This window comes from Serinus canaria, chromosome 4, assembly GCF_022539315.1.
Source record: "Serinus canaria isolate serCan28SL12 chromosome 4, serCan2020, whole genome shotgun sequence".
Lineage (NCBI taxonomy): Eukaryota > Metazoa > Chordata > Aves > Passeriformes > Fringillidae > Serinus > Serinus canaria.
In genome coordinates, this window is record NC_066317.1 from 11,781,326 (window position 1) to 11,842,273 (window position 60,948).

At 43.0% G+C, this 60,948-nt stretch overlaps 2 protein-coding genes across 7 annotated transcripts; one reads left to right on the forward strand and one right to left on the reverse strand.

Annotated features, from left to right (window-relative positions):
- The first annotated feature begins 4,860 nt into the window (after window positions 1-4,860).
- AFF1 (ALF transcription elongation factor 1) lies at window positions 4,861-13,105 on the forward strand. Of its 2 annotated transcripts, XM_050973744.1 has the most exons (9): window positions 4,861-4,943; window positions 5,146-5,227; window positions 5,539-5,590; window positions 7,100-8,281; window positions 8,504-8,607; window positions 10,147-10,295; window positions 10,842-10,939; window positions 11,127-11,210; window positions 11,854-13,105. In XM_050973744.1, exons 2-5 carry the CDS (start codon window positions 5,193-5,195, stop codon window positions 8,543-8,545), a joined length of 1,311 nt encoding a protein of 436 aa, XP_050829701.1. In that variant the 5' UTR covers window positions 4,861-4,943; window positions 5,146-5,192; the 3' UTR covers window positions 8,546-8,607; window positions 10,147-10,295; window positions 10,842-10,939; window positions 11,127-11,210; window positions 11,854-13,105. The 2 variants fall into 2 exon arrangements, with proteins under 2 accessions (XP_050829701.1, XP_050829702.1); XM_050973745.1 differs by lacking the exon at window positions 5,539-5,590.
- Window positions 13,106-26,621: 13,516 nt separating this feature from the next.
- KLHL8 (kelch like family member 8) lies at window positions 26,622-50,583 on the reverse strand. 5 transcript variants are annotated; one of them, XR_001993057.3, is made up of 11 exons: window positions 50,489-50,582; window positions 41,000-41,299; window positions 37,523-38,071; window positions 34,674-34,860; window positions 33,827-33,970; window positions 32,569-32,680; window positions 30,672-30,840; window positions 30,009-30,168; window positions 28,833-29,034; window positions 28,234-28,436; window positions 26,622-26,776 (listed from the first exon to the last, which is right to left on the reverse strand). XR_001993057.3 is itself a non-coding variant. In XM_018926961.3 (10 exons), exons 2-10 carry the CDS (start codon window positions 41,195-41,197, stop codon window positions 28,313-28,315), a joined length of 1,845 nt encoding a protein of 614 aa, XP_018782506.1. In that variant the 5' UTR covers window positions 41,198-41,237; window positions 50,489-50,583; the 3' UTR covers window positions 26,861-28,312. The 5 variants fall into 5 exon arrangements, 2 of the variants coding, with proteins under 2 accessions (XP_018782506.1, XP_009099627.1); XR_001993055.3 differs by having other exon boundaries at window positions 26,622-26,793; XR_001993056.3 differs by lacking the exon at window positions 26,622-26,776 and adding an exon at window positions 26,861-27,083.
- Window positions 50,584-60,948: the final 10,365 nt, after the last annotated feature.

Consider the following 60,948-nt stretch of genomic DNA (forward strand, 5'->3'; position numbering starts at 1 on the left):
TTGAGGCTTTCAGCTGGAACAGGCAAGCAGAATCCAGTGCAGAGTGAATTAATCCACAGGGGATAACCATGCAGGGACTCACTTTGCCTTCACAGAGACACTGAACAGCTCTTTCCCCTCTTTCCCAAAGCAGAACCTTCACTGTCCTATGTCACCCCAGTCTCTTTAAGGCATCTTTCCAAATAAGCTGTGAGAAGCCTTAAAAATAGTGCATCAATGAAGCTTAGATGTATCTCTTGTCCTCCTGTGCCAGGTTTTACCTCTTCTCCAAGCACCTGAACAAAGCTGTTTGTAAAGCCAGCCTCCTTGTTCATGGCTTTAGGAGCCCCTCAGCCCAGCAGAGAGCCTTGTATTGCCTGCATGACAGACCGGGGTGTGTGAGTGGCTTCATGGCAGGGCCAAGATTTAGGGAGTGTCAGTGTGCAGATAGGAACAGGAATGTGATGAAATAAACAGGGCAGGAGATCTTACTCCTTTTTAATGCCTTCATTATAAGTAATCAGCTCAGAATGGGGGGGTTGGCAGGTCCGTGGGTTCCTGCCACCAGTCCCAGGAGTGACTCGGAGAAGGAGGAAAATGCAGCTCCGTCCCCAAGGGGCAGAGCCGGGAGTCCCATCCTCACAAGGGCAGTGGGGATATACTCCAGGTTCAGTTCAGGTCGTCTGTCCAGGGTGTCCTGGTTCCGACTGACTTCGTTTTTAATCGGGGAGAGGAGTGACCGAGGTTCTCAGCATCTCTGCCGGCTTTGGACCTCGCTCCTGCTGTCCAAGCACCACCCTGACCTCTCAATTCTGCTTTGGCTCATCTCTTTTGGGGTATTTTTCAGGATTTGGTGAGGGTCCTGTCCCAATGCAGTCTGGGTTTTGAGATAAATTTGCATGTCTCCTGAGAAGCAAATTCCCCCTCCCTCCCCACCGTCTGGGGGGAAGGGTAGGGGGGGTTTGTCATCCTCTTGGCAGCAGGCAAGGGTGGTACTGAAAAAAAGAATTCTCCACAATAGAGGGTTAAATGAAGATACTCAACAGGTGATTGCAACATTTAACCAACAAAAGAACTCTTGGCCAGCGATCAGTTCCCAGCTTAACTTGAAACTTTGCAACCCCTTCTCTTAAAATAATGGGTAACTCTTTTTTTACTCATAACATGTGACATCTTCCTTAGAGTGTATTTAAAAAGGAGAGTTAAAAAATCCCCCAGCTTAACTTGAAACTTTGCAACCCCTTCTCTTAAAAAAATGGGTAACTCTTTTTTTACTCATAACATGTGACATCTTCCTTGGAGTGTGTTTAAAAAGGAGAGTTAAAAAATCCCAACCAACCAAAAAAAAAAAAAGAAAAAAAAAGCAAGTCAAGCTGTGTTCCTCTGCAGTTTACAAAGTCTGGAGCCAAGAAGCAGAATTTGAGGACAACTCAAGATCACTGCTATTCTCAGGTAGAAGGAAGAGGTCTTCCTTGAAGTTGGCTGAAAACAGATGAAGGGTCTGCTCTGTCTTGCACGAGCTCCATGTGTGGGTGCTTTTCTCATGTCAGAAATGCTCACCAGAATTAAAACAACCTTGCAGAACTGTTCCATTAGCTGGGCTTAGTTTGAAGTTTGTGATCTCTGCTTTAGTCCTTCAGAAAAGCTCCTGTGCCTGAAAGCCTGAACCTTTTTCTGTGTTCAAGTGCTGTGTGCAATAAGTAGTAAGATGTCTTTCCAGGAGCCCAAATGATGATGGTCAAGTGCTTTCCCAAGCAGAAGTTCAATCTTGGCAGGAGGACCCAGCCTGGAGCCATCTCGAGTTATCTGAGTAGGAACAGTGTCCTGAACTGGAAGCCGAGCACCAACTGCACCTTACAAGGGTTGCATTTAAATCGAGGTTGTTTGGTTTTGGTTTTTTTTCTTACTTCAGAAAAATGAGTCTGATATTATTTGGGTGAATGACAAATATTACTCTTCCTCTAGAACTGAACTGGGAATTTCTCTAGAATTGGAAATTATTATTTCTAACTGTTTTTTCTTAACTAATGAAACTTTTTGCTCAACTCTCACATGCAGAGGCCGCATATGTCTTTGCAGGCAAAGCTTAGCTGCTACAATAGCAACTAAAGGAAGTGACATTTAATAAAGGGAGGAGACTGCAGAAACATATTTTCTTAATAAGATTAATAAAAAGTCAGCAATGGGAACAGTGTTTCCTGACTGCCAGGGAAGCCTGACATTGATCTTGCAGGAGGTGACTGGTGGTTTTGAAAGAAATAGGCAGGAGATCTTTCTCCTTCTTAATGCCTTTATTAAAAGTGATTGGCTAAGGTGGGAAGGCCTGACAGGTCCACAGCTTCCCTGCTACCACTCCTAGGAGTGGCTTGGAGAAGGAGAAGGAAATTGCAGCTTTGTCCGTTAGGAGGCAGAATTGGGTGTTCTGTCCTCTGGAGAGCAGTGGGGATATACCCCATGTTCCACTCTTTCTGTTTGCTGTCCAGGGTCGTGGCTCTGACCGACATCCTCCTAGATTATGGGGAGGGGTAACAAAGGTTTTCAGCATCTCTGCTGGCTCTGGACCCCGCACCTGATGTCTAGACACTACTTCGATCTCTTAATTCCGTATTGGCTCATTGTTTTAGGGGTTCTTTCTTGGGTTTGATGGGGTTCCTGTCTCATTGCATTCTGGGTCCGAGGTTACTTTGCATATCCTCCGATGTCTTCCCCCCTCACCGTCCAAGAAGAGCCGTCCACCCACCTGGTTGCAGGCAAGGTAGTAATGACAAAAAGGGGAATTCTCAACAATAGAGGGTTAACGACCAACTCTTAACAGGTGATACAACATGCAGCTAATAACTCTCCTCGGCCAGCAATCAGCTCCCAACTCAACTTGTAACTCTGCAACCCTTTAAAAAAAAAAATGGGTAACTCTTTTTTTACTCCTAACAGTTTCAGCTCTTGCTCTGCCTGATCTCTGTTCCTTACTGCCCTTCAGATGAAGCTGTTATTTCTTACTAGCATTCCATTATGAATGGACTTGCATGAAATTTTTAGAGCTGCTGGTCAGGAACTCATGTTTACTGAGTGCATGTTGTTTGCTATCAATGAGTAAAGTATCCAAACAAACTCACAGCGCTTCCCTCTTTCTTGTTTCAGCCCATTGTGCATATTTATGTGCAGTCCATTGAAGGAATATTGAAGGTGGGTACTCTTCAATACCAGATCTCCATAAGAAAGCCTGTACAAATCCATGGAGAAGTGGATCCCTCTGACTCTGGGAAGGGTGAAATTCTCTCTGTCCAACAGGAAAACTGAGAGCAGCTTCTCTCCCTCTCTTTCCAGGAAGTGAGTAGCCCCCTGTCACCTCTTCTGCCATCCCTTCAGTCACCTGTGAGAACAGAGACTTACAAATTTCCATTGCAGGCAAAGGTAACCCAGCCCACTCGATATATGGTCTCCTCGAGCCAGTTCTTATAAGCTCTTGGAGATTTGTATCACACCCAAGATAGCTCAGCTACCTTAGAAGGCATAAAATCAGCAGGATGGCTTCTGTGGTAGTGTTGGAAACAGAAAAGTTTTAATAAAAAGCAAAACATCAAAGCTCTTTACAAAGAAAAACTGAGCCAGGTGCAAGAGGTTCTTGCCCCTGGTAAAACACCTCATAAAAGCGATTAGTTTCTTTGTTCTCTCCTTTTTCTAGTAAATTGCTTAGGTGGGACTTTTTGGCTTCTGCCCTATTGGCTATCCTTAAGTTTGAGGTGAAATCTCTCAAGTCCTGTCAGGTGTCTTTTTACCTAATTGAGAAGATAAACTTCTAGGCTTTTTTTTTTCTTCAGGAGACAAAGGATAGTTTTGTCACTCCTTCAACAAGGAGCACATTCCTATACCCAGTTTTTTCAGGGCTTTCAATAAATTACAAGAGATCTTTCTGCTGAGCAGAAGTTCAGTGTTGGCAGAAGGAGCCTGCCTGGAGACCTGCCTGAGTTCCCTGACCATAAACAGTGTTGAGAGTTAGAAACCAAGCAGAAACTGCACCTTGTGTGGCATTGCATTATACCCAGGTGGTTTTGTTTGTTTTTGGTTTTTTTTTTTTACTTCAGTACAAGAGTCTGATTTTATTTGTCTAAATGACAAAAATTCTTGTCTCTTGTGAACTGTCTTAGAAGAATTGGGAGCAGTTATTTCTATCTGTTTTTGGTTTTTTTAACTACTGAGACTTTATGTGCAACTCTTACATGCAGAGGCAGCCTGTGCCTTTGCAGGCAAGGCTGAATTGCTTCAACAGCAACTTAGGGAAAGTGCAGTTTCATAAAGGTAGCAGACTACAAAAACATCTTATTTTAAAAATAGTGATAATAAATATATTATAATGATGATGATAATAATAATAATGTGATAATAAATAAATAAATATAGTAATAGTAATAAAGAGGAGTAGGAGCAGTAGTTTAGAAATGGAAACAGTGCTCCCTGACCAGCAGATTCTAAAGGGAAGACAGACATCTGAGTGGAGGAGGAGGAGGAGGAGGAGGAGTTGACATTGCTGGGTTCAGCTCTTTCCATGCCTGGTCTCCATTATTAACTCCCCTTTAGATGAGCCTTTTTCATTCTTACTCTCTTTTTATTATTAATAAATCTGCAATACATTTATGGAGCTGTTGGTAAGCAAAGGTTTGCTGAGTTCGTGCCAATTAGTTAAAAAAACAAACAAACTCCTTCCCTTTCCCTCATTCTTGTTTCAGGCAAAGCCCTCTGATGTGCCATTAACTGAAAAAATTTTGAGGGTAAGTGGTCTTAAATAGAGATCTCCATGTTTGCTTATGTTTTGCATACATTAACGAAATGGGTGGGGTCAAAATACATTTTGAGAACTGTTTCTCTCCCTCTCTTTCCAGGAAATGAGCAGCTCACTGCCAGCTCTCCTGTCATATCTCCAGACGCCTACAAGAGCAGAGACTTCCAGACTTCCATTGGCAACAAAGGTGACCCAACCCATTTATGCCAGGGCTTCTGATAAATTACAAGAGATCTTTCTGCTTAGCAGAAATCCAGCTCAGCTATTTGGCAGCTCTTAGAGTGTTTTAAAAATATTTACTCCAAAATGTACATGCCATTAACACAGTTTTGGTGTCAGTAGATGTGTTGTTTAGGTACATGCTAAGTTACTTTGTCCTTTTATCCTAGAAATACCAACCTGATGGATCTGCAGCACAGAAATGGAGTAAGAAGAAATGCAAAGAAAACACAGTTCTTTGTGTGCTGAGAGGTAATTTTGTGTGTTATATGTAGCAGAGACCATCAAGTGTTCACACTGATTAGGCAGTGTGATTTCCTCTGCTTTGCTTAACAGGGATGAATTTAAGAATGGCTTCATCATTACCTAGACCTCAAGGCAGCAGTTCAGCAGAGGACAAGCAGTATTTAGTTAGGAAACTCCCATCTGGAGTGATGAAAAATCTCAGTGGCAAACCCCTCCCTAGAAGAAAGTGACTCTCTAATCTGGTGCTGAGAGACCACAGGGTAAAATATGCTACAAGGGAGGCACATAAATGCAACCTTTTCATTTTTGCTTTCCAGAGCAGGCTGGTACAGCCTCAGAAATGCTGCCAAGTTCTCAGCCAAGAACATCGTAAGTAACCAGACTCTATTCTCATCTCCGTTGGACAGTTACTTAAAAGAACCTGGAATGCACAAAAAATTGGGCTATTAGTAAATTTTTCTCAGAAAACTTCATTGCAGGGAATTTTCACCAACAGAAAAATTGTTGTTTTGTGATGGACTCACTAAATTGTTTAGGTTTGAAAATGACTTGAAGACCATCAATTCCTATTGTTAATCCAGCAATGCCAAGTGCACTAAACCATGTCATGACTACAATGATGGTGATTAAAACCAAAACAAAACAAAAGTGAAGAAAAAACCTTGAGTCTTCGTGTACCAGACTGAAGTTTTTGTCTTCTTTTAATCTGTGGTGCCTAACATCTTGTCACACTTCATACTTGTCAATTTACTGATAATGCATTAGGCTGACATAAATGCTAAGGGATACCAGCTGAATCTGATAATTCCTGGATATGGTTTTGATGCCTGGCAGGACAAGTAATGCTACAGCTACCTAAACTGTATAGATCTACTAATGACATTTCAAAATTATTTTGTGGTAAAACTTTCTTCAATTGCCCAAGTAGAAGTTTACAAAAAAGTGTTGTAGTTATTTTATTTAAAAAGAAACTCAAAGAAATACAGTATTTCACATGGACTTTTTAAGACCCTTACTTTATATGCTAATAATATAGCTAGTTGCAAAGTAGGATGAAGACAAAATTTCTGTACCTATGGGAATTGTGTATGTTTGTCTGAATGTGTATGAGTTTAAGGTTTGATAATTTCCAACCATTTTTTTATTCTGGTGCTTTGTATTTTGCGTATGGCAATATCTTCCTCTGGCCTTCTCCCCTCTGCCCTCAGTGCCCAAACATGTGGTTCAGTTTCAGTTTTGAATGCTTCCATGTCAGTGGAATAAGGAAGTAATCTTCCCCCCTGCTGTTTCCTAATTTTGTCTTCTGATGGCCTTGCAGAGCTCTCCAGTCCCAGCACAAGAGGGTGGCACCAGCACAGCCCAGCAGCTCAGAGTCAGGGAGCATCAGGGACTGCCACAGCTCTTCAGACTGTGACAGAGAGATCAGCTCCAGTAACAGTGAGGAGGACAGCCTCCCAAGGGTGCTGGACCTGCCACAACGTGAGGTGAATGCAGAGACCATGGAGAGGCTGCTTCCACAGCCTCTTGTCCACTGCAGTGCGGTGTCTTAGGAAGGAAGCAGATGTTGTATTCTGTTTCCAAATTCTACCTGGTTTGTGCTGGAAATGCTGATTTGTAACTCCCCTCTCACTGCAATGAAGGCTTAGGTATTTGCCACTGACTGGTTTATGGTTTTTTATTCCTCTCATATCCATCCATGGTGCTCAAGGAGCAAGTTAGTGCCTGTGGCCTGTTAGTTTAGAGTCATTTTTTCACAGGCCAAAGGCCAGACTTTACAGCCTCTGAGAAAGAGTCCCGGGGCTCTGGCAAGCTGTGCTAGGACAGAAAGAGTCAAAAAAGATACCAGTCTTGAATCCTACTTTTCTCTTTTTTTGGTAGCCTGAGCCATCAACTACTAAAAAATGGTGCCTTGACAACCTGGTGACCCAGACAAAGCAAGGATTAGTTCCAAGAGAGGGTCTCATGGAAATTGCCCATGGGAGTGGACATTTGGAAGGTGTGAAGCTGGAGCAGGGCATCAGCAGCAGTTCCTGCCAGCAGCACTCCAAGGCAAGGCAGCCTCCTCACAAGAGCTGTGGCCAAGTGGCCACAGATTTCCACAAGGCCTTTGTCCAAGTGGCCAAGGACACTCACAAGATCTCTGGCCAAATGACCAAGCATTTTCACAAGACCTCTGGCCAAGTGACTAAGGCTCCTCAGGAATCTCATGTTATGAGCACACACAGCTCTCTGAAGCCTGTTGTGCACACCAAGGAGCCATTGCCCAGGAAGACTGTGGGTATCAAAAGGCCCAGCAAGCCCCTGGTGCATGACAAATCCAAAAACGTCCTGAACCTGGAGAGTGAGCCTGGTGTTTTGGAGGTCAGAGACCACTCCTTCAAAGACAAGCTGAAAGTCCAAGAAGCAGAGAACCCAAAACCTGCTTTCAGAAATGGCCTGAAGCTGGGAGTGCAAAAACACTTTGAGAAGAGGAAGCACAAGGACCCAAACATGAGCTGTGCCCACGTGCCCAAGGCTCCTGACCAGAGTTGTGTCCAAGTGGCCAAGGCTACTCACGAATCTGATGTTACATCCAAACACAGCTTTCTGAAGCCTCCTGTGCACACCAAGGAGGCCTTGCCCAAGAATACTCTGGGTATCAAAAAGCCCAGTATGTCCTGGGTACACGATGAATCTAAGAGAGTCTGGAAGGCAGAGAGGGAGCCTGGTCTTATTCAGGTCACAGACCAGTCTTGCAAAGACCAGCCCAAAGTCAAGAAAACAATTAAGCCAAAAGCCACTGACAAAAAAGACCTGAAGCTGGCACTTCACAAGCCCTCTGAGAAGAGAAAGGACAAGGCCTCCCACCAGGTCAACGCCAAAGGCTTTTTGGAGCCCAGGCTCCTGAGACATGCTCAGGAATATGATGCCTTTGTCCCCTGTGGCCACAGGCCTGGGGATTTGCACAAGGAGAAAGTGCCCTTGCCTCCTGGGGACAAGAAGTTGTTCTTGACTTCAAGGGAGGCAGACTTGAAGAGGAAAGCCATGAGGAGTCCTGAGGAGTCCCCTGGAAAGAAGAAGGTGAGAGAGGCCAGGGGAAGTGGGTTTGAAAAACCCATGTGGAGTTTCTGCTTCATAGGTTGGCAGTAGAGCCATGGTGCTTCTCCTCTAAAGGGAGTTCCAGTGTGTTATTTTTAATGTTTTCAACCAGAATCTATCAAACTGAGCTGTATTGGTCTGTACTTTACATGAACTTTTAAGACCTGAGTGAATTTTTCTCCCTGTTTTTATTCTTCCTGCTAGAGGGAAGACAAGGGGGACACTCCCAGGAAGAAAAAGAAATGAGACAAAATATTCCCAACAAAATAATTTCAGCTTTCAGCAAACAAAGGCTCCAATAAACTGAAGTGAGTATGCAGTGATGTCAGAAAGATGTGTGAATCTAAGTCTCTCTACAGAAGGGCGGGATGAAGAACTGTATCTTCTCTCCAGACACTCAAGAGTTTGCTTCTAACATGGTGTGCCTTCTGCAATACAACTGCTGCAGATTGGCCTTTACATGCTGGAAGCTATTGTTGGTTGGGGGTTTATGTATAAATTATGAAAGGGATGGGATTGTTGTGGAACATGTCCTAAGTTGTTTATTTTTTAGCATCAGTCTTATAACATAGTTATGACAATGGGAAGATGCCAGCAGGTCATGTCCCCGGCAGCAAAGAACTTAATGTTACAATTTGCTTTTAAAATTTTTTGACCAATCATACAAAGCAAAAGTATATTGACAGTAGTTCTATCTAACTACTATAAGTATGTGTATTTTTTGTTAAAACAATGTTTGCTTATTTTGAATATAATACTTGTTTGTAAGCTTTAAAACACAATGCACAGAGCTCTATTATTAAGCTTAAGACTTCTAAGTCTCTTGCTAGATATACTTTTCTGTAGCTCAGGGAGTTATTCTAGACAAGTGTTAATAGACAGACTATTGTTTTATTTTTCCTTATCTATCTCCTTGTTATATAATTTTTCTGTTGATAAATCTTATGGCCATTGCTTAGCTCTAATTGTAGTTTCATTGTCTCTGAGGTTTGCTTTTTGTAGCTTTCCTAAAACTCTCTGATTTTAAGAATTTCCACAGAAGCAACCAGTGCAGAAAGCATCTCTGAAGGTGTAGGTGGGTAAGGGTAGGGAGCCTTTCCCTTCTGACATTCTCTGAAAGCACAGAGGGTGATGTCAGGGCTGATGATTGGCTTGGGGAAGGGATGTTCCAATTGCATTAGGAATGGAAGAGCTTTAATTCTGGAATTCCTCTCTTTTCCTCAGGGAAAATGAGCAGCTGTCTTAGTCATGTGCTGGCTTTTGGAGTGGGAAGGGTAGGAGGTAGTTTTGGGCAGAGAGGGCTCTGGATCACGTCAGGGATGGTGCCGTGCTCTGCATCAAATTGTCCTTGGTGCAGCATCAGCTGAGCCAAGGCAGAGCAGCTGGAGAGTACATGTGCAGTAAGTAGGGACCAAAGCATGGGAAAAGTGAGTGCTGAAAGAGGTGAGGGGACTGTCCCCTGCACAGCAGAGTCAGGCAAGAAGTGCAGCCTTATACCTGAGCCTTCTCACTGGCTTTTACTTATCTCCTGCTCTTCTGATGCTGCAGTCCATGAGCTAGGATTTGCTGCTTGGTGTGTTTTTGGAAACTGCAAACTTTGCAGTTGCTGACTAAAAATGGTGGAAATCAGCACATCCTGATTTCAGATGATCAGAGATGTGCTAGGCCGCTCTGTTATTGAATGTGAAAGTCTCTGCCAATTCAAACTCCCTCTTATTTGAAGGCTCTCAGCCTTGAAAATGTTGCCTTGTTGAGACAATGGCACAAATGGCAAGATGTAGCCAAGCTTTTAAGAAATGACTACATTATATGTACATCATAGTCATGAATTTGCTTCTATTGTCCAGAGCATCAGAAGATTCATTCCAAACTGAGAGGACAAATGCACTGCTGCCACCACTGCCAGCCGCGACTGATTCACAACATGCACCAAAATTGACCACGATGACCCGAAAAGAGACCCAGAACTGCGACTGACGACCTGGACCTGCCTGATGTAGGTAACCCTGACAGGAATCAGGATCCTTTGTTTGCCAGCACAGAAAAATGGAGGAAGACCACAAGGAGCAATTCCAGGGCATCAACATTGGTATCTAGGAGGGCTGGTGGGAGTACTCCTGCAACCCACATGTGCTGTGCAATTCACTTCAGAAACATCCTCTCAGATAAGTGACCATTTCTGACTGTAAGCAACTGCAAATAAAAGGAGTGTGTTTATAAAAAGGAGTGTGTTTATAAAAAGAAATTGTGGTTTACTTAAAAATAATTTGTGGGTTTGACCTCAACCTGGGCCTAAGGTTTTATATCATGCGGACAAAATTGTTGCATTTATGGGTTAAAAAATTAGATTTTACTGGCTCTTTATACAAATTTGGCTGATTACTGACGGCGCAGGGTAAGGGGTCTAGGATGTTGGGGCCGGGGTAGGGGGCAAGGGCTGTGTGTTAGCCACACACTATTATGTGTGTTAGGCCAGACTGTGCACAGTGTATTAGCTGCCTTCTAACTACTTGCTTTTTTGTGATAATTTTCCTGCTTCCAGCCCTCACTGCTCTCCCAGCCACTGAGCAAGGAAACCTGCTGCTGAATTTCTCGGTGCTTGGGAAAAGTTTATTGGTACAAAACACTGTGAGCTGCCAGGTGAGAAGCCAAAGTTCCATTTCAATTATTGGAGGGACTGCTGGGAAAGAAGGCAAGAGGGGAAGAGCCTGATGCATAAACAATGCCTGGGAGAAATGAGTATTTTCTCTGGAAATTTAGGAAAACCTCGCTTTGAAATTGCTTTAGGCATCTCTCTCTGACCAGCTTTATCTCTGGGGTTTTTCAGGGATCATCAGGGGATGAGAAGAATCCTCTTCCAGTAATTTCTCTGCCACATGAAGACAAGACAAGAAGACCTGAAGTTAGAACAGTAAGTGTTTGTTTTAAAGCCCTGCCTGTAGTTTCTGAAGACACCAGGCAGGGCTGGCCGTGCAGCCGCCCTTCTGCTTCCTCATGAGCATTTCTTTTGGGAGCAAAGAGAGAGGAAGGAATGGGGGAGAGTTGCCCTGAAATGGAAGCACTTGCTATGTAGCTTGGCTTCAATTAAACAGCACTTGAATTTTTGACTCCTTGCTGGGCCTTTGATCAGTATTGGCCAACAGAAATTCCTAGAGCTGCTGAGACTTTTTTTATTGCACATTTTCATGATTACAAATGTTGTGTTGTGCTGTGGTGCAAGCAGTGGGGAATACTGAAAAGCTGTAACCTGCCTTCCCATGGGGCCTTTGCAGTGTCATTTCCATAAAACACCAAGTTTTGTGGGCCTCTCTGGGCAAAGGGATGCATTGCTATGATCTGCTGGCAAACTTGCAAAAGAAAATAAACATGATGCGCCTGGCTGAATGGCTGGGAGGCTGTAAAACTCCTCTCCAGAAAGAGGCAGCTGCTGAAAATCAAAAAGTTTTGCACATCCTCTTGGAGTAAAGTCACTCCAGTCATTGATTGTGTTCTGCCAGGTGTGCCTGTTGGATGAATCCAACCAATTGTTTTCTCTCTTTCTCCGTTTGTTCCAGACTTTTCTGCTGAACAAAGCTAAGTGATGTGACCAAGAGCTGGCCTGCCCTCATGCACAGAATGAGACAGAATTTACAGTGACCGAGACTAGAACCAAGTGCCTCGATTGGGTGTCCAGGATGTAAATAGTTCCAAGTTCTCTGTCCAATTGAAACCTTACAAAGAGTTTTGTTTTGTTTTTATTTTTTGTTCAATGCAAAGCACCTGCATATTATTTTTGTTTTAAATACAGTTTAAAACCCTACAGTTGTAGGGGTTTTTTTTCGGCTGGAAAACTTGTGTTTTTTGAAGGTAATGCTTTTCTACCTTGCAAAAGAAGGGACTGGGGGTGGTACCTGCCTATGAAATGACCTAGTGCAATGAATTGTCTGAATGGGCCCACATCATGATGGTGTATAAATGTCTCTATTATGAATAACTAACAGGACAATTTTCAGACCTACTGCTGACAAGGAAATCTGCACTCAGACTGTGTTACTGAGGGTCTTGCTCAGTTTCAGCCTTGTCAGACCGAAGTTTGGGTGGCAAAATGACACCCAAAGTGTGGCTGGAAACAGCTCTGTCTGTCTCCCGTGCTGGGGGGATGGGACTCATGGTGGGGATTCCTCCTTGGGCTGCTTTTTGGCGTTTGGGTTGGTGGAGATACAAAACTGCAGCAGGTCCTTGGGATTCCTTGGACATTGTTGTGAGTCTGAGAGGTTCCAGGGAAAGGAATCTCTTCTGACTAAGGAGGGAATAAGTGGCTGAATGTGGAACATAAGGCACATTTTGCATTTGGATATTTGCCTGCAAGCACTGGTTGTATCAGTGAGTATCCAAGAGCAGAATTTGATATCAAAGTCTTCCTGTGGGAGATGACTCAAGCTCCCTCTCACCCACACCTAGGATAGGCCCAGTGACTTAGAAGCCTGTCAAGGGAACCCAAAATAGAAAAATTAGCTCTTTGCAAGCACTTCTCCCTTGCCACACTAACAGTGGAGGCAGCATCCTCAGCACCAGTGTGTTCAGTTGACACCCTTCTCTACCCAAATATCTCCTGGAAATTATTCTTGCAGTATGGCTCAAGGAGTTATTTTTTCAGAGAAATCACACTTCTGTGGAAAAAAAAAGAAAAGCCCAAAACCTTTCAAGGTTTTCAGTCACCTTTCAGTTGACTTTGATGGGCTTTGGATCAATGTTATTTATACAAGATATTTAGAATCAAGTTCAAAAACTGTTGAACAAGAAATTTTACTTGCACAAGTAGTTTCACTGTGCCTCAAACACAGATGAGCTCGTTCCTTTTTACAGTCATATTCCCCCATCTTCCTGCTCAAGTTATTGTATTGCAATATGAAAGCGAATTACTGGTAATAGTCATAAGACAGTCAATAAAACACAGATGCTTGATATCAGTGAGAGATTCTGGAGTCTTGATTTATCACCATGCTAGTCCAGTGTGTTGACACCCTTGTCTACACAAAGATTTCCTGGTGTGTGACAGGAGCATCCTGCCATCATCATATCCAATGGTGCATCTGCCTTAGCCCTCTGCTGCTGCCACATGCCTTCCTTATCTCTGACAGACCTGTGCGAGTGTGGAGAGAAGAATGGTACACCAAAGTAATTGTGATTACAAGGAAGAATTATCTCCCTTTTCCACATCATTCTATGATGTAGGAATGAGTCTGCACAGATTTAGCAGAACCCCCTTTGTAAAATACCTGTTTGTGGGTTTGAGGCTCAAGAAAATGAACAATAAACACCAGCAAAATGCCTACATTTCCAAAAGGGGTTTCTGTAGAAAGGGCTCCTGCCTGGAGTCATTCTGCCTTCTGGCCCTGCAGGACCACCAGGATCAAGGCTTGGTCTTTCTGCATCTTCAAGGTATTGGCCTTTTATGTTCACTCTATTAAAATTCTTAGTGCATTTCAGGGATAAGCTGCTCTAATGGGTGGAAGGAAGGTCCATATTGCCCCTCCTCATTTTACCTATCAAACCTTATTTACTCCTCGTCCCTGGAGTTGTCCCTGCCCATAGCAGGAAGGTTGTAACTAAACCATCTTTAATGTCCTTTTCAACCCATGCCATTCTATGATTCTATGAAATAACAGAAAATTTTAAAAAATCCATTTGTATTTCAACCTTGAGCCAGGTCAGGGGCCTGCAATGGGTTAGGAAAGATGCTCATTGTTTTCACTTGGGGCTATTCCAGGACATGAACAAGATGACTCTTTGTTCTGGTTTGAAAGCAAAACCAGTGAGAGATTCCAAGTCAGAAACACAATTTATTAGGAAAAGGGAAAAAACTCCAAAATACATGCAATAATACAAAAGAAAAGCCACTGACATAGTCAGAATACAACCTGACACCCTGCTATTTGGGTGGTGGTAGCAGTCCAAATGAAATGGTCTCGTTGAAGTGGGGTTCCCACAGAAAAGATCTGGTAGCTCATGTCCTCTGGAAACCAGTGGGTAAGGGCTGCTTGTTCTGTCCCAAACCCCAGATTATATCCAGGTGGGGATGCTTAACTACTCCCCCCTGTGCACAGCATCTCACAATGGGCTGATATAATTTTATGAGTCATGCAGTGGGTCCATTAAAAAGAAATGGTTCCTGGAGGGAGTTTTCTCTGAGTCATATGGCAAGGCATTGATGGGCTCGTTAACAGGAGATAAGGAAAACCACAATGCCCCTCCTGGTTTCAGCAGCTCTTGAGGATGAGAATAGAATACATCTTTATATTGTAACCTGGGACACTGTTCACTTTGTCTGCCAGCTTTGACCTTCTGTCAGTGATGAAAACTTTAATTAAGGACAGTAACTGACCTTCTGCTCAATGCCAGTGATCAGTGGGTGTGAATCAGCACCACAGACATGCAGAGGGGTGACTTTTACCCTGATGCCAAGGGGCTGGAGATAGCAGTGCACTGTGTGACTTCATCAGGGCTGTGCTGGCTGTTCCTGTGGCCACAGGCTTTACAGAGCTGTGCGTAGATTTGCAATTTCTCCCAGTCTGGTGTGTTGATTTGCATTGTCCTATTTTTTTTCTTTCTTGGAAAATGCATGCAGGGGAAGACAATGTCTGAGCAATTCTTGGCCCATGTTAAATCTTGCCTGTCAAGTAAATGTTTCTCATTGGCCCTGCTGCCACTCCCAGGAACAGCCAAAGCTGCACAGTTGCCTGCTTATAGTCACATTAAAATGCCATAAAGAGACATCTACACCAGCCTTGCAGACTGAGCCAAGGAGGAATTACAAATACAAGTTTAATCTCCTGGCTGCCTGTGCTTTATTTGCTACCAGTTCTAGTAGCAAAAATGTGCAAAGCTTTAGAAAACAAATGCATCTGCGGTAAAAGCAGCCAGCAAAAAAATTTAAGTGGAGTACCTGGAACAGAGTACTTGGGTTTGCCAAACTCTGCCCTGCAGTGATGCTGAAAATAGTTCCAAGAACAGTTTCAGCCTAAATAAGGACAGAAAGCCCCATTTGACTGTGGGAACAATTTAGAGTTAAGAATTTCAAGTCATTTGTTCTAATTAAGCTTGAACGGGCTAACTGGCTGAATTTTTATCACCTGTTGACAACTTGTTTGTGAAATAAGTCTCATTGTCATTTGATGTGGGAGCCACAGTCCCACACACACATCCTGCTGAGCATCCTGCAGCTGTCACAGCAGGCACAGCAGACACAGCAAACAATGTGCTGCTTCTGGTTCCCATCCTAGTTTGGGGCAATTAGGTTGGGCTGGAGTTGGGAAACCGTGTAGACAGTGTTGCATTCCAAGCACCTTGATTTTTTCTTTGACAAACCTCAACTTACTCAGGAGTTTCCCTGGGTTTGTGGTGCCTGACCCCACACCTCAGTGATTGCTATTTGCAAATTTTTTTTGCTTCTTGATGAGTGTTTCATGCAGATTGTTTCCAACTCCTAGAAGATATGGAAACACTCCACAATGAAAATGTTGTCCCAAGTGGAGCTAAGGACACAGAACTGAGGTCCTGCAACCATGACTGTTGCAGCCGGAATAGCTGCTAGTAAAGTCCAGAGTAACGAAGCAAAAAGGGCCTTTGTATAATATTCACAGATGTTTCATTCAGCCACCCAGTAAGATGCTTCCACAACTCCCCTTTCAATATTATTAAGAAAGCTTCTCTGAAGGATCAACTTGAATCAACACAAAATGGCAAAAACAATCAAAAGTGCCCATAAGACAATTTAAAAATTGCAAGAAATTCTGAGTCCCCAGTGTCTAAACAGATTTTCTGGAGCATCTAAGAGATGGCAGGACAGATGCGGGGTTTTCTTAGTATGTTTTAATAGGAAACTGAGTCAGGAGATGGTTTCTTCAGCAGGGGCTGGTTTTCTGTCACCTGTGGTAGAGTGGTCGGCTATGATAGACTCTGTACAAGGTAATGTGGTATGCCTCTTGAAAACTCGAAATAGAAATCATTAACTTTTAAGAAAAACATGATTAATTTAGGGAAACTTTCCTTTCTTTCCCTCCCAATCACCACCCCTCTGATACTGAGAAGGAACTCTGGAAAAAGGGATTAGTGGAGGGAGGTCCTGGTAGGGGGGGAAAGGAGGACAATGAAAAGGAAAAGGGGAAAGTGGGAGGGAAGCAGGGAGGCCACAGGAATTGAGGAAGGGTATTAGAAGAGGAGACTTATTTGATTGAAAGGTTCTATCATTATAGGGGTGGACATTTGGATGCAGGACAGCTCACTGGTTTTCTGTACCCTTTTGGCTTTTAGGCTATTGCTGGGGCTTGATGGTTGTTGGTTTTGGGCTCTATTTCTGTTATAAATAAGAAGCTCGACTACGCCAATATTCAAGCAGCAATCAATTTATTAATTAATATGGTAAAGTACGAGCAACACAGCACTCGATACAGTGGGGGAAGTTTTCCCTCCAACTGCACACTGGGGCTTACAGGTATTTATAGGGGTACTCATAAGCTTTCTCAGCAGTTTGTATTCCAATTTTTACCCATCAGCAGTTTCTATTCCCATTTTTTATGTCACAATTCTATACACTATTGTGATCTCAGGATGCATCCCAAAAAGGAGGGTCCCCAGATGTTGCCAACATATTTTATGAAAAATCCTTTACTTGGGATTTTTCCTTTCCTGGGAGCTGAGAAGCCTCGGAACAAACTAAACAATTCTTATCTGCTGCTGTGGAATGCCACGGGAAAATCTGTGATTGGCCCCGTCAGACTGTTTCCAATTAAGAGCCTATCACAATTCACCTGTTCGGCCCGTCTCGGGCTGAGAAGACTTCGGTTTACACATTCCTATTCTATTCTTAGCTTAGCCTTGTAGTGAAACCTTTCTCTTTACTCTTTTAGTATAGTTTCTATATCTTATATATCATATAATAATAAATCAAAGCCTTCTGATACATGGAGTCAACGTTGTCGTATCTTCCCTCATCATGGGACCTCAGAAACTTCCCTGTAATAAATGGTGACCTCCGAGTGAAAAAAGGAGCACCACCACGAAAGGTGAACACCGGGGACAGAACTGACAGATGGTGCCTCGAGTGAAGAAATCACCACAATTGGACCCTGAGTGAAGAAGAATTCTTCATTTGGTAAGCCCAGAGGAGCATTGCTACATTTGGGTGAACCCCGAGTGTTTAGCATTGATGGTCACCTACACCAGGGACCACAGGAGTGGCTTCTAGCCAGGAGCTGAAGAACTGACGATCCTGAAATTGGACAGAGTTCACAGCCGAGGCTGGCCACAGAGAGAACCTTTTGGAAAGTCTCCGAGACAAGATGTCTGGGTGTCTTCGCGGCACAGAGCAGCCTGCTGAAGCCCAGAGCACACTGTCGCAAGGTACTGTTTCCACTGTCCTTCCTGGAAATGCTGCCCTTCGTGTGAGGCAGATTCGGTTATGGCAGAGGGTGCCTACGGAGACAGAGGTTCCATTCTCTCCCTCAGAGGAGAAAATTATTGACCTCTGGCGAAAATGGGGTGATGAGGACAGCATTCCTATGCTAACGACACATTTCTATGAGTTTTTCCGGTGGGCAAAACACCATGGTTTTTTCTCTGATGTGCTGTATGCCTTTGACTCATATGTTTGGGAATGCATGGAATTCATTATCTGAGATCTTTTCTACCAGGGACTCAGTTTTCCTTCGATCTACCCGCATTTCAGAACTCTCTTCCCAGTTTTGAAACGGAAAGCTTTAGCATATCAGTGGATTGCAAATGCACGGGGCTTGTCTCCCTTCTCGCTGGAGCTGGAAAAAGGCAAGCCTGTCCGAATCCGCTGCCTGGAACTCTCCAGCCCCCCCGAATCGGGGTGGGGGGGCGACGCTTTGCCCGCGGCAGAAGAGAAGTTTTTTTCTGCGACCTTGGATCCCGCGCCGACGGAACGGCTTGCCTCGCCTCGCTCCTCTCGGGGGGGAGGTGGGTTGGCTCTGTCACCTGAACCGGGGCCAAGGGCCCCTCCCCTGCCCGCCCCAGAGGAGGGGCCGGTCCCTGCAGCTCCTCCCGTGGGCCCGCCTCCGGCAGGGGTGGATCCATCGCCTCCAACCGAGCTTGTCAGCAGTTCCGGGACGAAAGCACCGCCCTCCGCGGCTTCGCCCGCGTTGCTAGGCGACAAACTCAACAGCAGCGACAATCGACGGCAGCCCGTCCCGGAGTCGGGACCTGCAGCCTCTCCCGCGGGCCCGCTTCCGGCGGGGGTCGGTCCCTCACCTGCCGCGCCGGTGGAGGGGGCTGGGCTTGAGAGTCTCCCAGCGGAACCGTCATCGGACCCGACCGCGGCTGCCGCGGCGGCGCCAGCAATCAGCTTGGCCCCTCCCCCGAGCTTTTCGGGCTGTCCCAAGGCTGCCCCTGCGAAGGGGGCTGGGACGGGGGAAGGGGACTCAGGCTTGCCCCTCCGTGGGGGGGGGTGTGGCTGTGCAGCTGAGCGCATGCTCGGGCCGTCTGCTTGCTTTCAAACTCGGTGTTTTTCGCGGGCTGACCCGAGTCTGGTTCGGGGTTTCCCGCTGGGGGTTGGAATGCCTGACTCCCCCTGCGCGCCCTTGCGGCGTGGGGGAGGGGTCTTCTGAGCCTTCTGTCTCCGGTCCCCAGCCCGCAGGGGGTGGGGGTGGTACCGAGGGGCAGAAAGTGGGAACATCTTTTGCATTTGCGATGCAGAGGCAGGAGACACAGTGCAAAGTGAGCATCGCTCATCTGCTGTGGGGACAAAGCACCCCCAGATCTGGGGTGTTGTTCCCTTGGAAAGCTTTTCTTCCCCAGCTGCTGGTCTGCACCGGTACAGCGGGGATGAAGCGTTCGGTCGCTCATGCTGCCCAGAGATCGGCAGCTGTGTGCCGGATTGAGAGAACACAGAGCCCGCTCCGTGGGCTGGGTCTGGGCCGTTTGGCTCGGTTCCCTGGGCCTGGGCCTCCCGGCCAGCGCCTCTTGGGTTTGGGGGCTTTGCTTCCCCCGTCGGGGCCTGGGCCACCGTTCTGTGAGCCAGGTCTGGGGTCCCTGTTCCCTCCACGGGGGCCGGGGCCCCCGCAAACGGTGGCTGGTGGACCAGCTTGTTTGGGGCCTCAGTGGGCCATTGTCTGCTACTGCTCTTTCAAAAAAAAAAAAAAAAAAAAAAAAAAAATTAAATTAAATAAAAAGAGTTGAAAGAGCTGGCAGCTCAGGAAATTTTGCAAGCCTGTTTCAGGACCAAAAGGGACTTTTCAGCACTGTCAAAGAAGAACATCTTCAGTTTGGACTTCTTCCTGAAACTCAGCTGTTTGGACTTGAAGCAATGAACTTTCCTTGGACTGTTTTTGCATTTTCTTCTATTTTAAGATTGTTTTGGTGATGTGATGGGAATTTGGTGTTTTGCAGGTGAAGAGTTTCCCTGATGGTTCCACACCAGCATTTGATTGATCTTTTGATTGCATTTTCTTTTTAATTTACTAAAATTAAAAGGGTGAGATGTTGCCAACATATTTTATGAAAAATCCTTTACTTGGGATTTTTCCTTTCCTGGGAGCTGAGAAGCCTCGGAACAAACTAAACAATTCTTATCTGCTGCTGTGGAATGCCACGGGAAAATCTGTGATTGGCCCCGTCAGACTGTTTCCAATTAAGAGCCTATCACAATTCACCTGTTCGGCCCATCTCGGGCTGAGAAGACTTCGGTTTACACATTCCTATTCTATTCTTAGCTTAGCCTTGTAGTGAAACCTTTCTCTTTACTCTTTTAGTATAGTTTCTATATCTTATATATCATATCATAATAAATCAAAGCCTTCTGATACATGGAGTCAACGTTGTCGTCTCTTCCCTCATCCTGGGACCTCAGAAAACCGCTGTAATACCCAGATGGTGGTGGTAGTTTCTGAGATATTGGTCCAGTTTCCACAAGAATAAAGACAAATCCCATCTGGTGAAGTCCAGCTCCCCAGGTGTGGGTCTGCCTTTTTAAGTACAATGACTATAAATCTCATAACAATGATGTCCAGCTTCCCTTGATCGAAATTATAAATCCTTGAGATGATGTTCATCTTACTTTCTCAAGCTGTTTTTCTCTGTTTTGTTAAGGCGTGAGATAAGCATATTTCTTTTATATATATTCCAAAGCTATAGTTTCAAGGATACGAGCAATATTCTAAAATTATACTTCAAAAGGTTATTATTGCAGCACTCTTTAAGGCCTGACTACAAGCAAAAAGCAACATCCTTAACGCTTTAATTCAAATGCTCCTAAATCAACCAAGGTTAATTGCAAACAAAAGATAGGTTCCAAGGCCTTCTTCCATGCTTTACTTTCCTCAGTTTTTATTGGAATTCGTAATTGTCCCATGGTCACTTTCCACACATATCGCAATCACAAATACACACATTGCCTGTCTGTACCTGACACGAAACACAGCTTTGTATTTCACATTTCCTTGGTAGGTGTGTGGTGGACTTCTATGATGTGGATACTATCTCGCAAATTTGCAGTTTGGTGGATGTTTACTACCTTGCACTGGAACTCCACCAGGTCCTGCCACATTGGCTGCTTGGGGGCCTTTTATTCCTTGTATTATATTAAATTCTACAATTTCTTCATTTCCTAGACTGTGGAGGTATTTCCTGGGGTTGTTCTTCATTATAGCAGTCTGATGAATCAACACATCTTCTTTGTTATCATTCCAGGTGATGAAACCATATCTATTTTTTACATTGAACCATTTCACTGTCCCCAAAACATTCATGGCAAGGACTTTTTTACCTTTGTCAGTGGTTTGTGTTTGTGTCACTTATGTTGGACGTGTTGCTGGTGCTGGTGCTGAGGTGCTGCCGTGCAAAGTTCATCCTGCTCCTAGTGCTGGGGGCCGCCCTAGGGCCCGGCCCCTTCCTGGGGGTCTTGTCTCTGCTGGTGCCTGCAGGCACTGCAGGGATTCCAAGTGCAGTGCTGGTGGGCGGAGGGCGGCGGTTTCACTGCCAGAAATGCAGTTCTGAGTCATCCCCTGCCAGGGCTGCCCACCTGCCTGGCAACAGCAGCGCCCTGGGCCTGCTGGTCACACCTGCCTGCCCTCAGTCCCAGGGCACTGGGCTGCTGTGGGGTGGGCTGGGCAGCGAGTATTGGCCAGCTTGCTCTGGCCACATGGAGCAGCAGTGGGGTGGCCATGGGTTTTCCACGGGGGGGAGAGCTGCGGTGGAGCACGGACCCCCATGGCCCCTGCCATGCAGTCTTCGCCATCTTGAGCATGTGAAAATGACCATGTGGCTGCAGCCCTGCGGTGAGAGCCAACTTGGGCAGCAGGAGAAAACACAGGAAAACCTGGAGGAGTCTTTCCTTGTGACAGGGGATGGGGTGCAGAGGCATGGAGAGGGGAACACGGAGGAGGGGTTTTCAGCTGCGGTTCACCATTTTTTAAATGATCCTCAAGATTCAGAACATTTTGTAATATATGTTATAAAGTAATTCATGCTTAAGGAGAGAATGTATGTTATAAAATTATAAAATCGAACGAGTCTCTGACCACAAGCAGCCCAGCAACAGATAACCACTCCGGAATTTTTGAAATTCCTGAAGGCAGCAGGAGAATAATGCCTCATTTACCAATGAATTGACGTGGCCAATGAAACAATGGGTTGCCTCTGGGGCCATCAGGAAACACCCAAGGGTGATCATCACTTGATAAATACTATCAATCAAGATAACTGAAGTCACCAAGATAGATACATCTGAATATGGGACTTCCCCTGACATGCTCAGCGTTTGTATGATTCAGGAAACAGCAACTGTCCAGCTCTGCACAGTGAAGGAAACTTTCATACATATGCGGGGTTGCAAAAGAAATTCAGGCACCTCTGCCTCAGGCATAAAAAACTGTATAAAATCGCCTCGCTGGAAGTGGCATTGGTGAACAGAGGGAGATCCGGTGTGACAGAGGTCAGATCTAGGTTCACCCAGCACTGATCCCGGGCTCAATGCTGTCTCTTTTGCTGTGGGGTTTTGAGGACCATATTTTGGTTGCGAAAATAAAATCTTTCGCATTTATTAATTCGGATTTCTGGCTGATCATTTCTAACACATTTTGTCATCATATTAAATAAAAGATAGAATTCTTTATGGAATTCTTCCTTACCTTCTAATTTTTTCCAAACTACTTCCAAAAGTTCATCAGTTAGGACTGAGTTCTGTGAAATATAAGGAAAATGCTTAAATAACCAGTGTACAAAACACTTAAACTTCCCCTCTGAAAACCAAAAATTTTCTTGAACAAAACTTTTTAAGGTGGAGGTAAACTTGCTGTGTGTGGGTGAGTGTTGTTTCCATCTTAACCCTGAGAGTAATAGGAGGAAAGAACCAAAAGTTTAAATTCACCACACTGGGGTAAAAAAACCCAAATTCTTGGGGTGGTCTAGAGCAGATATTTTTGAGGAGAATAGGTCTCTTGTTATCCGGTAGCTAGCTACCAAGCTCCGGGATTGACTGACAGGGGTTTTCCCCAATCAGATCTCTTATGAAGCTGCAAGCATTTCACTGGCCAGATCCTGAAGGGGCATGGAGTTCAGATCAACGAGAATATCCAGACCAGGTCTTTCAAAATCCCCTTTATAAGGCGGGGGCATGCGAAACAAACGCACTCTGTGCTACATGAACACCTGGAGGTAAGGTGTCTCTGTCTCCTGGCCTCTCAACCCTCCCCCCCCCCACCATGAGCAACATAACACATGGTGACCTCTGAAGTAATTGAGAACTCAGCCATAGCCTAGTACAGAGCAAAGGAGACAGACAGCGTAACAGCTATTTTTTTGGTCTAGAACCGGATTAATAAACAGCCTGAGAGCTGGGAATTGGGGTAAAACCCGGACTACAGGACATGAGAGCCTGAATGGGTGCTCGGAGCTGAAGATACTCCCAACCAAGAGCTGGGAATTACGGTGTGAAAAACAACTGCTCACTTTAAAAATTTAAATGGTTTATTAAACCTTGACAAAAATACAATAAAAAGACTACATAAGGAAAAATCTGCAGCTCTGGGAACTGCCCTTGTGGATACCATGTGTCTGGTTCATCTTCAAGATGGATGCTCAGTCTTTTATACCCCTGGGGGTTGCATCAGCCAGCCCTGGCCCCTCCTAAAGTCTGTCAGTCATGTCTTCTTTGTCATTTATCAGTGGAGACCTGTGGCAGTTTTACAGTTGTTTTAATATAAAAGTTAGATCTTATATGCTAGTCAGTTACAATGGTTTCTCCCATGTACCTCATTTTGTTCCCTCAAATGGTTTGTTCCTAAGTTGTTTACCCCAACGTTTTCCTGCCACTTGTCTGCCCTTCAGTGTGTCAGTCTTCCCATTCCTCCCCTCATTCCTTTATAAACCCTTGTTAATCCCAGTTGTACTGCCCCAACTCTTGTCAGTCTCTGTAGTCATTCCCCTTGTATTCTTGAATGTTCTATGTCAGTTAGCCCTGCTTGAATGGCTTATTGGTTTATAAGGCTTCCTCCCCTGAATGACCCCTATTGGTTATGTTAAATTATGTGTTCCTCCCCTAAGATCCCCTCATTGGATGAGAGTTGTACCACCCCTTGTACCATCCCCTCTTTAAAAATGCTAGTCGGATGGATTTTCTTTGTCACTCGTTCCTGACCTCTCCTGGGAGCAAACCTTCATAGGATTTCATATGAGTGATCTCTCCCAACTTCCTTTGTCTCAGTTCCTCATGCCTTGTTTCCTTGCTGTGCTACCCATGCCACAGCTTGCTGCAAGGAGCTGCAAACACCCTGTAAGCACCACCACCCACAGAGGTCTCAGGCGAGATCTGAGGGTGGCCACCCTCATGCATGCCCTCTGGCCACAGGAAGTGTTCTAGCCAGTGACTTTTTACCCTGTGGCCACAGCGTATTGCCACAGAGACTGCTTTCTTGTAACTTGACTGGAGAGCAGGTGTTGCCATGCTGCACCCCCTAAGCAACAAGCTTTTCCATTCCCAACTGCCCCAGGTAAGGGACACATTTCTTCTTTACCTGTCCTAGACAACCCCAGTTGTCTGATGGTCACCATACAGGGGGGGAAGAGGGAAGTATGGGGAGAACAGAGGACATCTAAACTACAGTAAGATAACTACACATCACTAAAGCTTTTCTTAATATTTAGCCAATAGTTATCCCTTAATTGCAAGAGCCAATAATCTCATCCATCTATAACACCCTTCAACCCCCACCACGAGAAACATAACAGTCTCTGTTTGGTGCACCATTTATTGCAGCCAGAATAACTGCTAGTAAAGTCCAGAGTAAGGAAGCAAAAAAAGCCTTTGCGTAATATTCACAGATGTTTCATTCAGCCATCTAGTAAGATGTTCAGGGTCCCCTGCAGCTACATCAGGAGTCCAGGTTTCTCTCTACCTAGAGGTCAGGGCTGGACAGTGGCATCGGGGCAGTACAAAGACAAGGGCCAATAGGGGAATAGGGAGGGTGTGGCTCAGGGACATAGGAACAGGGGAAGAAGCCAATGGGGTCTTAAGAGCTTTTTGAGGGAAACTTCTTGTGTCTCCCTAACCTAGGAATGCCCCCCAGGGTCTCCACACATGACTTAGGAAGCCACACTGATTTTAAGTAACTGTGCACATATAGGTCATGGCAGCAAAATGGATCTCATAGAATTTGGTACCTCAATACCTTAGAACTGATGTACTGTCTGCATCACTATTGCTCACTCTTGAAGGCAGTGAGAAAGAGGCTGCTCACCCAAGTGCTGGTTTCCAAATCTGCTGCCAGCCCTGCTGTTATTTAATTACCTTTCCACTTCTCTGTAAGACTCTTTGGTTTTGATGAATAAATTGTTTCTGACATGTTCAGTCTGCTCTATGGGCATAGTATGTTAACCCTACGAGGCTTACCAACACTGACACTGCAGTAACTGCCCCCAAATCCCACTGCATCTGAAAGATCCTGGAGACAAGCAGGGTATCCCTCCTGGCTGGGATCATTGTTGCCTGCTGGTGCTTCTTCCATGCAGCATCCCGAGGCCACTGGTTGATGCCCTTTGGTTGTGTCGATAAACACACAGTGTGAACAGAGGTCTCTGCAGGGCTGCATGCCCCTCTGCAGGCGGGCGTTTGTAGTTGAAATAGTATTCCCAGGTGGTGTTCAAACAAGAGGGAAGTCTGCAGTCTTTCTGATAGAAGTGGATGCACATATTTGGTTTATATTTTAAAAAATACAAGTAACCTGTGCTTTGCCGTATAAAACTTTCTGTTCTTAGCTGAGTATTTTAGCAGGATGTCAAATCCAAAGAGTTTTGCTGCCAGAATGGCTCTATTAAGAATGAAATTCTGTAGGGAAAGAGGAGTATTAAGTAGTATTTGAAGCTGGGAAAGTATAACCAAATGGACCACAATCCCCTTTGAACACAAATAAATAAGGTGTGTGGGGGTAGGGCCTCCTACCACTGCATGGCTGCTCTGTCCCTCAGCATGGAGTGGAGGGGATATTCTTTTGCCAACACAGTCCCCTTGCCAGGACAGGTGTCAAATCACAACAGCTTTATGTGCAGGTAGGTCACTGCAGTTTGTCACCACAGTAATCCTGTACTTTTATTTCTTGTTATACTTTGTCGTCATTAGCACATTTCCAGCAAGAGTGGTTCTAAAACCAGTTCTGTACAAAATGTATTTAGCTGGGGTGCCATCCAAGATTAACAGTGTGGGACACCACTGTTCTGGGAACAGGGCTGTTCCTTGTAAACCTGCTTTGCAGTTTTCTTGCCAGTCCTCTGGAGGATACACCTCCAGAGCCCTGAACAAGAGTGTTGGGGCGGGGGTGTACACTGGAATACAAATGAGATGCCTGTTTTAGGATCCTGTTCAGAGCTAGTATCATGTGACTTCCAGCTCTTCCCACACGGCAGAGAATCCCAGAGCTTTTGCTGTAATCTGATTTCCCTGCTGCTTCTCCCTTTGGTGCCTGGTAGGTGATATGGTGAGTGTGGTCCACATGCACGTGTCACCCACAGGCTGCGTCCACGGGTGCCACACTTTCCCACCAAGAACAGAAATGCATCAGTTGGCAACCTGCAGTACCAGGCTACCTGGTTTCAACACACAGTGGTTTTGGTTTAGAAGGAGGCCTGGCCTGCGGCAGGGGCCATCCAACCCAGCCTGTTACCTCTTTGACAACCAGAAAAGAAAGAGATTTCCCATGATTTTTTTATTTTTTTACGTGAGTGTTCAAGAGGCGTATCAGCTTTCTATCACTTCCGTGAGTGCCTCTCATGCAAAACCACTACACACAGTCAAGGCCATTTGGTAAACTCAGGGTTTATGTTAGCCAGGACATCCATTTGGTCCCAGAGAGGGAACTTTTATTCCTCTTTTCCACACGTCAGAGTCAGGTCAAGAGCCACGAGGGTAACCGCATCCTTGTGAGGAGGGCAGCAGGGTGGTGCAGCCCATGGTGGTAATGCAGGATTCTCTCTGCTAACAGAAGCTTCCTGTTGAGAAATATTCACTGCAAAAACCAAAAAATCCTGAGTGCTGTAATGTTTCCCAGCACCAGTATACTCAAGACATTCAAATGAGGTGCTTTGAAGTACAAATGTTTTATTGCATAATTTCATTATTCCCTTTGTCTCGGGGTGCAATAAGTGCACCAAAGTGCAAAGCTATTTTGGTCAGGAAAGCCAAATGATGGTAACTTAGCAGAAAAACATGACTGTGCCTCCTCACTCCAGCTGTCCTGCTTCTTCCAAGTCCTGAATACAGATAAGTTTGCTGCCCCCCCTGGGCATTTGGAACAACCTGGTAATTGTTAAACTTTGGTCACAAAGGATTGTCAGTTGTTGGTCTGTTCAAGGTGATACAGAAATAGGGATCTGCAGTCTTTCCTGCAGGACTTTACTCGGGATTCAGGGTTTGTAATGGTGTAACAAGACATCATTGTATGCAGGGCTGTTATGTTGCTATCTCAACTTTTGATGGAAGTACTGGTTTATTCCCAATTATCTCTCTTGCTGACTCTCTTTGATTCATTTAAGGTTTTGAGGTTATTTATCTGCTCCCTTAAAAGAGCAAATAACTCGAGAATGTTACCAGAGCTGCTACTGTATACTGAAATCAGTCGAGTCTTCCAGTGTTGCACTTAAAAAGTTTTACAGAATACCACAAATTTTATTATGCATTTCCATTTTCTATAAAAATGGTGATTCAAAACACCAGTAAAGCCTACATTTTTATACACTATCATCTCAAAATAGGACAACTTTTTCTGGTTACTTCAGGACTTCTCAACTTCATAAACTCTCCTTTGGAAAGGGGGTAGTAATTACAAATTTTATGGAAGACTAGAGAATGGCAGTATTCCAGTGGCTAAACTCAGGTCAAGAATCTTTCCGGCTTTCTAACAAGTTTATTAGTGTGAGAGAGTACATTGAAATACAGTTTTCAGACAGAATCCCTGCCAGCATTCCCTTGGGACGTAAGCAGTTAACTTCTCTGCCTCAGTTATCTCAGGGAATATCAGAGATGTCGTTACCTCTAAAACAAGAGACACCTCTGTTACAAAGTTCTTGTACAATAGGGAAACGTTTAAGACTCCATTCCAGAAAATAAGTTAAATGAAATGCCACTCGAGTCATCCAGAGAACACGTAGCAGGGCTGTTGGGGGAAGCTCAGCAGCAGTAGCTGCTGCTGCGCTCCTTACCACATGCCTGATTTACAGTTCAATATTGAGTCCTTGCAACAGCTGCCTCAAATGATTTTGAAATTGCAGCTTCTCAAAAATGGGATGATTAGAGTTCTTGGCAGGTTTGTTCCTGTGAATCACACTTTTATTCTGTGTTTTCACAGGCTTTTCTGTATCATTATTGATAGAAAGCCACTAAAAGTTTTATAGTTGCAGAAAATACCATTTTCACAAAGAAAATGTACTGGATTTATTCCTTAACCTACCATACAAAACACAGCGTTTAGAAGCTCTGTGGTGCCTCCCTTGTAGCATTTCTTTGGAATTCGGAGGAGGTGGCAGTGCTCACATGCAATCCACAACGTTGCTGGATCCTTGGCCCACATCCCGGATCTGGCTGCTGAGACAGGAGCACACGGCCACACCTGCCCCTGCCCTGCAGTGTGACACTGAGCCCACGAGTTCCCACCTACAGGAGAAAAAGAAAAATAAGTTCCTGCCCTTTCTGAGCAACCTGAAAGTATTTTCTGTGCCTGAAATTCTATTACACTGCCTAGCTCTTCACTGTGCACAAAAATGCACCCCATTTAGTGCAAAATCAGACTGAAACAAGTAGAAGAATATAGATTGTTACTGAATGAAAGGGCGATGATCAAGATGAGCAGAGGAGAAGGAAGTGCTTAAATATTTGTAAGACTGCCCTAGTGATATAAGTAGCAGTCCTGCACTGATAGCCATGGTTATGACTCAATTATTACCAGGAAACAACAGCTAGGCTCCTCCTGCACACTGCTTCTATGCCGCTATGTTTTTATACAGGCAGATTTCCTTGTCTTATTAGGACAAACAAAACACTTGAAATTACCTGTTCACTATGGGATCAAATGCTTCCACTGTATTCAGGTACACGTTGCCATTATGACCTCCAACTGCAAAAATTTTTCCCATCAGTGTTGCTATGCCAACACCACCCCTTGGAGTTGTGAGCTCTGCCACATATTCCCATTTGTTACAGCGCGGGTCAAAACGCTCCACCGAGCTCAGGGGTGAGTTGTCATCAAACCCACCTACAAACAACAATCACACGGTCAGCTTTTGGCACTCCTGGTGCAGGGAATATCCAAGACTGGCATTATCAGATCATTCTCAGCATTCAGGGGGTCTTGTCCAGCAGTCTCCTTACCAGAACTTTACAAACTCCTAAAAATTAATCTAACAGCTCACCCTCTTCTCACTGCTCAAGCATCACCCAGAGCAATAACTTTCTTCTACTCAAGTTGCAAGGATTCTAATTTTATTATTTTTCCCTCTGAATTAATCATATTTATAATGAAACAGCTTCCCAATCAGAAGAGAAAGAAACCTAACACCAGTAAAAGGATGGTCTCAAACTTATTTTACTTTATGCAAAACACACTCTAGCAGTGTTCTCAAATTACAGCATTGGCAAATATTTGAGTAGGGGAAAAAATTTCTTATAAGACTTAGTGATGCATTCCTCTTACTGGGGAAACTGTCAGAGAAGCATTTTGTTCAGAATCTATTTAAGCATTTACAATAATACACAAGTCAGAGCTTTTTAAACTATCACTGTGGCACACTTGGCATCTTCCTCTCTCAGGAAAGCAAGTAAATACAAGCTAGCACACAAGACAAGAAGCTGTGGAATAAGTGCAAAAAAAGCTACTGTTGTCTACACTCAGAACACAACTGGAGTTATGTTTGAAAGCATGTGAACTTAAGAACCATTTCCTTAAAGGAGACTAAGAGTAGTGAGTCTTGAGAGGATTTTCTAATAAAGACATATTGTCCTGAACAGATCAGCCCTCCTGAAATGTGGGTTAGGAGCTGCTTTTCATTTCCTTGCTAATGTACCTTTGTTTAAATATGACCTGGTTGTGCTTACATTCTTCTTCTGCCCAAGAACACCAAGTACAGGTCAGCTCTATCTGTTCTTGGTTCCTCTAGCAACAACAGCCTCTTCCAAAGCCAAGTACTTGGCAGTAGCAGCAGCACTACAAAATGCCACATCCCTACTCACCCACAACATACAAGCAGCCATGGAGCTCACTGACACCATTCCCAGCCCTTCGCTGACCCATCTCTTTTACTTCTATCCACTTATCCAAGTGGGGATCGTATTTCTCCACACTGGAAAGAGATGCTACACCATCATTGCCACCCACGGCGTAAACATGGTTCTGGAAAACAGTTGTGCAAAGATTATTTGTGATGTAGTTGCCTTTACTCAGCTTTTCATAAGCAGTGTTAAAATTATATGAAAACGTGGTATATCTGCTTTAATTTAAGAATTCCAACAACAGATTTATCTAACATAAATTTTATCTCTTCCAATGAAAGAAGTGCAACAGTTTTGTAGTGTTGCAGCTATTTTTCAGAGCATGGGGGGATAAAGTAGAGCACGCATTTGGTACCCTTAAACATAATGACCATGACAAACCAGTTGGCTGAGCGAGATAGGAAGCACTATCCCTATCATTAGAATAGTACTCCTCCCAGTACCTCAAATACTGTCAAAACAGTTAAATTTGCTATGTGTATTACAATAAGTATCCTCACTTTTTGCACAGGATTTGGTGACTAGAAGTGCTCAGACCCACCAGCTGCATTTTGTTTCAGACATTGTGTTCTGCCTTGTGAATGCAGCTTTGAAAAGCAGGTGGGCTCCCCAGCAGCGACTCACCACCAGGGCTACGGAGCCGACGCCTCCCCGAGGAGTGTTCATGGAAGCCACGGTGCTCCAGCGATCTGAGTCGATGTCATAGCGTTCCACGTCACTGAAGCACGTGTTGTCATCCAAGCCCCCAATGGCATAAATGGGGCCACCCAGGGACGCCAGGGCGATGCCTCTCCTAGGGAACCACAGGAGCAAGACCTCAGTCCAAGTCCTTAACCAGAGGGAGCTACACAGCAAGTGCTATGGCACATGAATGGCACCTGTTTCAAACTAGAGGGAAAAGGGTAATGGAAATTTTAAAAGTGATGTTTATAGAAAATCATGTTGCTGCCCCTCTGCACACCTGTGTCCTTTTCACTGAATGTCAATTCTAAGGCCAAGTCCTCTGCTCACATATTTGGATACATGACAACATCTTAGATATGATTCCTCTATTTTATTAAATCTGAAGATGAATCAAAACCTATTGGTTTTAACTTCGTTGCTATAGCTGGCTGCTACCATTTGAGAATGATTTGGGGTGATATTAATACATATTAAAAGGCAAACCTGTGCTGGATATTAAATAGCTGAACTCTAGCAAGATTTAATTGCGGTTTCTTCCATTCTAGTGTTTCTTAATTGAGTGTTAAAATTGTTGTCAGATTTGTTTCTAATAAATCTACCAATATTAGAGTACAATCAGTATTATAAAATTGAAAGTATGGTCTAGAATAAAAGCATTAAATTTCTACTTTAACAACCAAGTGAGGTGAATTACCATGTTACTGACAACATTGTTGTCTCATTAAAGAGGGAAGGTTCAGAGATACTGAGGCAGGAGCAAGGGAGGCACAATCTTTCTACAGAACAAACACTGTGGCAATATCCTGGCCTTATCTTAAATTGCCTCAGCAGGTAACACATACACCACTTTGTGGTGGCATTTTTCTCCACTAAGTATTCCAAGACTTCCATGAATAGGAGGAGTGGAGCTGGGAGATAGCCAGGGCACAGCAACCCTTTCATTTACTTGGGTACTCAATAATAAATGTCACAGAAATCTAGGGGTGATGGTTGCTGAAATTATGCCCTGGGGTGGTGGCAGGATGGAAAAAGTAGAACGAGTTGCTTCTAGGAGTCTGGGTCTTCTACTTTAACTAGGTCACAGCTACAAATAGCTTTCGGACTTAAGCCATATTTATTATTTCATTCCTACTTGCACATGATGCTTTGAAAAACAACAAACACCACAACAGAATGCAGAATTAGGGACACTGATTTAAATAACAGCAGAAAAAAAAATTACAGATCTGTGAGTTCAGTAACTCCTTATAAGAATCTTAAATGTCAAGACAAAATAGTCCTCAATCTGACTTTCAGATTGCGTGTTTCTGGGCTTTTGTGTGAAAAACATAGGCAGCTATTTGTTTCCTGCTGCAGTATTTAACTTTTTAAATTTTCACTAGGAACTATTTTACTTCTCATGTTATGCTGGCAGTTATCTCACTCCAGCTATTTGTTTCCTGTTGTAGTATTTAACTTTTTAAATTTTCACTATGAACTATTTCACTTCTCATGTTATGCTGGCAGTTATCTCACTCATTCCTAAAAAGACCAAAAACCGCACAGAACCAGTTCATCAGTTCCAAGTTTTTTACTGGGCACAGCAGAAAGGCCCTGGATACCAGAATGCAAGCATAGCTGGAGTAGAAGATGTCCCTGGTCCAGAAGCCAGCTCCTCCAAAAAAAGAACAGAAGGGTGATACATTCATAGCATAAAGCACCAAAATAGGGGAAAGAAATTCCTAGAAATAGAACAGTTTAGAAACCCCCCAAAAAAGCATGACAGACAGGATGTTTTTCAGCATCAGCAAGAAATGGTACACCACAGACTAAGACTTGGAGTGTGGGACACATATACCTCTTTGTGTTCATTGATGCCTTCATCATCCACTTGTTTGTGAGAGGATCAAATACTTCCATGCTTCCTAAGTGTTCATTTCCATCATGTCCACCTACTGCGTAGACTTTACCTGAACACACAGACATCTTTTAAAACAGAGATTGTTTGGCAACATTTCAGTTTTCATTTATATAATATCCCTGCCTCTGTGGAGACAAAGAGGTCAAATAAAGGTTAAAGTTTTCATCAGAGTTTTATATGCTGTATTCAACCAGGAATCTATTACAATGTGAACTTTTATACAAAGCTTGAGAATATGTAAACAAAAAACCTTCCCATAATTTAAGTACTGCAGGTCAAATCAGTTTGAACACATGTACCAGTCTCACCAGATTTTATATGAAGAAAAATTATCTCTGTTCTGCTGGAGCAACAGAGCGGCTGCTAAGTACAAAAGAAAGCTGCATTATTGGTGCATTGCTGCATTACTGGTGCTAATTATCTGTGCTGCTCTGGACTGCACAGATCTGTTTTCTGAAGACGGAGACCCAAAAATAAAGCTAGGTCTGCTCTTGGAAGAGTTATGGTCTTAGTAACTTTCCAGGATGGATTTAAGTAGGAAGGGAGCCAGTACAAGTACTAGCAAATTCTGGGTGACTACTGTGTAAGGCAATTTCTTTATAAATAGATTTTAAAAAATCACCTATTTAAGGCCAGAAGCTATATACAGTTCAGTTGGGCTGGGAGAAACCTTTAAAGGTCATCTAGTCCAGCCCCTCTGCAATGAGCAGGGATATTTGCCTTTTCAGATTGCTTATAGTGCTATGCAGTCTGACCTTGAGCACTTCCAGAGATGGGACATTTATGACACCTCTGGGCAGCCTGTTCCAGGTTTTCACCAACTTCACTGTAAAAAACTTCTGCTTGATATCTAGTTCAAATCTATGGTCTCTTAATTTAAAACCATTACCTCTTGTCCTATTATGACAGGCCCCACTAAAAAGCCTGTAAAGTACAGAAAGGCCACAATAACGTCTCTTCCCAAGTCTGAACAGCCCAATTCTGTCAGTTTGCAATAATGTTTTTTCCATAAGCACAGTCTCAGATTGGCTCAGGACCAAACATTCCTTCAAAGGGGGAGAAGCTTTACTAAACTGAAGACTATCCAACAATTAAGCAATTAGTTTACTTCTTGTATAGATAGTAAAAGTACCAATTCTGCAAGAGGAGCAAACAAGTCCCTCTTGCTTGGGGGTGCTTGAATAGGGTTACTGACCTCCTACAGAGATCACACCCACATGCCTCCTCCTGCTGTTCATTTCAGGGCCAAAGAACCAGCTGTTCTTACTGATGGAGAAACACTCAATGCTGCGGAAGGGGTCACCTGATCCACCTCTGCCACCGACACAGAACAGCACACCTGGAGAACACAAAACAGGTTTACAGAGAACTAGCAGGAGGATGGGCAAAAACAGTTGTATAGCAGAGCAAACTGAAAATTACATAGTTTTGGGGAAGTTGTAATTCACTTAAAGGAGCACACTCATTGCTCTTCATAACTGGGTACTGGATTTTTGCCTTTGTTGACATACTGCTATGGCAATTAGCTATCTATGCTCTTGTAAAAATAATGCCTATTTTAAATATCCTTTTTGTAGTTTGATTTAAGGAGGTAAGTCCATTGTTTGTCAAATATAATGATATAGAAATTACGATCTGCAGTCAACATTCATCACTCACTTTTGGTGTAGGTTAGTCAAAGACTTAAAAAGTTAGCTCAACCTTCAACACCAAAAGATAACTGTCCACTGTTTTCGGTACAGCTTTGAACAGATTGCCTGATCATAACATACATAAGAGCTCTAGCTTTAATACAGATAAGAGCTAATCCAGATAAATTATTAATGCTTTAAAGAAAGAAAATGACTGCTAAAGTTCTGCTAGGATAATGCAGCACATTACTGAAATACCAGAGAGGTACATAATGGCTTTCCCAATTTTGCATAGTCATTAACAACCCTTATATCAAACTAAACCTGCTTTGATATCAAGACACCCACACAGATGTGCTGCTTTTTCTCCACACCACTCCTTACTGTGTAACCAGACACACATTTAATTACCAGCAGTCTGCTTCCTTGGTGTTGTGCGAATGGAGTACTCAAAGTCAGGCACTGCCCTGCTACTCAGGTGAAGGTGGTAGTTTCTTGCTTCATCTAGCAAATCCCGACATTTTAGATTCTGCTTGACAATCTCTTCCTTTGCCACAACACCCATTAGGAAACAAATGGGCAAGAGAGGCAGCCGTACCTGACACAGAAATGAACACAGTTGGAGAAAGTGACTAAATTGCTGAGTGTCACCATGCAGTGCTGCACATGCAGCAGCCGGCACCTCTAGAGCCAGCCGGCAGCCCTATGCTTCTCAATAAGGAGGGCAGCTCACAGAGCTGTTCCAGACAACAGTGATATGAACAATTCTTTTCAGTGATAATATCTGCTACAATCATTTGCATTTCAGCCACAGTGAAGAAGTGTCCCTTGGCCCAGGCTGTGCTGAGGAAACAGATGAGCTGCTGCCCATGCTGCACCTGCACCTGCCCAGTGTGATGCAGACAGCACCTGCAGCTTTACCAGGGCTTTGTCAGATTAGTCTGCTGTTGGGTATGAATGTTTAGCTCACTGCTATGCCAGGATAAATGGGCTTGTTCATTGGAAAATGGCTCATTTTCTTTGGGTGGCAAGTCAAATCGGAAACACTTAATCACCATGAACTAAGTGTCTATAAAGGAGGTATTGCTAGTGCAGTAACACCTTTCTTTAAGGCAGACTTGGCAGACTTCAAACTTAAAAAAAAGAAATATTGAGAGAGTGAAAGTTGAGAGTAACAACTATTACTTTAAAAAAGTAATAATTGTTTCCTTCTCTAAATCCTTCCTGCCATTTATTTGAGCAAACTTTTCATTCTTCTTTTGAAGACAAACAGTGCAGAATACAAAGTACAGAGGCAAAGGTGGGAGATGTTAGTGGGGGGAACTGAAGCAAATCTCCACCTGACTTCCTAAGGTATTCTGCTTCCTGCTGGGCTAGTTTGCCCCCAAGCAGGCAGCACGGGGCTGGATAGCTCAGTCCTTTGGGGACAGATTGTCCAAGTAGCCAAGCCGCTCTTAGCCACAGGCAACCTTAGCAAGCTTAAGGGATATCAGCTCTTTAGTGATTTATCAGCTCTTCTATAATTTCAGCTTTTTGCTTGCTAAGGCACACGCAGGCTGGAAGGCAGACATGAGAGAGGAGAAGACTATTCCTGGCGTTCCACAGTGGTTTTATTAGCGGGTATGTGAAGGGTTCCAGCGACAGATCTTCTTGCCAGAGTGGGCTGAAACAGCCCATTATATAGGGCAAAAGGGGATCAGAAATTGTCCAATAGCAGGAGTTAAGGAGAAGTGATCTATGGGGTTACAGAGATAAACTGGGGTCCAAAAGGCAGAAGAGAAGGGCTTCTTGCTATTTCACCGTGACTTGGCATTTTAAGCCTCTTCCCTCCACGGGGCCCTAGCAGGCTCAGAGCTTGCTACACTAAGGTTTGGAGTCAACACTGTCAAGCAGTTCTCAGTTGGCTCAACAGCAATTGTGCAGAAGTCCAGTACCTCCAGTGCTTCTCAGAGCAGCAGGATGGGGCTGTTATAGCACTGACACAAGCATCTTTGTCTTGAAGCAAGCATATGTCTCTACACGTTCTTCCTCACCTCCATGCTTTCAGTCCCACTTTTTCCTTTATTTTGGCCCAGCTTATTTGAGGCTACTTTAAAGCACCACTGTAGCCCTACTGACAGGCTCCTAAGGTTAGTGACATGGTAGGAACTCCAGGTTGTTAAATTCAGAACCTCATTATAACAGTGAAATCCATTAGGCTCAATAGGACATAAATAATCATTGTCTAGAAGCCCAGGCATGTCTTCTGCTAGCAGTAATGTCCAAGTCAACTGATGTCTTCATATGCTCTGGCAAACAGCCCATATTTACAAGAAGGGGTTTACTTTTTCTTTGTTTGAATCTAGTCTCTGGTTTCCATTAACAGAATACAACTATTAATCTCAACTGCTAGCATAACTGGGCAATAAATTTCTTTTAAAAAAACATTTAATTTTATTGCCAATAAGTTTAAGTATAGCATAATAAAGAAGGGTTTTTTGAACCAAAAACCTCATGCTAGTCTAGATGAAACTGAAGATTTATGGAAGACAGCTAATAGACCACTGTGATCTTTTCCTAGGAAATGTGAAAAATGATTCATGAAGACAATGACAGCACCATCTCAGTGGACCTCTTCTTACTCACATAATGCCCATATTATCAATTCAGCCAAATGCAAAATAATCAAGTTGGAGTTCAGAGACAACTAAAACTGCCCAGGCAATCCTACCTGCTAAGACACATGGAATGTTTTGCAGCACATGGTACGCAAATTCTTCCCAGTACAGGCTCTCCACACCTGTCTCAAATACTGTGACACAACTTGATGTGACACATCTTAGTTTCCTTTCCTAGCCATGTAAGAAAACCCAACAGCTTTGCCTCTTTTCTTAAGTACAAATACATAACAGCAAGGACAGCGAGCATATCAGGCTGTAGGTGTGGCAAGCCAAGTGAAGTGATGGATTTATATTCTCTCTGTTTTGTGTCAGTGTAAAACATTTTTGCTCAACCACAGATGTAAATTTTGTTGGTTCCCCACCTCCCAGCCATGAATATAAACTGAGTACTCTTCTCTCTACAGAAATAGGAGAATATCACTTCTCCCCAATATTCAAGTACTCTAACTTGCTTTCACTGTCAACTCCCAACCCTGAATACCAGATGAGGCACCAAAACCTAAGAACATTTTTCATCTTGAGATCTACCCAAGTACAAAGAGCTGATTACACAACTAAACCAGTGATGAGACAGGGACTTGGTGCCTCGGTCTACCCTACCTGTGCAAGGATCTCATCCAGCCACGTAGCATGATGCTGTGGATTGGCCAGCAGCCACTTGATAGCAGCATTGTAAACTTGCTTTTCATTTTCAATATTCAGGTCACTGGAGGACAGGAGTTTATGGAGGTGCTGTGGTGACACACTCACAAAATCCTCGCACTCCATCACTTCTGTGAAATGTTCACAAGCAAACTGATCAGCCATGTCCATCAGGTCGATGCGATTGTGGCTCTCGGCAAACGCTCTGACTGCTAGGCAGTTGGAGGGGTGGAAGTGCAGCTTCATGTACTCACAGCAGGCCTTTGCCACCAGTTCTACCTGCAGGATGCAGGCGGCATACAGGAGGGGCTGCACATTATCCACTGTCAGCATAAGCCTTGAGGAGTATGCGAATTTCACCAGGTCCTCGATGGCATCACCGTCAAAGTCCCTGATCTCAATCAGATTCTGCTTGGCTTCAGCCATTTCCGAAAGAAACATGGCTCGGAAGTACGGGATGACACAAGCTAGCACCAGTTTGTGGCAGGAGATTAGCTTTGAACCAACCTGAAAGAGAAAAGAACAAAAAAAACTTCAATGTTTTACTGAAACATCAGTTTTGGCTGTGAAAGCAGGAACAGTGAAACTGAAACAAGAATTCTGGACTCCATGTATTTTGTCCACACAAATTAACCCAATTTTTCCTGTATTTCTGACATTACATCCAAGTATCCCAAGGAATTCTAAGTTGTAGCTTGGCCGTGAGAGTAGAGCAAAGCTGTAACACAGGTAAGCAATAGTAGTGATGCACTCAACTTGCCTTTCCTTAAAAGCCTTATGAAATATCCTTAGGAACATTCTTAATGCATCTTGGAGACAGGAGGAGACTGCTAGACACTTATTTTATATGTACTCAGAGACTTTAAGGGGGGCAAATTAGAAAGGAACATTATTAGACTACTTAATTTAGATTTCTGGACTTCTGGACTTCAACTACTGTTGAAGAACTGATGTTTATAGAAGCAAATTCATGTAAAAACAGGAATAACAGCTATTTCAGGGGTTATTAAAAGTTACCAATCACTTCAATATTTTTAGAATGTTTACCCATAAGACAGTGTACTCCCCATAAAGAAAAGGTATTTCTCAAAATTCTGATCAGAAGATGTAAAATAAGCTTTTCACCTACAAAATTCTATAATTCCACTACATTAAAAAGAATCTAAGTACTGAAAATAAATGAACAATCCACTTCTTATATGTGTTCCAAGAGTGGTTGCTTATGTCAGCCAGCTATCCCTTTATGTTAGTGCAAACTGACAAAGGCTGTAGGAAGGCAGTTACCCTGATGGACTCAAATTACATGTTTACTTTCAGATGAAGGTGTTATAGAGAGCTGTTGTGCATTTGAGAAAAGATACTAAGTTATAAAGGATATTTTGGTTTTTTTCTAGCTCTGATTCAATACTCACTTGTTCTTACCTTTTATGATCAAGACAAGTGTAGCCTACCTGGTGAGCAGTGAGCTGACTACAGAAAGCAAACACACAAGAAAGAGTATGCAAAGTAAAAAAAGAGGAAAAGGTGGATTCTTCAGTGTGAGATCACCCCAGAAAGAACAGTTCAGATCTACCAAATTAACAAAAAGCAAACCATCAGGAGAAAAGCAGATGGTATTCATCTGCCACTCTCCATCTTCTAACAGCCTTCTAAGACTGTTCATATGACAGCAGCAGGAGAGTAGGTGAAATTCCAGAATTTAACTTTTGGAGCAGAGGGAGTCTTCCTGTGTGCTCCCATGGCTTATCATTGTTACACCATCAGCACTCCAACTAACTACAGTATTGATATGGAAAGATGCTACTAGTGGTCTGTTGTACCAGGGAAAGCTCTTAGGCCATTCTTACCATCAGACACTTTAATTCTTCCCCCCATCCCACTCTCTAATTAAACCTTCTTTTGAATTAAGTGGCTTTACTATGTTACCTAAATCTGCTTAATTTTAAATTACAGAATGGTTTGGGTTGGAAGGGACCTTAAAGTTACCTCATTCCACCCCCTGCCATGGGCAGGGAGACCTTATATAGCATGTTCTTGCTATTCTGAAATCAGAGTTCCCCTCCAGTTATTAACTATCATATTTTAAGAGCCAGCAGTTAAAACAATAATTGGTCTGACAAAAGCAATGCTAGAATTGCTCATGAACTCAGGTCACACACAAAAGCAGGAAGTTCAGTAGAAATCTGATTATTCTTACAACATGAGTGACACCTGAGCACTACAGGAAGAAAAATCAAGCCTCCCTGAAAATTCTAATTTAAGTACATAGTTAGCAGTTACTTGAAAATCCCTCATTTAGGAAGCCATACAGTAAGATGTATGTCCACAGGTTGCTCTAGCCTTCACTGAAGCCAAGTCATGTCATCTAACATTCTTAAGTTACCAAAATAGCTCCACACAGATCATACAAATGAACATTAATACAAGCCTAACTTAGGTAAAGTTAAAATGCAGCCCCAGTTAAGTATTTTTTCCAAGTAGTTTCCATAGCAGGAATATGCATTGAACTATGCTTATAAAATAAGACTTTTCTGCCTTTTTTTTTTTTTTTTTTGCAAGGGCAGGTGGAAAGGAAGGAAAGTAAGAATAAGGTCAACAAGAAAAGGGATGAGGAAGGTTGGTAACACCAGGGACATGCATCTGTCAAGGATTTTCCCTGTTCATATCTAACAGTCTAAGTAGCAGGCTAACAACTTCTCCTAAAGGCATCTGTCATATGTTCTTGGTTTAGGAACTGTGCTTCATCACTATTCCTTAAATAATTACCTTGAACTAGTAAGTTGTTTAGCTAAGCAATACTTAATATTCAAAGGTGCTGGCACCCACTTCTATGCATGCTAAATACAAGTTTATTGTAATCAAGATATAAGTAATATACAGCTGAGTTACAAATAATGCCTCAAAGCAATGCTATGCAAGAATCATAAAATTTGCTTCATCCCTCTCTTTCTTTACTCTTTGATCAGCTGTAGAACACAACCATTTGTGGTTTTTTTCTTTCTTTCTTGGAAGAATGATGGAAGTTAGATTTGTTCCAGAAATCCTGTTTGCTGAGAAGAATCTAGCAAAAAACACAAAATGCAGACATGGACGTAAAATTGGGGATGAAAATACATAGAGAAAAAAGAGATTACAAGTAGCTGGAACTGGACAGTAATTAGTGACCAACTGTGGGAACTTGCTGAGAAGGCAAGTTGGATACGCTCAAAGCCATGTACTTCCTCTCTCAGATTGTCAGTATTTTAGGTGTTTTTATTTCAGCTGTAAACTTCCTAAATAAGGGGAAAAAACCTAGCATCTCTAGAGATGTCTCAGATCCAAGAGGTATTCTGTGGTTTCCACACCCCTGTCAGTATTCACAGCCAACTCTCAACACACTTATCTGCAGCTTAATCTTCAGACTGATACATGCAACGGATATGTGGCAAGTATCACCTTCAGTGTAACATCACAGAGCTCTCCAGCTTCAAAGAAGTGAAGAAGAGAGCTGTGAAAATCCTTCCAAGCCTCGTTTGCCTCAAACACGAAGACATCCTCATCACTGATGGAAGGCTGAGTTTGCTGCTGCTGCCGCCTTTTTCCCTTTATGAGATGTTGTTTTGCCTGCTCAGGGATCATGGATTCTGAAGCCATTGGCTGTTGCTTCTCTCACTGCATCAATCTTCAAAAACTCCTGCCAAGATAAAATCCAGCTCATCAGGACTTAGGTCGTAAAATTCAGTTCTGTTCATCTTCCTGTTTAAAAACACACGAAAAAAAACCCCAAGACATTAGGTAATGCTAGTACATAACACTTCAATTACATTATAATACTACCTATGATCTTACTTGGGGAAGGTTAGAGGTGAAGGGACCAAAAAAGAGACCCACAGCTAAGAATCCTATGTAGGTACTTTTAGGAAAAGCCATTATTTATGAACCTGTTGTCCACACTTCTTGATAAAGACATGAAAAAGGTAAATATGTACCACAAAATCATATAATTGTTTGGGTTGGAAAGGAACTTAAAAGATTATACAGTTCCAACCATTACCAGGTTGCTCAGAACCCCATCCACCCTGGCCTTGAACACTTCCAGGGATGGGGTATCTGCAGCGTCTTTGGAAAACATCTTCCAGTGTCTCACCACTCTCACAGCAAAGAACTTCTTCCTAACATGGAACACAAATCTCTCCTCTTTTCATTGGAACTGTTCCCATTTGTCCTATGACCCACCTGCCTGTGAAAAAAGTAACTCTCCCTGTCTTTCATAAGCCACCTTTAAGTGCTGGAAGGTACTACAGAGTATACTGAGAAGCATGTTCCTCTTACACTGGAACATGTAAGAGTTCCAGTGTAAGAGGAATATGCTCTTACATGTTCCAGTGTAAGAGGAACATGCTTCTCAGTATACTCTGTAGTACCTTCCAGCACTTAAAGGTGGCTTATACATTAATTCTTCATTCTATGCTAAGAGTTGACTGCTATAATTCAGGGATTTCTGCTCATGGACTCTGGTATTGGAGGAAGTAGACTGGCCAAAAGAACAAAAAATTCTTCTGCAGTAAAAATTTAAGTCACATGTCTGGGAACAGTATTGATTTTCCTTTGTGAGATTTTGGAAGTGTCCATGTCTCTTACTAAATTTACAGCTCTTCATGCTGTACTGGAGAATGTTCATCAATACTGGAGAAAAAGCAGGAAGGGACCTGAGGCAACCATACTTGTTCCTGCTGTAGGTCATGGGGTTGCTGCCAGCTCTACATCCTGTGTGGTGACAGAGCTGGTGGCTGCACAGGGCCAGGCAGGTTCAAGTGAGATCAAACATGTAATATTTGCCTGTGGTGCTTTAAGCAAAGTAAGTATTCTTCCTTTAAAAGATATTTAAGAGAAAGATCTTGCTTCTTCCAAAACTACAAATTAGCTCAAAGATATCATAATATCTTTACACATTTTATAGCAATGAATACTTTTTTCTGCTGAAAACTTAGCTTCATTATACCAGATTTGACAAATTACTAAGGTATTTTTCTAGTTCATTATGATATTTTGCTTCTCAAATTAATTCTCCATGAGTGGTACTCATGTTAAACATGCTCTTCAAAGAGGTCACTATAGCACTGAGATCTGAAGCTGACACAGAGCTTCAGACACAATCTCCTGAGGTTTTAAAAATTAACACAGACAAACGAGGGAAAAGACTGACGTTGAAATGCTGTACAGAGATACTGAAAGGCTTAATGTGTTATTCATGCAACATGATAATGTAGGTAAGATGAAGCACCTCTAGCCAACACTTGTAGGGAACTCATGCTTATTTTGGTCTTTGACAGACACTTTCACTTCACCACTCCCTGCTTACTCACATCCAACCATTGCTATAGTGAGTAAAGACACTGCTTTTACACAGAACTGCCACTGACTGCTAAATGAGAGTTCACAGCTCCCAAGACATAAGGTTTTTCCATCTGACACATATGCTACATTTATCTTCCTGCTTTAACTGCAGCTGCACACAGACTTTTTTCATCAGTTCTGTGTCTCAAGGTAAAAAAGGCTGATGTCTACATTTTACCTATTCTGGATATGGCACTGTAAACACCAACACAAAACTCGTGAGTCTTAAGAAAAAAATCAAGTGCTGTTGGAGTGAATTTTTTACGTTATAAATTAACTAAGCAATAGTACAAAAGCCAGACATAACTGATTTTAAGCAACGCTTTTCATCCATGTCTCATGCTGATAGCAAAAAAAGGTCTTGGAGATGCTGTGAGTTCTCGCGTGTGTTATGAACAAGAAAAGGGTTACCCATTTTTTTTCCAAGAGTAGAATTACAAGTTTAACCAGTTCTGGCAGAGGAGTGCTTTTGTTAGCTGCTTGTTGTAATCACCTGTTAAGTATCGGGTCGTTAGCCATCTATGGTTGAGAATTCACTCTATTGTATCAGCATCACCCTGCTTTTGGCCAGGTGAGAGGATGGCATTCCCGCCAGACGGTGGAGGGGAGGGAACCAGGAGTTGATATGCAGATAAGTTTAGAGCCAAAATGCAATGGGGCAAGCCCCCATTCCAAACGCAATTAACAAACCCCTAAACCAGCGAGCCAATATGGAACTCAGAGATCAAAATGGTCTCTAGACATCAGGGGTGAGGTGAGAAGCCAGCAGAGACTCTGAAAACCTTAATGGCCCCTCACCACAACTTAAGAAGATGCTAGTTAGAGCCAGGACCTGAGTCTGCCAACTCAAAACCGGGATCCTGGGGGTGTATACCCCTGCCTGCTCTCGTGAGGTTGCATCCCCAGCTCTGTCCCCTGGTGGACAAAGCTGCATTTGCCTCCTCCTCCGAGTCACTCCAGGGAGTTGTGACGGTGATGCCGTGGATCCGTCAGGCCTCCCAACCTTGAGCTGATCACTTTTAATAAAGGCATCAAAAAAGGAAAAATATCTCCTGCCCTGTTTATTTCACATGTAAGAAAAGAAGTTGAATGCATACTTGGATTTATATATATGATACATACTAAGTACCCACTTGATATTGTAGGGGAAGAAACTAGAAATTAACCTAGAGGAAACCAATGCCATTACTCAAGCACACAGTATAGATAAGAAAATCACATCTATGAGAGAGTGCCCAGCATTATGATATTAAATATGTGTACGGAACATGAGAACAAGTCAGTTACTGTCCCTCAGGTAAAGAGAAGTTTCTGCAACATGTTAAAAATTAACATGTGTAATATTACTTTCAGAAATATTTGGACAGCAATCAAGTGACATACTTCAGCTTTTTTCTGATGAGACTTGGTGGCAGGTAGATTTTTATTCTTCCCCCAAGTCACCAATTCAGCATCTTGTTTCTGTCATACACCTACGTCATGCAAATCTTTTTAGACATCTATCCCCAAATCTTCCACTGTTCTTAATTACAGAATCTCACAATTTGAGTGTTCACACAAATCATCTGCTATGGAAAGTACCAGCTGCAGCCATGTTTCATTCGCAAGAAAATACCGGCTTGGGCTCATCTTTAGCCATAAGCCTTTTCTGTTCTCAGATTTCAAACAAAAAAGAAATTAATTTTAGTAGCACTTGACTCACGATACTAAATTCTGAAAATCTGAGATCACACCAAATTTATGAAGGATAGTGTATTTCAACTCCACAAACTAAGAGAAGAGCTTTCACAGATTTACTCCCCAAACCAACAGTAATTCAACAATAACATTCAACTACTCGAGGTTAGTTTCATCCTGGGTGAATGCCACACACACACAGAGTCTTTCCTTTCTGGAACAAAACACTGCCATGGCCATTCAGAACTTCTATAACATGTCCCCTTTTTCACCTTGACAATTAAGTCTTCCAGCTTGCATACATATTTTGATGACACTAAGGGCATAAGTGACCATCACAGCAAGTGACTGAGGAACTAAAGGAAGTGCGTCATTCAAACCATCATCTAGCACTCCTTGTAAACAGCTACTTGACACCACTTTCCATGAAGAAGTAGCTGTCTGAATAAAAAAAAAACCAAACAACCAAATCCCACATATCTTTACAGCTCACCATCATTTGCTGAGAGACAGTCACCAATTTCTTTGTTCAAGTTAAATATTTAGAAGTACTGATGATGTCTGCTATTCTCAAGAGGGCAGCTGTTCCAGACCCCAAAGTCTGTGCTCTGGTCATCAGTACTGGCCCTCAGGCAAGGGACTGAGGATCTCCTCCTAGCTGTTCCTCAAACTTCTAAAAGCAAGAAAGGATGGAAGATCAGAGCACAAAAAGCTATCTTACAACTGCCCTAATTCAGATAACATTTGAATTCAGTAACATCTGACAGACATGATTTTGAGTCAAACATTCTAGCTAAATCTTAAACTGAAGTGTAAAATTTCTCAAGTCACATTGAGTACTTATGTTCAGTAGAGACAAAATACCTCCATTTATAAGCAAAAAGAAATTAAGACAATAGCCAGTGGCAGGACATGAATAACATCGCTCTGTTTTCCCCCATTATGAAATTAAATCCCAGGAATCCTGGTGGACAAGCCAATTGCGATAGATGAGTAATGCGATGACTGACTCTCACAATTAATAGACAAATATCATGTATACAGGTTAAGAAAAGTTTTATAGATTTATAGTTATGTTTTACCCCCTCATATGGTTATCAAGGGACAGCTGGAGTTGGGACATCTGGGAGGGGTGGTTTGTTGCTATGGTGGCATCTGACCTCCAATCAGGATTTGAGGAAGAGATCTTCACCACTGGACAGCAAAGAAGGGGTTGATGGACAGAACATTAAGAGGGGTTAAAGGGTTAAAAAGGGGAAACCTCCATTGTGAGGGGGCTGAGCACATGGCAGAGAAAATATTTTGCTCCTGGCGTCGTAACTTTTTTTCTCTATTCAGTCTTCTGTTGTATTTTTGACAAGGTTTAATAAACCTTCCTAAACTATGAAAAGTGAGTAGCTATTCCTCACACAATCTAGATGTTGGGAGTACATGGCCTCCTTTCCCCTCTGGAGCACCTCGAGAGGCAGTGTCCCAGAAAGAAGGGATCATCCTTATTCTTTCTCTGAACATGGGAGGAAGATATTTCAGTGATATAAAACAAACAAAATCACAACTGCCACTGTAACAAAAACTAGGCAGTGTTCAGATAAGAGGTATTATGATTCCTGTTAATCCAGCACTCCTTATGATCACTGGTACTGAAGCTGGAAAAAAGGTGGCAGAAGTGCAGGAGAAATGAAGATACAGATTTTCCCCAAGTATCTTGTATGTAATTTTGACTACCTACCCCCAAGATGAATGAAAATCACATCATGATCTGTGCAAAGAAGGGTGGTGAGCCTCCCTCAAAAACCAAAAAGGCTTTTTAATTAAAGAAAACAAGAAATTTGCCTTTGTACGTGTGGCTGCGTAAAACTAACTCTAACATGGAGCCTGGTGAGTCTCTGTGGGCAATGAAATGCTCCCACTGCTGCCCACAAGATCAGAACAGCAGAGGCAGCAACAAGATCTCCTCCAGTTTAATCCAGCTAACAGTGAAATTTGAGTTGTCTTGTGTTGGGCTAAGAAAACTTGAACGTTTGGAGAAAGGACAGCGGGCAGAGCTAAGGAAGACCCCTTAGGGAGGGAGAGAAGTGGGAAGAGCAGGAGGCAGCAGCAGTGCAAACTGCAGATAAGCAGCAGCTTTGGCAGGGACTGTGCCAGCAGCTGTTTCACTGCTCAGTTTGGCTACAGCTGCACCATCGGAAGGAGATGGTGGAGAACATGAAGGAACATGGGGGGAAAAAGCTGATAAGACAAAATAGTGTAGAAAATCCTCAGTTCTCTCCCATTCTCCCTTCTCATCTTTAATTCTATTAAAGATGGTGTGGAAACATTATGCAAAACTGTTCAGATGCCCACACTAATTAGGTCAAATCAGACAAGACTGGAAAACATGGGAATGTTCAAATTACACACTGTATTACAACCCTAAGCCTACTGCACTTTTCAGCAGAAAGTTTTTTAACACAAAGAAAAAAAAAGCAAGTAACCACCCATCTATCTGGTTTAGCTTCTTTAAAACCACTAGGATTGCTTTTGTAGATACACAAAGAAAAGTTTCTTAGACAACACAAATTTACAGTTTCTAAATCCTTTCAGCATTTCAAAGATTCTTTGCAGCAAAAAGTGATATTATTGTTTTGTTTTACTTGTCACACAGATACCTCAGCAACAGTGAAATGGGTACAGCTAGCACCATCTCTCATAAGTCTGTATAATGAAAATCCCATCAGTGCTGCAGACACACAAGCTGTGAATGAGAACTGCCCTTCCTTGGAAAAATGCAATAAAAAAGGTGTTTTGTATAGCATGAAAAACATAGTCTATATAAAATTTCATTTTGGAAATAATTCTTCTTGGCAGTCTCTTCATGCTGTTTTGAGACAGCTTCTTCCCAGCTCGCTTTGATTCAGTGCTCAGTGAAGTTCCCCTGAGGTTTAATCCCAGTTTCCATGAAACACCAGAAAGGCCACCTGTCTCCCGGGATTTACAGAATGACAGGTTGACAATTTTGCATCATAAAAAACAAACAAAACCCTCATATGCCATGATTTATTTATGCTTCACTTTTACTTCGGAACAACCAGCAAAATCGCTCAGAAGTTACAAAACAGCAAAGCAGGACTCTGATTTGCAGATACAGGGGTAACTAAGGTGTGGATTATTTACACAATGTAAACTTGGGAAGGCCCAAAAAATAGAACACAAACACCACTGAAAATCAGTGCAATGGGAGCACAGTGAAATGCTGATGGGTAGATATGAAATTTAACTAGTCTACTACATTTACAAAAACACAGAACAGTCCCTTACCAAGGAGAGGCACTACAGTCTTCTCTGATAGACCATTTTAAAATAGTTTAAGTCTCTAAAGCAGCATTTAGTTCAGCCATTCCTGGGAAGTATTAATAGAGAGTTAAATTATTTCTAAGTCATTTGGCAGCTTCCTTTGAATTATGATTTTTAAAATTTAAGATTTTAGCTGAGGGTTAGAACCAATTCGTATTGAATTTACATACACCAACGATAAGTTAATGATTATTAGATGCTTAAGCTAAAGCTAATTGTTATATTATGAGCTTATTTATAGAAAGAAGTGGAGCAAGCAAACCATTATGGAGCATATTGAAACCAGTAGAACAATGCCCAGTACCTGGACTCTGTGTTAATCCATCATGAAGCAGGGGGCCTTGGATCATGGCAGAGGGTCACAGAGACCTGATGAAGACCTTCCGGACTTCATCCCTGAGACCACCGACCCAATTCAAGAGAAGAACTGCACGCATGTGAAGCACTAATAACCTCATTTTAATACAAAATGGGGATGGGAGGTGCTGGAGTTATGCATATGTATTATTTTGGGAAATAAACAGAAGTCAAAAATCCTTGTGCGATGCGGTCACGCATTTCAGGGACAATCCCGCCCGAGCCACCCACCCAGCATAATAACCATACCACTTTCTAACTTTAGAGTCTTTGTCTGTGATTTTTGGTTTTAATGATTCACCTTTATCCTGGACATGTAAATTCAAGCATGGTATCCACTAGAGCATTCCAGAAATGTAGCCAAACAATACTTCCCATGCACACACCAGTCCCTTCATCCCAGGACTCTCTGCCTTAGCTGCCAACCACCATCACACTCTCTCATTTAGTGCTGAGATTCACAAGACAAACAGCTCAAACTATAAAGCAGTATCACCTTCCTTTTGTCCCAGAGCTGCAAGGCTCCTTCAAAATCTGAAATCAAGAGGTGGCAGAGGTAATACAAAACAAATGGCTTCACAACCCAAGATGCTACACCTATTGTAGGAAATTATTATTATAAAAATCTGTTTGGTGAAACATGCTGGAGAAGAACTAAAGCACTGGCTAATGTGGTGCTGTGCTGCCCTGCATCAAATTACTGGCAGACATTACACAAGGATCCTGTCTTTGTGTGACCACACTGATTACATTTGCCTTTACAAATAAACAGCCAACTAGAAAACTGGATGCCAGGCTACTGGCATTCCACTAACAATTAAAAAAATAAAGGAGGTTATGAGCACACTGAACAGAAACCCCATGCACAACCTTGCCAGGTAACACTTCTTTCACAGCACAAGAGTTTGCACAGATTACAGGGCACTCAGCCCAAACTAACTCAAAAACCTCAGACTACATTGCTTGAAGGTGGCTGAACCTTTTACAGCTTAACCTCCACTTCCAGCAAAGACATATGAGACATGTCTGTTGTGGTTTTAATTTGACAGCACTTGATGAGCTATTTTACTTGTTGTGGTACTTCTCCATAGTGTGATTTGTCTCTCGATTATCCTTGCAGAAGACTTTGCAAACATCACAGAAAGTCAGGTTTCTCTGAGTTTTGTAATTCTGACAAGTGTAGGATATACAGGAATGACTAAGGCAAAGGAGGAAACACAGATACACTTCCCAGTGGCCAGTAAGCAATTGTCTTGAGTGGAGATGGAAAAGGGGAACCTACCAAAGGAGGAAGAAAAGCCAAGAAGCAGGCAGTTCCAAGAGCTGGGGGAACTGTGACATCTTAAATTCTTATTTATTTGATACGGGAGGAGAAGCTAGGAACTCCTGAGGCCCTCCCCAGTAACAACGGGCACTTTCTTGCTGCTTTTTCTCTTTTATAACACAAATATTTGTTGAGGGTTAAACTAAGTGACTACTCTTTATCCTTTAAAAAATGCCAATAGTGAGCTAACTCAGGTAAGCTGAGTTAGGCGCTACCTTTGGCTGTGGTCTCCACACGGAGCAGCTTGAAACGCGGGGAATCCTGGCTCACTTAATTTTTAATTAACATTTATCACCCTCGGACGGTGTGGCTGCCGGGGCTCTCTCTGTGAATTCCTTGCAGCACAAGCCCCCCGATGCCGAGCCCGGGCACGGTGCCGCCTCTGCGCTCTCTAAGCACAGTCCAGCCCTGGTAACCATTTGCACCGATTCCACCTTAATTCCCCCCCACACCGGCGCTCGATCCGGCTCCCCGGCTCCGATCGCGGCGAATCCCGTGGGCGAGGACTGAGCCGGGCCGGCCCCGCGGCCCTCCGGGAACGGCTCCGGGCCGTCCCGCCCTAGCGGGGGCGATCCGGGGGTCGGAGCCCTCGGCGCTGCTGCGAGGAGGGGGAGACCACGGCACCGTACGCCCCGCCGAGCCCGCTCCCGGGACCACTGAGAGGAACCTGAGGGCAGGGGGCGCGTTACATAAGGGCGGGGGAGCCGCCATGGCGGTACAAGCGCGGTACGAGGGCGTGGGGCAGCGGGGGAAGGGCGCGGGGTGGGATGGAGCCCTCCGGGTAGGGAGGAAGGGGAGGCGTGAGGTGAGAGCCGGGGTGAGCCCCGCGGTACCCGCCCGGTGCCCACCCCGCTCACCTGCGCTGCCCCTGCCGCCGCGGCGGGTCCGGCGGAGCACCCTCCGCCCGCCAGGGGGCGCCCCTTGGGCATGCGTCGAGGGATGGGGGCGGGGTGGGGGCAAGGCAGGAGCTTGGCGGCTCTTCCCGCGCTTCCGCCCCCTCAGATGCCCGGGGGAGGACTGTTCCATCTTTTCGCTCGGTGTGTGTGGGAAATAGACTTTCCCGGTTCTTGGCATATAAAAGAGTTGATCTTCAGCGGGAAGCAGAAGCAGGCAGAGCAGCTCCTGAGAAATGCCATGACCCTGTCCCACCAGGGTAATCTACCCCCTTATTGAGGGGAAGCCGTGAGAAGTGGCTGAGGTCACTTGGTCTGTTCAGCCTGGAAAAGAGGAAACTGAGGGGAAACCCCATTGCAGTTACAGCTTCCTCGTGAAGGGAAGCGAGGGGGCAGGCACTGAGCTCTTCACTCTCCTGACCAGTGACAGGACCTGAGGAAACAGCCTGAAGCTGTGTCAGGGGAGGTTTAGGTTGGATATCAGGAAAAGGGGTGGTTGAGGAGTGGAGTTCAGCCACCCACAGGGTGTTTGAACAGTGGAACAGACTCCCCAGGAAAGTGGTCGCAGCACCAAGCCCGACAAAGTTCCAAGAAGCATTTGGACAATACTGTAGGACATAGGATGTGACTCTTGGGGATGCCCTATGCAGGGCCAGGATTTGGACTCAATGATCCATGTGGGTCCCTTCCACATCAGCAACAAGGTGTGCTGTGAGTGGAGTGGAGCAGTGACTCCCTGGCCACCCAGTGCTGCTTGCTTGCTTTCTTTAAAATAAAAGATATAGAAATAAAATTTAGTTTAGCTATCAAAATTTTATATCATAACTAATTATTCTAATTTTTTTTAGATTTTTCTGGCCCATACTGCATTGCTTGCTCTAAATCATGATGTAGCCTCCCTCCAGACAAGTTCATTAAAATCCCCTTAAAATTGTATTTGTGTTTAAAACGGCTTTTGGTACAATTTAATGTCTAAGAGAGAGGAGGATGGAAGTGGAAATGAGCCACATGAGCAGATGTTCAGCTGGGAAGCTAACATTAATGATTAGGCAATGCAGACAGATCTGGTGTTAACAGCACATGTATACTTTGAGGATTTAGAGAACTGAGCTACACATAAATACCTGCTTTTCCCCCTTCCTTGTTTTTCATACCAGAGAAACTTGAATCTTGTCTTTTGCCAGTATAATTCCAATGTAACTACACAGAAATCACTGAAAGAAAAAAAATGCAGACCACCACATCTGCATAATATTAAAGCCAGCTATTACACGATTTTCAATTTTTAGCCTCTCTTAGAATGCAGTTATCAGTTCTATAAGGCTCCTTAAAAACACCCTCATGTATAGTATTGCAGGTCAGCACAGCAGAGGGAAGCAGCAGCCCCTCATTATGGAAAGGCAATGTGGCCATCAAAGGATTAGTGCAAGCTCCTGCTCAGGTTTTGGGTTTTTCCCCCAGAGCTGGGAGACACTGGTGAACATGAGTGTCTGGAATTCCTTTATATAAAAATACTGCCACTATTTGGCAGTATTTGGGGGGGGAACAAGACAGATGATGGACTTTGGACCTGGTTAACCTAAGAGATTTGATAACAGGATGCCTTGGCAAAAGCAAATCGAACTTTGAAAATTAGATCTAGATTGCAAGAAGATTAAATCAGACAAGTTAACCACAAAATCTCATTAAACTCTGCAAGCAAGAGACATTGTTATATGCATAAATTTGTGTATGTGATTTTAACCTAATTGTAGTACACATTCGTCCTTATGATGCTTGTATCCCCAGTCATCTGTTCTGTTTATGCTGAATATCATGTTCTGTACCTTCAAGACTGGTTCTGAAGAGCGAAGCTTTGTTTTGTTTTGTCTTGTTATCAGTCTGGTCACTCCCCCAACGGTTGGCAGGACACAGAGTCAGGGGCAGTAGAACAGTGCAGCTTTTGCTTTTTGCTCTTGCTTTTGCTTTGCTCTTGCTCCTGCTTTGCTCTTGCTTTTGCTTCTGCTTGTTAGTTAGTTTAACTAGGCAGTCTGAACTTTTCCTGGATTGCTTTTCTTTCCTTTTCTTGGAACCGCTTGAGCCTGCTCCAGACTGGGACCTGGGAAACACTGAGAGTTTGTACTTTGTGGCCTGCTGCAGCTATTCCCATCACTGGAGGGACCAATAACAGAGCAACCACTTCCAGGAGAGACTTTCTGAATTTGTCATCTTTTTCAGATGAAATCTTTTCAGATGTCATCTTTTTCAGTGGTGAAATAGTGTTGTCATTCGCTATTGCTCATTTTGTGTGCTGGGGTTTGCTGTGCCTGTTTAATAAACAGGTTCTTTCCACTTCTCTCTGAGAAATCCTTCCCTAAATGGTTGGCGGGAGGAGCCCCCTTTGGAGGTTTTCTCCCAAATGTGCCCTAAACCACAACATTACTAGTCTCCCTAAAATAGTATATAAGCGTTTGTATGCCACAGTAAAATCGGATTCTGATCACTGAATCAGTCTCCCCATCTCTCTCCATCACCTCCATGTTAGGAAGAAGACACAGCCTGACTGGCAGGCAGTCAGAAAGCCCCTGGAACTGATTGTGACAGTGAGAGAACCACATTTGGGCCCACAATCGCCTGTCTGATGTGACTGACAGGTATGTCAGGGGAACTAAAAAATGGTAAAGGAAACGTCCAATGAGGGAGATGTATATGAAATCATAGAAACATTCTGGGCAGGCTTGACTCCCCCATCCCAAAGAAGGACCTTAAGACACTTTGACTCCTGTCCTGGCGAATACCTTTTAAGACATTGAAAAAGCAAGAGCAGTCTCAGACTGTATCCTCTGATGCTGCTGGCTTTCTGCCTTACTCTGACTCTCCTTGCTCACTTGAAACTGGCACCTCTGATAGTGAAGAGCTGCCGCAGCCATCAATGTTGCCCCTGCCAAGACAAAGGAGGGGAAGGCATTCTTTCTTACAAATGTTAGCAGCCTATATCGCTGACCATGGCTCCAGTACTGAGGAGGAGGGGGAGCCCTTCGATCCAGGACCCATAGATTCAGACTATGTGACTGATCCATTCCCTCCTGATCCTTATCATAACTGGATGCAGCTAAAGAAAAAGACTCTTAAGGAGAGGGATGTGAGAAACAACCACTCGAAAAATTTTAGAAGGTTTATTAAAATTAACAAAAATACAACAAAAGGACTGTGAAAAACACCAATCACTTGTTTTTAAAATTTTAAAAGTTTAATAGTAATAAAATGGTTCTAAAGATAGAAATAGTATTAGAGTAATAAAAATCTGGACAGTTAGGGTTAGGACAATACAAGATAATAAAAACAAAGAGTTAAGGACAGTCTGGGTACCTTTTTCTGGACAAAATAAGCCCGAAAAAGGACCCCTGTTAACAGAGGATTAACCCTTAAAAGCAGTAGCCTGTTCCATATTCATACATCTCATACATGATACAAAAATTCCATTCAAACAAAGGATTCTGTTTGGTCAGTGTCAGCTTCTGCCTCTTAATCCTAATGGTGTCTTCATGCCTGAGCGAGGCAGGAAGAAGTTAGTTTTGTTATGTTTGCCCAATTATCCAATCAAGGAAAAGCCAAACAAAATTTAAAGTAGCAGCAATTTTAATTGAATAGCTTAGGATATACAAAATCAGATACAATTTGGTTAAAATAAGGAATAATAATTTAATATTAATATATTAATAATTTAATATTAATATAATTTAATAATAATATAATTTGGTTCCAATAATAGGGCATAAGCAAAAAAAAAATTTCCATGGAGTACGGAGCCCAAGGGTCCCTGGACCCTTTGGCACTTCACGTACAAACTTGCCAAATAAAAATTCCTCCTTTTATCTTATCTGTCGGAGCCATCTCTTCTTATTTTCGATTCATCACACCTCTATCTCTGCCCCATCACCACCTTTAACCGCGTATGCTCTGCCACTCTTTTGGGTGGTTGTGCACCTCTTCGGGAGTCGTCTCTGGATGAAGGCCTTTTTCATCATTGTCCTTTGATTCACCTTTGGGTTCCACATGTGCATCAAGCTAGTATAATGTGAGCCAAGCTAGTATAATATAGGCCAAAACTAACATAATACCATGTTCTAAGCATCAAAGCAATAAATCTCATATAATTAACATATCTTTGAAACCTAACCAGTTTTTCCTTCTTTCTTGGTAATTTTTAGTAAGCGTTATCTCTTGCTCCTGCGTGCCTAACATCTGCAGAAAAGGGGGGGGGTTGGAACCCCTTCTCTCTCTTTCGTCTTTATAATTTTAACTGGTTTATTATTCCCAAATATTAATTACTATCTATTACTATTACTATTAATTACTATCTATTACTATCACTATTAATTAGTATCAATATTGATTACTGTTTCAATTCTGTCTGCACGAATCATACTTATTTACCACAGTTTCTTCTGATAAGGGAGCAATAAATTCTTTTCTCTGAAAGATTTAGGTGTCCTGTGGCTGCTATCTCGGTGTGAGTACGTCATTCCTCTCTTTAAAAAAAGTATCTTACATAGCTTATTTTCTATTTTAACATTATGTTATAACATAAAACTATATTTAACACACTACTTAAGAAAATTAATACAGCATATCTTTCTAACATAGCACATATAATATTCATTTTAATATTTGCGAAAAGCCAATCATAAAATACCTATTTTTCACAAGGACTCAATAAGGAAAAATTGCAGGACTGGGAGTTGCCCTTGTGGTTGCTTCCCACATGGCTGGTTCATCTTCAAGATGGATGCTCAGTCTTATATTCTTAGGGATACATCAGCCAACCCTGGCCCCTCCCAAAGTCTGTCAGTCAACTCTTCTTTGCCATTTATTGGTGGGGACTGCTTTCTTGTAACTTGATTGGAGGTGAGGTGCTGTCAGGCTGCGCCACCCTAGCAACAACCTTTTCCATTCCCAACTGCCCCATGTAAGGGGTACATGCGCACACCTTCTTTCTACCTGTCCTAGACAACCCAGGCTATCTCATGGCAACAATACGGGGTGGGGGGGGGGAGGAAGGGAATTATGGGGAGAACAGAGGACATCTAAACTACAATAACATAACTATACATCCATAAAGCTTTGTCACCTACATGTTTTATGAAAAATCCTTTCCTTAGGATTTTTCCCCTCCTGGGAAGCTGAGAGGCCTCAGGAACAAACTGTAAACAATTCTTATCTACTGCTGTGGAATGCAACAGGGAAATCTCTGATTGGCCTTGTAAGGCTGTTTGCAATTAAGAGCCTATCACAGATCACCTGTCCGGCCGATCTCGGTCTGAGAAGACCTTTGTTTTCACATTCTATTCTATTCTTAGCTTAGCCTTGTAGTGAAATCCTTCTTCTAATCTTTTAGTATAGTTTTAATATATTATCTATCGTAAAATAATAAATCAAGCCTTCTGATACATGGAGTCAAATTTCTCGTCTCTTCCCTCATCCGGGAACCCCTGTGAACGAGGTAACAAAGCTTCTCTTAATATTCACACAATATTAATCCCTTAATTGTGTGAGCCAATAATCTCATTATCCATCTATAACAAGGACCCCCAAACTTGCCTTGGCTATGGGAAATCTTGTCATTTGAAAAAAAACTGTTTCCAAAAGGGGGAGGCCAGATCCAAAACTCCTCATATTTGCCCTTGGTGCCATAGTCAATGTCAGTCAAAGTATGATTTTGAAAGGCGTCCGATATTGGGAAACCGGAGCCAAAGCATGGACTGGCACCGTGCGAGGACACAGATGCCCCAACCAATCCCACCGAGCGGAACACAGCAAGCCTCAGCCCAGCTGCTGCCCCAAGCAGCCTTCGCCAGGCCATAGGCAGCCCTGGCCGGACCATCTCTGACCTACAACCAGCCACCCCAGGCAGCGCAGGAATGGACCTGGCAACCTCCAACACAGTAATGTTGCTTGATTATTCTGTTCATTTGATTCCCACATGAGTTTTGGACCACCTAGACAGTGTATGCATAATTTGTTTGTTTTCCCTGGAGCTATTGACTCTGAATCATGTCATGGACCCCCCACCTGCCCTGTGTAGTGCCGGCCGGGAGCCATATAGCTTGTAGTATAAGATAGAGATAATTCATGCTTTGTAACTGTATAAAAATTGTAAGATCCAACCATGCCTCTGACCCCCATGGCCAGAAGCAGGACCTCCTTTCTATTCAAAAGATTTCCTGGACTCGCCCAGATAAAATCATGACTATTAATGAATGAATGAGTCCTTCCCGGGCAATCAGCGACCATTTCCCAGGAATGTCCAGAACATTCACAGAACGGCACCTGGAAGAGATTACATCGAGGACCAGCTGATGTCTTGGCTACAATTGAAAAGAAGACCATTTTGAGGAGCTCAGACAGCCATCCAAACCTATGGACTAACTTTTGTACGGCTCTGAATCTGTATTGTCCCCGTTATACATATGTAGGGACTTACAGAAATCTGATGTCATTTCTGCTTCAGGTGGAATAAACTGTATATAAACTGGCTACCTGAAGCAGCTGGTGTGAGCCACTGGGGAGACGCTGACACTACGTCAGTTTGAACCAGGTTCACCCAGCGTCAAAGCCTGGGGTTGACGCTGTCTTGGCTGTGGCGGTTTTATAATATTCTATTTGGTGGTCGATCTAATAAATCTATAAATTTTTTTTATAAATTTGGCTGCCAATTTGATCATTTACAACATAGCTCAACTAATATTTTCCCTAGCAGCACTCCTATCTGCATCCCTGATAACTGAGAATCCCTAATCCCTGAGAAGAGGGAGGGGTGTTTTGGTTCCACAGGAGTTCCACAAATTTTGTGGACACAACGTATTAGGTCTAAGCATCCAACATGCCAGTGCAAAGTGACTCTGAATGGTAGAGACGCTCCTAACAGGACTCATTGATACAAGAGCCAGTGTGACTGTTATCTCAAAAAGCCAATGGCCCAGTGAGTGGCCGCGAATGACTGTGCTTCAGGTGCTCCTGGGGTAGGTGTGAATAGTGAAAGACTGCAAGGACAACACTTGGTACAAATAACAGGACCTGATGGGCAGATAGCCACAGTTAAACTTTTTGTGCTGTCTCCCTGGTTTTGTGGGGGAGAGATGTAATAACACAGTGGAGAACTTTATGCATTCAGATTTTGTATAGAAGTCATAGGGACACTCAACACTGCCACAATGTTCCCTAGCTGAAGTGCCCCAGGCACTTTCAAGTACTGGAAGGAACAGCAGCTACCAAAGGCATTCTTGATACTGATCTAAAGCCCTGAGGGACACCTAGCCCTGGTCAAACTGGTTATATTAACAGTCACTTGGGGTTTTTTAGCAATATATTTTGTTGTGAATTTACTGGTACAGCTATTTAGTACTATATAACTAAATCTCTTTGTTTTAGCCTGCAATGTTTATATCCCATTACTCTTATTAAGTCAAACTTAAATCTATCCTACAAGAAATTTCTAAGATACTGCAGGGGGTGGGCTCCACTCCGCCTGGCACCAGCCAGTGTGAAAATTTACCTTCTAACTTGTGATTTGGGATTTTTAACAGGTTTGTTACTAGAAAAATTCAAAGGTGTTTGTATAGGGGTGGTGTCTTCTTACATATTAGTAACATAGCAAACCTGCATAGCTCACTGAGAGTAATTAGATAAGTCATAAATAAAAGATTATTTAGCTCACATTCAAAACAAACCTCAAACTTTATCTGCAGTAATTATTTGATACTTAACTCTACTGTCAGCTTCATTACTTGCTTTTTACTCCACAGTTCTAACAAGGTAATTTTATTGTAAATATTTCAGTACAGTTGTATACTTGCATATTGTTTATTTTGATGTTTAACTGTAATATGACAAATTTTCAGTAATCTTTTTGTAATAATAGAGTTTAAATAAGTTAATTCTTGTGAAGATTGATTTTTGTTTAGTCTCAGTGATGTTAACTTTTAGTTCTTTTAGATATATTTATAGTTATAAACGGGTACACACTCCCAAGTACTAAAGTGAGTTCAGCATTTATTATAAGGCCTAAAGCTTACAGGGCCCATGGGTCAAGCAGGAACGTTCCTGTTGAGGATGCTGCAGTGCCGGTGCTGGATCTTCTTCCTTTCTTGAGCAGCAATGTTCCCAATGTTCCAGGTAGAGCGACACAGCTTCACTGGCTCAGATGTCCCCATTTTATACTGTTATCCTTCATTTGCATGAAGATTTAAGGCATTTGATTGGCCCATTACAGTTCTGTCCAGGCTGGCTCAGTTTTGCCTGGGGGTGGGGGGGAGATGCAGTTAGGTGTAATACGGTATGTTGAGTACAGTATTTCTTATAACTACCCTTTTAACCCCTTTTACAATATAATAACCAAACTTTTTAACAGTACATGTTAAACAGTTATTAAGTATTTTACAACAGTTTCTAATCTATTTTTGACAATTCCTCCCTCTAACTGTTTGATCCGACTTCCTGCCTGCATCAGCTTTTTAAACATCAACTTCTATTTTTCTAAGTTTCTCGTACTGTTCAAGCATATCTCTGGCATTCTGATCACTCTGTTCTTTTATTAACATTACTTTTTCACCATTTTTCCCTTCTATGTTACCTTGCATGATGCTGCTTTGGACAATGCTGGTTACTATCCAGACTAGACAAGAAATTGCATATGGTAGAAATGTTACACTTGCTAGTGCACACACCACAAAGAAGGCAAATTTCTTTCACTATTTACAGTTCCAGGTGAACAAGCTGCCCCACCAATAGAAGTCTCCAAACAAGGGGGTGTGAGAAACAACTGCTCACTTTGAAAATTTAAAAGGTTTATTAAGCCTTGACAAAAATACAACAAAAGGACTACATAAGGAAAAATTTGGAGATCTGGGAACTGCCCTCGTGGACAGTGGCTGGCTGATGCAACCCCCAAGAGTATAAAAGACTGAGCATCCATCTTGAAGACAAACCAGCCACATGATGTCTGGTTTGTCAGATATTTGTTTGTCAGACTCAAAGTCTGTGAGTCAGATATTTTTTGTCATTTATTGGTGGAGACTGCTTTCTTGTAACTTGATTGGAGGTGAGGTGTTGTCATGCTGCTCCCTCTTAGAAACAAGCTTCCATTTTCAACTGCCCCTTTCATGCGCATCTTCTTTTTACCTATCCTAGACAACCCAGGCTGTCTGATGGCAACAATACGGGGCGGGGAGGGGGGAAGTGGGGGGAAGTGAACTATGGGGAGAACAGAGGACATCTAAACTACAATACATAACTATGTATCACTAAATATAACATAACTATGCATCACTTTTCTTAATATTCACACAATATTCACCCCTTAATTGCAAGACACAATCATGTCATTATCTACATATAACAGGGGTCCATTTTTGTGTTCCAACATAGGTTAGTTTTCTAATATTTTGCATAATATTTTTAATTACATTACTATGGTCATCAATCTCTAGGCAGCATTCTGAAGTATTAAATTTCCTGCAGATCCCTCCTTCCTCTGCCAGGAGGTAGTCCACTGCCAATCAAATCTGGTAAATTACTGATCATGCTTGTAGTTGCTGCTGGTTTAAGAGATCGATGGTCAGGGTTGTTTGATTTGACATTATTTCAAGTACTGCTTGTAAATGGATGATACAATTGAGCATATATACTGGGGTTCTATACCCCCAGGATCCATCTTGAACCCAGGTAGCTGGCCCACAAGTATCGATAATATTTTGTTGCATCCAAATTTTATTGTTCCAATTTTGGGTTCTGCCAATTAAATTCCTTTTCTTTCTGGCCAGATCATTATATTCTTGGACTCCCAATTTTGATTTCAAATCCTTAGGCAGTAAGAAAAAGGATGATTCTATTGCTCCAATTGTGCTACTTCTGTTCCGCCCTCCCGGTAACTTCACATGCTGTGCTATCACAGATCCAAAATAAATTTTTAGGTGCCTCCCAGAAATTAGAATCTCAATTTGTGATATGTTTCCAGTATTTGGATAGGGTTTCTATTGCCCAGAATAGGTTAATATAATCTCCTAAGCATTCAAACATTTTACTTTTTCACTGTATACACATCTACTTTCAGTTTTTTCTATTGACCAATATGAATAGGGGGTTTCTGGGATCCACCTGGTGTGTGTGTCATTTGCTGCTAGATATCTTTAACATGGTGTTTCTCCTACTTCTATAGTATAAATTTTCCCTTTTCTTGATAAACACTCTTCTCTTATTGTTGATTTTAGCTTCCACTCTCCTTCCCTTCTTTTAGGTTCTACCATTCTTTTTGTTGATGTAATCCATTTTAAAATGTCTAGGGGACCTAAACTGATACCATCCTGTGGCCAAATTTTTCACTTAAGTGTGTCCCCCCACACATACAACAATCAGTCAAAATAAATTATTTCATAATCTTTTCTACC

Bases quoted from the DNA above. Each gene is read 5' to 3' on its own strand.
- AFF1 (XM_050973744.1), top strand. From the start codon at position 5,193: ATGCAAAGAAAACACAGTTCTTTGTGTGCTGAGAG. The intron at 5,228-5,538 runs GTAATTTTGTGT...TTTGCTTTCCAG, and splicing joins AGTTCTTTGTGTGCTGAGAG to AGCAGGCTGGTACAGCCTCA. The intron at 5,591-7,099 runs GTAAGTAACCAG...TTTTTTTGGTAG, and splicing joins AGTTCTCAGCCAAGAACATC to CCTGAGCCATCAACTACTAA.
- KLHL8 (XM_018926961.3), bottom strand. From the start codon at position 41,197: ATGGCTTCAGAATCCATGATCCCTGAGCAGGCAAAACAACATCTCATA. The intron at 34,861-37,522 runs GTAGGGTAGACC...TTTCTGTGTCAG, and splicing joins TGGATGAGATCCTTGCACAG to GTACGGCTGCCTCTCTTGCC. The intron at 30,841-32,568 runs GTATATGTGTCC...GTGGTTCCCTAG, and splicing joins GCATCAATGAACACAAAGAG to GAGAGGCATCGCCCTGGCGT.